Source organism: Marmota monax, unplaced genomic scaffold (assembly GCF_021218885.2).
Source record: "Marmota monax isolate L192 unplaced genomic scaffold, Marmota_monax_Labrador192_F-V1.1 WCK01_AAM20220418_F8-fsc01563, whole genome shotgun sequence".
Classification (NCBI taxonomy): Eukaryota; Metazoa; Chordata; class Mammalia; order Rodentia; family Sciuridae; genus Marmota; species Marmota monax.
This window is the reverse complement of record NW_026694341.1, coordinates 1-56,926: the sequence shown is the minus strand read 5'-3', so window position 1 is coordinate 56,926 and position 56,926 is coordinate 1. Positions and strand designations below refer to the sequence as shown.

The following is a 56,926-nucleotide window of genomic DNA, read 5'->3' as shown; positions in this document are numbered from 1 at the left end:
GCACCTGCTTGAGTTTTTTTTTTTAATTATTGTTCAAAACATTACAAAGCTCTTGACATATCATATTTCATACATTTGATTCAAGTGGGTTATGAACTCCCATTTTTACCACGTATACAGATTGCAGAATCACATTGGTTATTCATCCATGTTTATACATACTGCCATACTAGTGTCTGTTGTATTCTGCTGCCTTTCCTATCCCCTACTATCCTCCCTCCCCTCCCCTCCCCTCCCTTCTTCTCTCTCTACCCCATCTACTGTAATTCATTTCTCTCTCTTGTTTTTTCCCCCTTTCCCCTCACATCCTCTTATATGTAATTTTGTACACCAATGCAGGTCTCCTTTCATTACCATGCAATTCCCCTTCTCTCTCCCATTCCCTGTCACCTCTTGTCCCTGTTAATGGTAATCTTCTTCTCATGTTCTTCCTCCCTGCTCTCTTTTGAGTTGCTCTCCTTATATCAAAGAAGACATTTGGCATTTGTTTTTAAGGGATTGGCTAGCTTCACTTAGCATAATCTGCTCTAATGCCATCCATTTCCCTGCAAATGCCATGATTTTGTTATTTTTTAGTGCTGAGTAATATTCCACTGTGTACAAATGCCACATTTTTTTATCCATTCATCTATTGAAGGGCATCTAGGTTGTGTTTTCCACAGTCTAGCTATTATGAATCATGCTGCTATGAACATTGATGTAGCTGTATCTCTATAGTACGCTCTTTTTAGGTCTTTCGGGAATAGTCCAAGAAGGGGAATAGCTGGGTTGAATGGTGGTTCCATTCCCAGTTTTCCAAGGAATCTCCATACTGCTTTCTAAATTGGCTGCGCCAATTTGCAGTTCCACTAGCAATGTATAAGTGTACCCTTTTCCCCACATCCTCGCCAGCACTTGTTATTGTTTGACTTCATAATGGCTGCCATTCTTACTGGAGTGAGATAGTATCTTAGAGTGGTTTTAATTTGCATTTCACTGACTGCTAGAGATGGTGAGAATTTTTTCATGTATTTGTTGATTAATTGTATATTCTTCTCTGAGAAGTGTCCGTTCAGATCCTTGGCCCATTTGTTGATTGGGTTATTTGTTTTCTTATTGTTTAATTTTTTGAGTTCTTTGTATACTTTGGATATTAGGGCTCTATCTGAAGTGTGAGGAGTAAAAATTTGTTCCCAGGATGTAGGCTCCCTATTTACCTCCCTTATGGTTTCTCTTGCTGAGAAAAAAACTTTTTAGTTTGAGTATGTCCCATTTGTTGATTCTTGATTTTAACTCTTGTGCTATAGGTGTCCTATTAAGGAATTTGGAGCCCGACCCCACGAGATATAGATTAGAGCCAACTTTTTCTTCTATCTGACACAGAGTTTCTGGTTTGATATCAAGCTCCTTGATCCATTTTGAGTTAACTTTTGTGCATGGCGAGAGAAAGGGATTTAGTTTCATTTTGTTGCATATGAATTTCCGGTTTTCCCAGCACCATTTGTTAAAGATGCTATCCTTTCTCCATTGCATGCTTTTAGCACCTTTGTCAAATATAAGGTAGTTGTAATTTTGTGGATTGGTCTCTGCGTCCTCTATTCTGTACCATTGGTCCACCCGCCTGTTTTGGTACCAGTACCATGCTGTTTTTGTTATTATCGCTCTGTAGTATAGTTTGAAGTCTGGAATCGCTATGTCGCCTGTTTCACTCTTCCTGCTTAGAATTGCTTTTGCTATTCTGGGTCTTTTATTTTTCCAGATGAATTTCATGATTGCTTTATCTATTTCTATAAGAAATGCTGTTGGGATTTTGATTGGCATTGCATTAAACCTATAGAGTACTTTTTGTAATATTGCCATTTTGATGATGTGAGTTCTGCCTATCCATGAACAGGGTATATTTTTCCATCTTCTAAGATCTTCTTCTATTTCTCTCTTTAGGGTTCTGTAGTTTTCATTGTATAAATCTTTCACCTCTTTTGTTAGGTTGATTCCCAAGTATTTTTTTTTTTTGAGGATATTGTGAATGGGGTGGTTATCTTCATTTCCATTTCAGAAGATTTGTCGCTGATATACAGGAATGCCTTTGATTTATGCATGTTGATTTTATATCCTGCCACTTTGCTGAAATTCATTTACTAGCTCTAGAAGTTTCTTTGTAGACCCTTTTGGGTCTGCTGGGTATAGGATCATGTCACCCACAAATAGTGCCAAATTAAGTTCCTCTTTTCCTATCTTTATGCGTTTAATTTCTTTCGTCTAATTGCTCTGGCCAGTGTTAGTTTTGGGTGCTGTTTTTCAATTCCTCTTCTTGTAGTGTTTTGCTCAAAATGCCTTGCAGTGCTGGTTTTCTGGCTGCAAATTCTTTTAACTTTTGTTTATCGTGAAATATTTTAATTTCATTGTCAAATCTGAAGCTTAATTTTGCTGGATACAGTATTCCTGGTTGGAATCCATTATTTTTTAGCGATTGAAATATGTTGTTCCAGGATCTTCTCCCTTTCAACGTCTGTGATGAAAAATCAGCCATTAACCTAATTGGTTTACCCCTGAATGTAATCTGCCTCCTTTCTCTCGTAGCTTTTAATATTCTCTCCTTGTTCTGTATGTTGGATATCTTCATAATTATGTGTCTTGGAGTGGGTCTATTACAGTTTTGAATGTTTGGGGTCCTGTAGGCTTCCAGGATTTGGCAATCCATTCCATCTTTCATATCTGGGAAGTTTTCTAGGATTATTTCATTCAATAGATTGTTCATTCCTTTGGTTTGAACCTCTATGCCTTCTTTTATCCCAATGACTCTCAAGTTTGGTTTTTTTATGACATCCCACATCTCTTGAATAGATTGCTCGTGAATTTTAAGCATCCTTTCTGTGTTGACTATATTCTTTTCAAGTTGATAAACTTTGTCTTCATTATCTGATGTTCTGGCTTCTACTTGATCTAATCTATTTGTAATATTCTCGTTTGAGTTTTTAATTTGGTTTATGATTTCCTGCACTTCTAGGATTACTGTTTGATTTTTTTTTTTAAATCTCTATCTCCTGGTAGAGCACATTCTTTGCCCTTTGAATTTGCTTATTTAATTCGTTTTCAAAATATACTTTCATTGTTTGGACTTGCTGTCTAATGTCTTCTCTAAGATTCCATTCCATCTGAGTTAGGTATGCCTTGAGTTCTTTCTCTGTCCATTTTTCTGATGCCTCTAGGTTCTCCTGTGAATTTAAGTTGTCCTGCATTGTTTGTAATCCTTTTTTCCCTTGTTTTTTCATGTTGTTCACGTTACTTTCTAACTCTGTTTGACTGCTGTGTTTCTGTTTTCTCCTTTAAATTTGTTTTGGTTTTTATAGTTCCACAATCTCTCCTTTGTGTTAGGAGACAATGTTTAGAGATGTTGGATTTAATTGCAATTTAAGGTAAATTCATTAGTTTCTTCTGGATGTCTCACATTCCCATACAAAAGCACTGCACTACCTGCCTGTGGCTCCCTGTTAGGTCGCCACTGCTGCTCTCCCAGAGAGTTGCCAGGGACGGCTCTAAATATATTTGATTAGTTTCAGGCCTTCATTTTTAGCGAGTCATCACCCTCTTAACAGCAGATGATGCCCCCTAGTTCGAATCAATGTGAGTGGCCCCAGTTACAATGGGCTGGATTAATGATGAAAAATATGTCATCAGCCTGGAGGTCCTTGGACATTTATCACCCAATGGGTCTGCCAATTGGTGGGCAGCCCCTGGCTCATCAGCACAACACTTTCCCAGCCTTAAAGAGATAGTGCTCATTTCATATTAATTTAATGAGGCCTGGTAGGTGGGGAAAGGAACTCAGAAGACAGTTAACTTGACTGATTTAGGTTCCATACACTTCAGCACTTCTATAGCTACTGTGCTTCTTTTGTAATATAATTGTGCAGGGCAAGTATGTGCAATTATTATAAGCCATATCTGGAATTCTAAAATTGCTTATGTTTCATTCTAACAGGTTTTCTTAGAAAATAAGTCTACATGTTTTATTAATATAGATATGACAGATTTGGAATGTTTGCTGTGAACTAAAATATTTGCAGAAACTTTAAGTGCTCAATTGTAAAAATGAAGTAGATACAATCTTTAAAATTACTTTATGTTATCTGTTCCCCTTTCCATTTAATTTTCAATATTACTGTCGGCTTGCCATTGTTTTTTTTTCTTGAATTTGGTCATCAGTGCAATTATTTTCATTTGGAAGATAGAAAAAAATGTATGGAAGTAACTTAAATAAATTTTCCTTTGAAAAAATAAATAAATAAATTCATTAGTTTCATTAAAGTCCTTCAGTATTTGATGGCATATAGAGAATTGAGGTTTGGACTTAGGATTTTATGTTAAGGTCGGGAGATTTGATGGTATGGAGGTTAGTACATGTTAGCTTCTTTGGGGGGTTGCTCAAATGCAGGCGGATATTAACAAGAGAATAGACAGGAGTACTTAGGGGTAGTTAAGGGCTTATGCGGACTATAGACCTATTCGTAGTATTCATCTATTTGCATTTAGTAAGTTATATGTAATCTGGGTGTTCATGCTTAAGAGGAAAGATGGGGAAAAGGTAAGGACGCAAACCAAGAAAGAGAGAGGGAGAGAAGAAAGAAAGAGAAAAGAATAGAAAAGAAAAGAAATGATAAAAAAATAAAATGCAGTAAAATAAAAATTACAATTGAAAAAAAATACAATTGAAAAAATAATTTAAAATTTTTTTAAATTAAAAAATTAAAGAATTTAAAAAATGAGAAAAGAAAAAAAAAGGCACTGTTAGGCTTCTATTTTCTTTGCTTCCAGTAGGTGGTTCTGTGCCTTCTGGGCCAAGATTTTGCCCTCTGGCTGTAGGATACAGTCTGTGTGAGGCCACTCCCCCCCCCCTTGTCTCTTAAAAACCTATTAGCTTAGGTTTATTCCTGGCCTCTAGTCCCCTGGCTTCTCCTGCTAGCCAGGCCTTCCACAGTGTGATGCCTCTCAGCAGTTCAAACTATACTCTGGGCCTGCAGTTTGCTGGGTGTGGAGTGTGGCAATTGGGAACCGGCAACTTATTGTGTTGATTCCTTCCGCTTGCCACTCCCCCAGAGCTGGCAAGACAGGTTTCGTTTTTGCCGCTGATGGGAGGGGGAGTTGGAGGTCAGGTGCCTTTACCTTTCCCCACGTCTCTATTCCCAGTCAATCTGATAATCCCTCCCCCGGAAAGCCGGGGAGAGATTTTATGCGAATTCCCCACTGTATGGGAGATGGGCTGAATAACACACACCTGTTCTATTGCTGCGATCTGTCGGAAACTGGCGATGGTGAAGTCAGCTCTCCAAGATGGTGGCGGCTGGCTTCCATGGTGGACTGTCCCGTGTGGGGGACAGAACTGGACCGCTTCCTTCCCCTTCTCAAACCCTGAACTCAGCCCGGAGCTCAGTGAGGGCACAGCCGGCAGGACTCCACAGAATCCGCAGCGCCGTTTCTCTCTGCATTGCTGGCCGCTTCTCAGCGCCCCGCCGTCTCTCACTAATCTACTTTTGAATGACAAATGGATAACAAAAGAAAACAGGGAAGAAATAAAACCATTCTTAAAAACAAAATAGACTAGTAATACAAAATTTTACATCTCTGGAATATAATAAGTGCAATGAGGAAAATTTATAGCATCAAGCTCAAATATTAAAAAAATAGAAATATGCCAAATATATAACTTCACATTACAACTCAAGACCATAGACAAAGAACAAACCAACAGTAAAATCAATAAAAGACAATAAATAATTAAAATCAGAGCTCAATGAAATTGAGACTAAAAAACAATATAAAAGATAAATTGAACAGTTTGTTCCTTGTAAAGAAACACAATGTTGATTAACTCCTAAGCCAATCTAAACAAAATAAAGAGAAGACTAAAATCAACATAAAAAGGAAGTATTACTGTAGACACTACTGAAGTCCGGGGTTCATAAGAAACTATAAAATTGATACTCTAATAAGCTAGAAAAGCTGGATGATACTGACAAATTCCTAGAGATATATGACCTACATAAATTGAACCATTAGAATATAGGAAATATACACAGATTAACATCCAATAATAAAAGTGAAGCACCTATTAAAAGCCTTGCAACAAAAAAATTCCAAGCCTAGATAGATTCTCAGCTGAGTTCTACCAGATCTTTTTAAAAAAAATCTAATGCCAATTCTCTTCAAATTATTCCATGAAATAGAAAAGGAAGGATCACTACCAAATTTATTCTGTAAAGCTAAAACCACCCTAATACCAAAACCAGAAAAAGATACATCAAGGGAAGAAAACTTCAGATAAATTTCCTTGATGAACATATATGCAAAATTTCTTAATAAAATATTGGCAAACTGCATGAAAACACATTAAAAAGAAAGTACATCATGATCAAAATAGAAGAAAGATTAGTGTACTAAATGGATGTGATTGACGGTGAGAGAGAAGAGTTGGAATAGTGACAATTTTCAAAGTTATATAAAGTATAAATTTGCATTTTGTATTATGTTTCCCTGTATGACACCCTCTCTATTAGTATATAACTGTGAACTATCAACAATAATACTTCTTGAATATTCAGGTTTTTGCTCACTTAGCATGGAGACTGCAACATAACAAACATTAAAATGTGTCTTTGAAATTGACCACAATCAAATAACTTGTGTAAAGAAAAGCACAATATCTGGATGCAGGGTGAAGATGATAGGCCTGGTTTCCAGCCCACAGTAAAGGTGATATAAACTTGAGGAGAGGAAAGTAGAACTCAAAATGAGAAGCAAAACTATTATACCCTTACCTCCTCTGTTGCCAGCAGTTGCTTTTACTGTCATTTGTACAGTAGTTTATTTCTTTTACAAGTAATATTCTGCACCTTTGCACACCATCTGTGGGCAAGTAGCTGAGATCAGAAAATTGAGAACCATACTTCAGTACCTGGCTTTCAGGATTGAGCTAGATGCAAACATCTATGATAGCTTGAAAACTTAAAATAGAAGAGAAAGGGAGATAGGGAAAGTGAGGTTTTTATTTTGCAATTTTAAATAAGGTCAATGAGTTTCTGAAGGTGGTCTTGCCTCAATTTCCCTTTTTTGAAATTTCTGATTACTATTACTATAATTTAATCCTCTGAAAATATCTTAGATAAAACTTCAAAAAAGATTTTTTACTTAATTAACCTGATTTAGATATTGTTGTTTGTTAGCCAATGTAAATTAACTGATATAAACTAGTTTTCATATGATAATTGCTTCCATATTAATAAACTGAGATAGTAAATTACAGAAAATAGTAGCATATTATTATCATGAGGCTTTATGCTGAAACAGAAAGAATTAGACATAAATTCAGTGATATACTGAGGCCTTGATTGATTAGAGAGATAAATTGAGAATATATGCAGGTAAAAACAAAATGTTTAGACTTACATTCATCAACCTTGTGGCTTAAATCCCTCACTGTCATTGACCACCTTTGTATTTCTGAGTTGGCTGCCTTGTCTTGAAAAAGGAGAGTATAACAGTTAAGATGAGAGTATTTGTGAGGATAACCACACACAGAAAAAGGCTTCAAAGAGTACACAGTATAAATGATTTCTCAGTATATGTATTTATGTTTTTAACTTTGAAAATGTATTATGTTTGATGTTCTGCATGGCACTTATGACAAATTTTATTTCCTCATAAGTTAGATAATTTATTTGAGATTTCAAAAACACTAATTTTATAGAAAGAAGAGACAAATATTTGGAAGAAAACAATTCCTAGAACTTCTATGTAGCCATTATAGGTTTTCCTAATATATTTATATACACATATATAAATAAATATATATATATATATATATATATATATATATCCTGTATAACAACAAAAACAGGTAAAATTTAATTAAATTATGGCTCATATGTTCAGATGTCAAAATGCATGGTCATCTGATTCTCTTGTTCTGTGTGTGCTTTGGGGCATAATATCAAATTGGAACAATGTGGCACATAAAAGCTGTTCACCACATAACAGCCAGGAAGTAGAGAGGAATAGAAGTCAGGGACAAGATATAATCAAAGTCCATTCCTGCAATGACCTACTTCCTCCAGCTATGCCCTACCTGACTAATGTTACAACCCTGTAGTCCAATCTTGCAAATGGATTCATCCACTGCTAATGTAACAGATTTCTTAACCCAGTCTGCTCACTTCTGCACTTTCCTACTTTGCCTAAATACATGAGCTTTCCAGGGGACATGCTTAGGCACAAACCATACTAGCAAAATTATTCAATCTATTTCTGTTCTTTTGTTGATTATTTTTGGTTGATATTTACATAATTATGACTTAGTTTGTTATCACTTAAATTTCCTCTTGTGTTACTAAGAGGAAAGAGGGATAGCCATGTTCATCAGGCCTCTTCTACTCCCTTGATACATCAAGAACTTTTAGAAAAGTGATGTCTATTATTAAAGATACTGAAAAAAGTAGGTAGTTAGCAAGAATATGCTAAATTATAGAAAAATTTCTCCTAAGTTTATATTACTTTCTTTTGCACTTAATATGAACTACTGATTTTGTATGACTGAAACATTAAAATAGAAATTGACATGGGCATGGTAATCCACACCTGTAATTCCAGTGGCCTAAGCGGGTGGCTCACACCAATCTCAAGTTCAAAGCCAGCCTCAGCCACTTAGAAAGGGCTCTAGCAAATTAGTTAGATCCTGTCTCAAAAAATAAAAAAGACTGGGGGAGTGGATCATTTATTTAGAAGAAAATGAACTTAATAATTAAAAAACAAAAATCCAAAATTTATTTAAATATTATAAACTTAAAAATCATTCCAGAGTTTACTATTGAAATGTTACCATTCTCAATATAAGTCAGTTGTCATCACAAAGAAATCTTATTATGTTCTTATATATTAGTAAAAGGTACCTGGTTAACTGAATCAGACTCACATTTTGAGACAGGATCTCCCTGTTGCTCTTAGCCTGCTAAATTATCTAGGGCCTTGCTAAGTAGGTGAGGCTGGCTTTGAACTTGTGATTCTCCTGTGTCAGCCTCTTGAGTTTCTGGGATTACAGAGTGGGTAACCAACTTTATTTTCTGTAAATGATCAGTCTTCATGATTGGGGTGATGACAGCCTTTACTGGGACAGCCACTATGAATGGTTCTGGACTTTCTTTTCATAATGTGCACAGATAGAAGAGTGTATAGGGCATGTTTATTTAATAAAGAATAAATGTAAGAGAAAGACCCATGTAAAAACAAACACAGATATTTAAAAGTAAAAGAAATAAAGCTAAACTTATTTGTAGATGGTATTACTTTCTATACAGAAAATGCCCAGAAATTTACAAAAAGCAAACCAAAACAAACAAAAACCATGAAACACTCCTAGAAATAAGAAAAGAAACATTTCATATATCAACATTCTAGTAATGGAAAACTGAAAATAATTTTAAAGTACACTTCATAATAGAATTAAATATCATGAAAATTTATTAAATTCAACAAAATGTGCACAAAGTTTTAATGCTGAATACTACAAAATATTTTTGAAAGAAAAAAGATGACTTAAACACACAGGGTCTATGGTTTGGGAGATTCATTATTGGTAGGAAATCAATTACTCTCCAATTACTGGTAGATGTATCACAGCCAAACCAAAATACTTAAAGGAATTTCTTTCTAGAAATTGATAAGCTTAGCCTAATGTTGATATAGAAATGGAAATGAACTAGAATAAGCAAAACAGTTTGGAAAAAGAACAAAGTTGAAGGATTTGTACTGATTTCTACACTTACTAAAAAATTATAATAGTTTTGGCCAATGCATAGATATAAAGATCAATAGAACAAAATAGGCCCACTCCCATGTTTGTATAAATATGTCAAAATAGACTCTACTGTCATGTAACCAAAAAGAACAAATAAAGATTTTTTAAAATAGGTCCATTCATAAATGGTGAATGGAGCCTGAAACATTGGTGCATGGCTGTAATCTCAGCCACTCAAGAGGTGTACAGGAGGATTTCAAGTTTAAGGAAAGCCTAGCCAACTTAGCAAGACCCTGTCTCAAAATAAAAAGTAAAGGGCTAGGTGTATAGTTCAGTGGTAGAATGCCCCTGGGTTTAATTTCAGTATATATATATATATATATATATATATATATATATATATATATATATATGAGTTGATTTGAATCGAAGGTGCCAAAGCAATTCATTGATGGAAAGATAATTCTTTCAACAAATGATAATAACAATTAAGTAGCCATACTTTAAAAAACAGCTTTAAATAAATCCTTACCTCACACCATATATGAAATAAATTCAAAATAGATCATGGTCATGAATGGAAAACTTAAAATCACAAATTTCAGGGAGAAAACAGGAGTATACAGACAACTGTATTCTTCAGTTGTCTCCTATTCCCTTGATGAGAGTAAAAGTGAGGCAGAGAATTTTTAGAAGGGGCATGGTCAGCCTTCTTCAGTGAATGTGGATCTAAGAGACACACATCCCAGCTACGGTTTTAACTATCCTTTAAAATTCCCAGCAGGAGCCCTGCAGACCGACAACATTACCTCCAAGCACAGCACTTCCTGCCAGCACTTGTCCAGATAAGGCATGATTGGGATCAGTATCTGGTGCCATCCACTCATTCCAAAGCCAATTCCATTCCCCAAGGATGGGCCCTTTCTCTGCTCCCCAGCAACACATTTGGACAACAGCCATTAAGCTGCATTAGGAAAGATGCTCCAGGAGTGTGGTCCAGCCAAAACTCTTTCCAGAGCTAAATATTAGTGATGCTGTCATCTTGTGCTGTAGACTAAACCGCGACTGCCAAACTCACCCTGTCATTGCCCTAGTCTGAAGTTAGGCTTTCTTATATCCTGGCCAGAGGTACCTCTTGAATCAGGAGATTAATATAATTCTCCTGGAAAGGACCTAGGTGAACTGAGGTTATTACCACAGGCAGTGACCTTGGCTCACTAAATTTGTCTCTGTTTTGGGGGGCTTCTTCCAGAATGACTTACTAATGTAGTCTAGCTTCCTGTATGTTGATGGGAAGTATACTCAATACATTTCAATGCTCAGAACATGTGTGCACTGGGTGGATTTAGCAGCAATAACTGAGTGTAAAGGCAAGCTTGATGCAAAAAACTTCTTACCTTCCTATCCAGAAAACCCTAATTCCTTGGAGTAAAGATTAAAAAATTTGACTTCAGCTTTCTTAATCCTAGTTTTGGTGCAGCTTGGGAGACTTTGAGTTAGGCAGATGGCAGTGGCTGCAGGCTAGGCTGCCAGAAAACATGATGGCCTAGTCTTAGAAGTCATGCACAGAACTTAGACAATCTGAAGAGTACTCATACTCAAATTGGATCATGCTTTAGTGGACAATGACTATATTTTCTTCATGTTCCCCATTCTAATAAAACCACCTGGTTTTTGAAGTTCCTAGTTATTCAAAAATATCCCTGGAAAAAAATTTCTCTATGGGAGAATATTAGTAATGCTGTCATCTTGTGCTATAACTCAGTCACAATGTAGGAGCTGGTTTAACTGTGGGATTTTCTTAGTATCTCAAGCTTCCCAAAACATCCATGTGGTCCTAGTTGGGTGAAAAGGAAATAAAAATGACAAAATTTATTTTTATGTAATTAATAAATGCTGTTGTGCTTAGAGATGATCTATCTTTTAACATGTCAGTTTTTTGTTTTGGTTTATTTTGATTTTTGCCAATTTGTTATTAATTTCTGAAAAACTAAATAAATATAATTGTTATTTTTTAAAAATTCCCAATATGAAAAACTTCTATTCTTGTCCTGCAGCATAAAAACTCATCCTCTTTTTTTCTCCTCTAGCTCCTAGGGGACCTGATTCATTTGTGACCTGAAGAACAAATTCCCTTGTGGATTGCCAGTAATAGGGATTTTGGGGGGTTCACCCTGTGGTGGAGAACATAAAATCCCTACACATGTGTGAACAGTGTTGCAGCCCAGAGGATAAGAAGACTGACTATGCTGCACAGGACCCCAGGTATTGCCCCCACACCACAGAGCAGTGAGAAAAGTGGGGTAGGCTACCAATGGGCCTGAAACCATTTCTTTTCCCAAACTTGTGACTGCCAGACACTCTAAATGGTGATCACACAATAGGAACATCATTTCCAGAGATGCTCCAGCCAAGGTTCTGCATGTGTGGCATCTCACCTACCACATCACCCACCAAAGCTCTGCTCCAGGTGGGGCAATCACAGAAGTCATCTAGTCATTCTAGTCATCTTCCAAAAGGAACACATAAAGGCACCAGTACCAGAATACAGGGAAAGGAATTAAGATCAGCTCTGGCAGCCAGGAAAGACCAGAGGAATCTGGAATGGAAGAGTTGCTTGGTGACTGACCCCACCAGGCTCACACCTGGTATCACATCATCTTCTATGTGAAGACTCTTCTCAATGTGAGGAGGGTCTGGTATTGGAGGTTGCATTCTGTCAGTATTCTGCAGAATATGTGATGTGATCCAGAATAAAGGGTACAACAGCCCCGCCACTTTCATTTACCCTCTGAATTCGATTTTATCAGGACTGCCAGACACTCTAAATATACTCTTTCCTATTTCTCCCCACATCAGCCCCATTGGATACAGCAGGAAACTGAGAAGGGCAATTTGCTCCAGAATCAAATCTGTTTCTAGACTAAACATGATCCAGGGCAGGATTAAGAGCATCAGCCTCCCCTGATCTTTCTTGGCCTCAACTTCCCTGGCACCATCAGAGTGCAGATGTTGGAATGAGAACAAGAGAGGGGCCTCTCAAGCTATAAAGTCTTGCTCAAACACAAAGAGCATTTGATATTTACACTTGAGATTACTAAACAACACACAATGCAACATGAACTTTTAAAAGAAAACATTTTCAAATACATTTCATTGTTTTACATTCTCCACAATGTCTTTCCTCATTAAGCCAGGCACTATGCTCCAGTAAGACTCCTCATGGATTTCCAATACGTCTCAATTTTGTTGGCTTCTCCCTGGCTTCAAATATGTCTATTGTGAGACTAGTCAGTGCTTTCTAGAATGCATCAGTATCATCAGAGGGCAGAGTTTGGTCTGGTTTGTTTTCTGAAAGCTGGTTTGCTCTCCCTCTGGTCTGCAGTGGTCACAAGCCCTGGATTACATAAAGGTCACACAAGTCATCCTCCTCAAAGGTGTAGTTGAGTGAAGAGGTGACCTTGGTACATGTATAACCCTAGGTATACACATGGAATGCCAATAAATTGGATAACAAATTCCAAAAAATACAGACACCACCAAAACTGACTCAAGGAGAAACAGAAAAACTGCACATATGGTGCAACTCTATGTCTTATACTATCAGAGAAATGAAAAGCTGTGCTCATTTGTGAACAATGAACCAAAATGCATTCCACTGTCATGTATAACTAATTAGAACAAATTTTTAAAATTCTCCAAAAAATTGTTGAGGGCCACAGCCAAGTTGGGATGACACATGGCATTTTTGCCAGAAGTAGTGGTTGAGAGGTGACGCCAGCGAGCCATTAAGATGATGACTTTTGAGTTCTTGCGGAGTTCCTGTTGAGTTCCGGTTGAGCTCTCACAGGGATTCCTGAAGAGTACAGCAGCAGTAGTTACCCCTGATCAAACTTTTACATTTTTAGTACCCAAACAATCAGCTCAAAAGGTAGAGCTTAATGCAGTATTACAAGCTTTTGTGATGTTTAAAGATTCTGTATTTAATTTATTTTCTGATAGTCAGTATATAGTTAATGCTATAGTATCCCTTGAAGATGCTGGTAGGATTTCCCCTTCCTCTACTGTTTTCTCTTTTTTTTCCACCATACAAAGTCTAATCTGGGACAGAAAAGATCCATTCTTTATAGGACATATCAGGGCACATACAGGATTGCCTGGAGCCCTTAGTTTGGGCAATGATTTAGCAGATAAAACTACACATGACATACATATTTTCTCTATAAGAGAAGAAGCTATAAATTTTCATAAAAGGTTCCATGTCAATGCTAATACTTTACAAAAGTGTTTTAAAATATCTAAGGAACAAGCGAGACAAATAATAAAACAATTTCAAAATTGTGTGACCTTTTTACCACAAGTTAACCTTTGAGTCAATCCTAGAGGGCTGATACCTAACCATATTTGGCAGATGGACATCACACACTTGCCAGAATTTGGAAAATTAAAATATTTGCATGTTACAGTTGATACTTCTTCCAGATTTTTGATGGGCTCCCTTCATGCCAGAGAAAAAACTAAAGATATTATAGCTCATTGCTTACAAAATTTTGCCACTGTGGGCGTTCCAAAACAGTTAAAAACAGATAATTCCCCTGGTTATACTTCTACCTCTTTTAAACAATTTTGCTCATCATTTGGCATTACTCATATAACAGGAATCCCATACAATCCACAGGGACAAGGCATAGTTGAAAGAGCTCATCAAACTATTAAAATGTACTTATTAAAGCAAAAAGAGGGAATTGGAAAAGGGTATAGATCCCCCAAAGATAAAACTTAAAATAACCTTTTTTACTCTAAACTCTTTAAATTTGGATTCATCAGGGCTTAGTGCTTCGGAAAGACATATGTATCCAAAAAATGTACATAAGCCCAAGATACTTTGGAAGGATATTCTAACAGGACAATGGAAAGGTCCTGACCCAGTGATTGTCTGGAGTCAGGGTTCTGTTTGTGTGTTTCCACAGGGAGAACAGCATCCAATTTGGATTCCAGAGAGACTAACCAAAGCAATTTCTACAGACCAAAAAGATGATGTGACTCAAATCCATAACAGCTGATATCCAGAGCTCCAGCTTGACTATTCTTACATCTGCAACAGTAGTTCTCCCACACCTGGAGGCTAATGAATAATGAACACCATAAAAGCCTATTGCAAATGTAAAAAACCTTGGGGCTTGCTTGTGGGAATACCTTCAGAACCATTATGCAAGTTACAGGAAAAAGGATGGGATATCCAAAAAAGAGTCAAACCCAGGTGGTAACCAGGATGTCTTTTTTCAATATCTATTTTATTATTGCCTTTTCCCACATCATAAAGTTTTATTTTATTTTTTGAGCTCATATAGACCTAGGTTAATGTTTTTTTGATCAGTTCTATTTTTTGACTGTGGAGTTTTTAAACATTGCAATGGAGATTTCACCTGTGAAAAGCTACAAGGCCTTTACTATTATGTTATGTGTTGTATGTATTGTGTTATGTCTGCACACTTCTGTTTTGTGTTGTATGTCTGTATGTGCGTATGTCATATATCATATATGGGGAGCGCTCATGAAAAAATGGATCCAAAATATTTTTTATTCACATTATTTAAATGGTTTAATTTAAATTGGGTAAACAACTGTTGAGGATTGTTTTAATATGTGAACAAATAAGGAGGTTAACAGATCTGTTTGTTTACTTTCACCTTTCCTTTTCATTATATTTAATAATTCTGTTCAGGATAATGTAAATTGTTCAGAAAATTGTTTTCTTAGTACCTGTTGGAATGTTACATAATTTTTTTTAGCCATCATTGCCAGAATTCCTATCTTCATCCCAGTGCCGGTGAAGACAAAGATAAAACCAAACTACAGCTTCTTCGATAGCTATCACAGTAAACTGTATAAACTGATGCATCAGTGAATAATAACTCAACAAGTAATGCTCAATCAAGGAGTCGATTTACTTTGTGAGGAAATGGACATATTGATAGATTCCTCTGCTTTGAACTGCTTGTAGACCTTGCCTGGACTATGTATCACTTGTATACATTGTGAACTATCTGTTGGTACAGCGAATTGTGGTAGTGTTGGAGTATCTTTGCTGATGGTGTCACTGGTGGTACAATTTTTCCAAAGGAGCTGTCAATTGGCTTGGTGTCATGGCATTTCTGTATCCTCCTCCCTTCTGCTAGTGATGGTCTAAAATTTGGGGGCCAACAGAGGTGAGGCAAAGAACCTCACCCCCCCACTGGTGCAAAGACCAAATTTGGGGGCCAACAGAGGTGAGGCAAAGAACCTCACCCCCCACACACACACTGGTGCATAGGCCTATCCACAAGTATGGCTGTATGCTGGTAGTCAGTGACAGGTAAGATCCAATTGCAGTGGTACCAACCTAAGACAGGAGGCTGATGCCTTGAGGTCCGCTCATCCGATGACGGGTAAGGACCATATGTAGCATTGGACAGCCCAACAGGCACGGTCCCTAAGCCACATTGCTTGTTGTTTAATTAAACAGAAGGGGGAGATGTTGAGGGCCACAGACAAGTCGGGATGACACATGGCATTTTTGCCAGAAGTAGTGGTTGAGAGGTGACGCCAGCAAACCATTAAGATGATGACTTTTGAGTTCTCGTGGAGTTCCTGTTGAGTTCTGGTTGAGCTCTTGCCGGGATTCCTGAAGAGTTTGCATTGGTTGGGCAAGTGCCGGAGGAGGAATTTCCAATTGGTGGTTCCTGGAGGAGCCGCGTGGCATTCGGGAGAGTTCCTGGGGAGCGTGTGTGGAGTGTGCTGGTGGAGTTCAGAAATAAAATTTGTTCCTCTTGAGTGGCTCGTGATTTGTGCCCAGTCAGGCTGCGGCAAAAAATAATTGTCCTCATAATCTGCTTTATCTTTAGTCCTTCCTTACTTTTCTATACAGATTCTATTTCCCAGGCTTTGCAGCTAATCTCCTTACCTGAATGCTTATATTTGTTATATTGTTATAGTTAAAGCTTCATCCAGGGTTTCATAAACTGACTTCCAGATCACTCACGTTTAATAGAATCAAGCGTTTATTGAAACACACCAGTCGTGGTTGACCAGAACATAAAGCTGTTCCCCTGATCAACCCCAAACAATTGCAAGGGCCCTCCTTATAAGCCTGAAAACTGCAAAAGGGATGTTCAGGGGGTCTAGCCAAAGCAAGCAAGCCAGGTTACAGAAGCGAGATAGTGCAGCCAAGCGGAGGGAAGCCTAACCAATCAAAGTTAGCCCAATCACCCAAGGTACAGAAACAGAGCCCCGTTATCCTAGTTACAGAAACAATACCCATTAGGTAGTTTTGTATTCTTAAACGTTTCCATAGCAAAAGGAAAATAACATCTTGCCCCAGTCATGACTCTTCTACTTGACATGGTTGTTTTACAGGATGAAGTCATAAAACAAAATAGAGTCACGTTTGCTCCTACTATCACAATATCTATTTAAAAATCCCTCTTGACTTTATTTTTTCAAGAAGCTTCACTGATTACTGCTACAAAGTAACATTTTTCTCTTCTAGCAAAAATGATTTACTCTAATCACCTGGCTTATATACCAAATGCAATAATTTTTATGTGCATGTATTTATGTAACCATATGATTTAAAATATTATCATTTGAAAGTAAATTTTTTTAATGTTTGTGCTTCATGAATCTACAAGAGCAGATTTATGCCTCTTTCATGTGGCCTTTTTGCTTGAATGCTTTATGTTTTATTTGATTTTTGTTGTAAGTCATCTTAAAACAAATGTAATTAAGAATATGTATTCTTTCTTCTAACTTTAGCTTGTCAGATAGCATTTTAGATTGATTTCATGAAAGTTAGATCATGTTCATTGAAGATTTTGAAGTGTTATTAATGTTATAAATAAAATTAGGCTCTTTTTTGAATAAAAAAGAAATTTATAATTGTATATATGCATACAATTATATATAATTATATATTCAGGTACAATATATGCATATGCAATTGAGTATTGTATATAATTAGTTTATTTAATACATACATAATATACAATTAAATATGTGTGTGTATATATTACATAAATAAAATGGTTTTTGCTTATAACTCTTCTTGTTTTCTACATAATTTAGAAAATGATTGCATAAAACATAAGTCTTGATTGGGCATTCAATATATAAAGATATAATTAGTGACAACAACATAAAGGGAGGGGTGGGTGTGAAACTATATAGAAGCAAAACTTTTACACTATTGAATCTGAGTTGATATTAAATAGGACTCTCTTGTTAGAAATTAAGGTGTTAATTATAATCCCCAAGCAATAACTTAAAAATAACTAAAACATGTACAGTAAAAAAGTGAGAGTGTCAGTTGCAGTTTAGGCAAGAGGATCCCAAATTCAACACCAGCCTGAGCAACTTAGTGAGACCCTTTCTCAAAATTAAAAATAAAGTGACAATGGACCTTGATCAGTGGTAGAGCATCTTGCCTAGCAAGGTTAAGGCCTTGGGTTCAATCCCCAGTACTATATAAAAAGGTGGGGCAGTAAAGGAATCAAATTAGTACACTAGAAAATATCTAAGACAAAAGAAGACAGTAATAGATATAGTAAAGGAAAAATATATGAGACATAACAAAAACAACTAAATGGCAAAATTAAATTCTTCCTTGTCAGAATTACTTCTAAAGAAAATTTATTAAACTCACCTATAAAAAGACAGAATTGACAGGTTGTGAAAATATGGCCTATCTATATACTGTGTACAAGAAACTTTCTTTAGATACAAAAAATTTAAAAGTATGAGGATGGATAAAGGTATTCCATAAAAAGTTACCAAAAGAGAGATGAGGTGGCTGTCAGAAAATATATATATATGCACTTTAAGTCAAAAAGAAGAAAAAAAGGAAAAGAAGGATGTTAAATATTGAATTTTAAAAAAAGTTCAAGTCAGCAAGAAAAGATAAACATTATAGATGTGTACAAATCAGCAAGAGAACCTCAAAACATGTGAAACAAAAATTGACAGGATTTAAAGGGGAAATAGACAAAAATAGTTGGAAGCATAAATACTTCATGATGGATCAGACAACCAGATAAATTAATAAGGAAAGAGGATTAAACAACACTGTGGAACTATTAGACCTAGTGTACAAATGTAGAACATTCCACCCAACAGCAGGAGAATACACAATACTCTCAAGTGCACGTTGAACATTCTTCAGATATACCATATGTTTAGGCCACAAAATAAGTTTTAGTAAGGTGAATAAAATATCAAAAACCATGAAAGGGATCTTTTCAAATTCTCACAGAAAGAAATTAGAAATCAACTGGAAAACAGATGGAAAAACTAAAAACATGGAAATTTTAAAAATACACTTTTGTACAGCAATGGATCAAAGAAGAAATCAAAAAGAATATTAGAAAATATCTTGAGATGAATGAAAACAAAAACAGGACATACCAAAATTTATGGGGTGCATTGAAGACAGTGCTAAAGGTAAATTTACAGCTCTAGACACCTACATTTTTTTTCCTTCGGTGGTACTAGGGATTGAATCTAATGCATGCTGGGCAAATGCTCTATTACTGAACTATACCCTGAGCCATAATGCCTACATTTTTAAAAAAGAAATACAAAAAGACAGAATTGACAGGTTGATCTCAAATCAATAACCTTACCATTGTAATCTCAAGGAACTGGAAAAAGGAACAACAAGTTAAATGCAAAGCTAGAAGAAGGAAGGAAATGATTATGATTAGAGGACATCGATGAAAAAGAGATTGGAAAAACAGAGAACATAAACCCAAAAGTTAGGCCTTTCAGAAGACCAACAAAATGGCAAAATTTCAGCTAGATTGATAAAGATAAAAGGAGAGAACCCAAATTACTAAAATAAGATGTGAAAGGGAAGACAATACTGTCAATTTTACAGAAATAAACAATGAAAATAAAATCTTTTGAGAAATTGAATGCCAACAGATTGGATGACAAATTCCTAAAAATACAGACACTGCCAAAACTGACTCAAGGAGAAACTGAAAAACTGAATTAACCCATAACAAACAAGGAGATTGAAGAGATGGCTTGACTGATAAATGCTTCTACAAAACACTTAAAAAAGAATTAATACTAATTCTTCCCAAGCTCCTTGAAATTACTGAAGAAGAGAGAATATGTCCTAACTCATTCTATGAATCCAACATTACCATAACACTAGAGCCAAAGACACCACAAACAAGGAATCTCAAGGAACTGGAAAAGGAAACTGTGGACCACTATCCTTTATGAAAGCATCAAAACCTAAATTTAAGAGCTAAAACCATAACAATCACAAAAGACAAGCTTCATGATGTTGCATGGGTAATTGTTTCTTAAGTATGACACCAAAATCATAGGTAACAAAAGAAAAAATAGATACAATGGTTCATCAAAATTAAAACTTGTGCATAAGATAATACTACCAAAAAAAGTATTAAAATAACAAAAGAATGGGTGAAAATACTTATAAATCATATTTCTGACAAGTAACTAAGATCTAGAAGATAAAAAGAACTCCTACAACAAACTCAACAACAAAAAACAATCCAATTCACAATGGGCAAAGTACAAGAACAGATATTGCTGTAAAGATATTCAAATAGTCAACAAGTATATGAAAAGATTCTCCACATCTTGAGCCATTAGGGAAGTGCAGGTCAAAACCACAATAACACTTCATACCCACTAGGATGGTTGTTATCAAAAGAAAACAAAATAGCAAGTATTAATGAGGATAGGAACTGGGAGCCTTGTGCTTTGCTGATGAGAATACAAAAAGTGTAAAAACATTTTGATGGATCCTCAAAAAGTTAGGTATAGAATTACTGTGTTAGCCAGCTTTCTGCCACTATAACCAATATTTGAGATGATCAGCTTAGAAAAGGTTTATGTGAGCTCATAATTTTGGAGGTTTCCATGATTGAGCATATCCACCGCATTTAAGCCTGTCGCAAAGCAGCTCAAGACAGAGGATAGCAAATCATTGCACAAAGTCTCTCTCCTCATGGTCAAGGATCAAAAGAAAATGAGAAAGACTGAGAATCCACAATCCCCTTTTGGTACATGTTCCTAGTGAACCAAATACCTCCCACTATGCTTTACCTTTTTTAAAGTGTCCTCCAGTTCCCAATATAGGCATGCTGGGGGCCAAGCCTTTAACACTGGGCCTCTGGCAAACATTGCAGACCCAGAGATTCATGATAACTATATGACACAATGGCTCCACTGGTAGGTAACACACCCCAAAGAATTGAACGCAGAGATTTAGATGCATGTATACCAATGTTTACAGCAGCATTATTCATCTTAGCCAAAAGGTAGAAACAACTCAAGTTTCCATCAATAGATGAATGTCTAAACAAAATATGGGAAAAAATATATAGAGAGATACATTTATATGTATGTAGTGAAATGACATTCAGAAAGGAAAAGAAATAGTTTGTTTTTTGTTTTTTGGTGTTTTTTTTTTTTTTTTGCTTTCATATATATATATATATATATATATATATATATATATATATATATATATACTAGATATTGAAACCGGGGATGCGCTTAACCCCTGAACCACATCCCCAGCCTGTTTTTTTTTTTTTTTTGGTAGTTGTAGATGGACAGCATGCCTTTATGTCATTTATTTTTGTATGTGGTGCTAAGAATCAAACACAGTGCCTCACACATGCTAGGCAAGTGCTCTGCCAGTAGACATTCATCTATTGATGGACACTTGAGTTGTTTCTACCTTTTGGCTAAGATGAATAATGCTACTGTAAACATTGGTATACATGCATCTGAATCTCTGCATTCAATTCTTTTGGGTGTATTACCATAGCCCCAGCCCCTCCCCAGCCCTTTTTATATATTTTATTTAGAGACAGGGTCTTGCTGAATTGCTTAGGGCCTTGTTATTAACTTATTTTTAATTGTATATATTTAAGGTATACCGTGTCTCATGTGTGTGTGTGTGTGTGTGTGTGTGTGTGTGATTACTCCAGTCAAATTATCAATCATAATCACCTTTTCACATGGTGACCATTTCTGTGAGGGTGTGAGAACACTTAAGACTTATTCTCAGAGCAAATCTTGAGTATATAATATAGTGTTATTCATTATAGTACTCAAGATGCAAATTAGATTTCTAGAATTTATTTGTCCTATATAACTTTATATCCATTGACCACTCTCCATTTCTTTCACCCTGCCCCCTAATCCCTGAACCTGGTAACTACTCTTCTACTCCATTCTGCTTATAAATTTTTTTAGACTACAGATATGAGTGAGAACCACACAGAACAGCTGACCCTTGAGCAACATGGTTTTGAACTGAGTGAGTACACTTAAATGTGGTTGGTTGTATTGTGTTGGGGGGGTTGTTTGTTTGAAGATTTGCAACAATTTGAAAAATTTCCCAGATAAACCCCATATCGTAAATATTGAAAAAAAAAACCTTAGGAAAAAGTTAGGCATGTCATAAATGTGTAAAATATATGTTGATAATAGTTTATTTTATCACTTACTACCATAAAATATTCATAAATCTATTATATAAAGTTAAAATTTATCAAAATTTACCCACAAAGACAGTATGTGATGCCATTCACAGGGTAGAGAAGATGTAAACAAATGTAAAGATTCGGTATTAAATCATAATGGCAAATAATTGGCTGTAGTAGGCTCTGTACTATTGTGATAGCAAGGCTACCTCCTGTTGGAAGGGCGGTGAGCTCAAATATTGCAAGTATTCACTTAAAATGCTGTAGGACATGGGTACCTGGGTGCCAGCAGCTCCACTGCCCAGCAAATTGCCTATCCTGGTAAAAAGGGGTCTTTCCTGGTTCTGATGTAGTTTTCACCACATGTAATACATATGACATACAAACTATGTGTTAACCAACTGTTCACATTAGGCTTCCAGCCAATACCAGGCTATTAGCCATTTAAGTTTTGGGGGAGTCAAAAGTTTTATTGGACTTTTCAACTGGGGAAGGGGTGAGGTGCCTCCTGCATTGGTCAAGGGGTCAACCAAATATATATGGTTCTGGAAGAAATTAACATATCCATCATCTCTCGTAGTTATCCATTTTTCCACCTGGAACAAGAGAGGCTGATTTTTGCTCTCTTCATTAGCAAAAATCCTGAATACAATACATTATTATTATTACTATTAATTATATTCCTAGTGCTGAACACTAGATCTCTAGATCCCCATCTTTTTGCCCTCCCCCACCCTTGGTAACCACTTTTATTCTCAGGCTGTCTGAGATCTTTTGACTGAGCTGTTTCCCAGGTTCTCCTTATGCCTTGCTATTTTTTCTGGGATTTGGACATTTGAAGAAAAACAGCCACTTCTCCCAGTCTATACAGACTGGCTTTGTACAGGTGAGGCCTTCACTGTTCCTCTCAGTTGGAGATTCTGTAAGCTGCCCTCATCATTTCCAGGGATGCATCTACTCTTGCCTTTTGTAGTATAAATTCAGTTTAAAAAGTTCTCTTGTTTTTTTTTTCAGAAGCTGGTAATCTCTTGCTCGCTCTGGTGTCTATATGCTATACTGCAGGTTCTCAGATGCCACAACACCAGAGTTCTTTGTTCTCAGCAGTCCTCAGGTAAAATATGCCAATTCCAGGTCAGTACCCTGTATCAGACAAGACAGAAGTCAGTGCCTAGGCAGCCTCTTCAAAATGTTGAATATATGTTCTACTCATCTCTTTCCCTCCCAAGGGAGCAGCCTCCAGTTGGGTGCCTTTTTTGGTTTTAGTTTATTTTTTGTTTTTCTTTTTCTTTTTCCCAGTTGTTCTGAGCTGTGCTGGCCTGACGGGAGGTCTATTGCTGGTGAAATGCAATGGTTTTTCTTACTTGTTTCCATGTGGCTGTTCTTGGCTCTTTGCTTCCTTTCAGCACTTCTTGTTTCTGGAGTCTCATAAAGGCTTTGAACCCTAGATTGTCAAATGGGTGTCTCTCTGAGGGACAGAACAAGGTCTGTGGCTTCCTGTTCCACCATTGTGATAGTAGGAGCAAATGTGACTCCATTTTGTTTTATGACTTCATCCTGTAAAACAACCATGCCAAGTAGAAGAGTCATGACTGGGGCAAGATGTTCTTTTCCTTTTGCTATAGAAACCTTTAAGAACACGGAACTACCTAATGGGGTATTGTTTCTGTAACTAGGGTACAATTATGAATAAATCTGCTACAAAGATTTGTGAGAGAAAAAAAAGATAACATTAAGAAATGAAAAGGCAAGAAACAGACCAGGAGTGCATAGCCATTGTGTGTATAAGTGTGTGAGGAGAGATCTTACTTAGCCTTCAATTACTGTGACAAAATACCTGAGAAAAATCAACCTATAAGGAAAGATTTGTTTTGGCTCACAGTTTCAGAGGTTTCAGTCCATTGATGGTTCCACTATTGGTTTTGGGCTTGTGATAAGGCAAAAATCATAGCAGGGAGCATGTAGTGGAACAAACTGCTCACCTCCTAATATCCAGGAAGCAAAGAGAAAAAAAGAGGAAGAGATTGGCTTCACAGTGTCTCCTTCAAGGGCAAGACACCAATGGCCTAACTTCCTCCCGCTAACCCTAAGTATTCCACTACTTCCCAATAGTGCTAACAGTCTAAGGGCTAAATCTTCAGCACATGGGCCTTTGGGATATTTCAGATCCAAGCCATACATCTGACAAAGGATTTTTAAATAACTCATAAATATAATTTTTAATAAGCAACTCAATAAAAATGGGCAGGAAAATATGGTGGAAGGGTAGATTGGCTCTAATTTGGATCCCTAGAGAACTCTTTGGGCATATTTGATTATTGTTTCCTCCCCCATAGCTTTTCCCTGACAAATTTCATAGGTAAGAAGCACCCTCACATGCCTATTCAAGTCATCTGCATTAGCAATTTAACAAGCACTGTTAATGAATGTGTTTTGTTGTTATACATGGCTAGTGGTACTAATTCACCCCAAGCAAGCAGGCTCCTTGTGAACTGAATCCTAGAATTTGACCAATGATCTGTTCTGTGCTGCCATCTAGAGAAAAAACACTGGTGTTGCAGATTAAGAGAAAGATAGGACCATAACTATTCTTTTATGACGGGTCAGGCTTTGAGATTTGGAAAAGTCTTAACTTTACTAATGGATCAATGTGAAGTATAATAAAAGAGAGAGAGATTAAGGAAATTTTTAATTTTTTCTGTAAGGAGGAATTATCATTAATTGAGACAGCCCCCTCTAATAATAATAATAATAATAATAATAATAATAGGGACTAGGAAATAAATCAGTGGTAAAGTATGTGTTCAGCATGGTCAGAGCCCTAGTTTTAACCCAAAATGCAGAAAGAAAGGGAAAAACGGAGAAAGGGTGAAAGGGAGAAAAGAAGGAAGAGAGGAAGGGAGGAAAAAAGGAAGGAAGGAAGGAAGGAAGGAAGGAAGGAAGGAAGGAAGGAAGGAAGAGAGGAAGAACAACACCAGAAATGAACCTTAATTTAAACAGGACTTTGGATGATATTGACATGTCAATGTAGGTTATTCATTTGTAATAAATGCATTCCTCTGATGCAGGATATTAATTGGGGAGGGTATGTACGCATGTTGGGGGTGGGTACAGGTGGATCTGGGGACTGTCTCTAATTCCTGTTCAATTTTACTGTGGACTTAAAACTGCTCTAAGAAATAAAATGCAGGTGTTATTTTTTTATTTAAATGTGATCAAAACTGACTTAGGACAGAAGGCAAAATATCAAAGTTTAAATATGCTAAATTTGAAATGCCCAAAAGAGACACTTGCTAAAAATCTAATTTTAAACATGCTAAGTTTGAGATGCCTAAAAGAGATACTTGTAAAAATATGAAGAGATACTATACTCTGGTTTTATATGTTATTTCTGTCAATTAACACTATAGTTTCGTGTATTAAAACTGTGATACTGTATTTAATAGAAAATTGCCTATAAAATATTATTGATACTATAAAAGTATTATTTTTAACTTATTAATTATAAACACGAGTCTTCCTGTGTACCTAAGCTGACCTTGAACTTCTAGGCTCAAGGGATTCCTCCTGCTTCTGCCTCCAAGCAGCTGGGACTACATGTGTGCACAACTGTGCCTGTCTCTTATGAATTATTTAGACTGAAAAAATTACCTAATTTTTTTGGGGGGTACCAGAGATTGAACCCATGAGTGCTTAATCACTGACCCACATCCCCAGCCCTTTTTAAAATATTTTATTTAGAGACAGGGTCTCTCTGAGTTACTCAGGCCTTGCTAAGTTGCTGAGGCTGGCTTTGAACTCACTATCGTTTTGCCTCAGCCTCCCAAAACACAGCACACTGGGAAATTACCTAATTCTTAAAGGAATAAATAGAAGGGTTAACAGCTCATTTTACAACACAAATCCTAAGTACAGGATAAATTTTCTTCTTTTCTATATTAAAAAAAACTTATTAATATGTTGTTTTGTAATTTTTTAAGATGTTGACATTGGTTCCCTGCCCTACTCTGCCTTGCCCTGCCAGCGTTTGGTTTCCTGCCGGCCTCTTTGGAATGTGTGAGAAAATAAGCTTCGTCCCTATGGCTTCAGCACTGTGCGGTGGCAGACATCGTGATCTGTTTCACCGAAGAGACCGGTGCAGGGTGCCCCTATGGCACAATTAAGACTGGTACCCAAGTTTTTGGTTTCTGCACTTGACCCCCTTCCCTCTATAGGAAAACCACTGTTTTCCTTTTCTGAAACAGCTTTCTCTAAAATCTGGAAATTGATTCATTGAAAGGAGACAGAGGAATTTGGGTAGAAATTTTGGAGGAAAAATTGCAAGTTGCACAGTGAGGTTAGAGCGGATGCTCAGGGACCTGAATCCTGGCGCCATTCTCACTGGCTGTGTGAACTGGTGCACTCTGTCCTCACTTTTCTGATCTGTGAAATGGAGTGCTAGCAATGTCATCTGACTATGTGGAATTGAACAGTGTAAGCCTGTTGGTGCCTGGCACCTGGTGAGGCTCAGTGAGTCCCTGCTGCTGATGAAGTCCCATGTCTTTCTGAGTCTTGCTTCTGGAAAGCTACAGAGTCACAAAGAGTGGGGCCCTGATCCAGGATGGCCCCAGCCCTTTTCTCTGATTTTGTCCACTCCCAGCTCGTGACTTTCCTCTCTGGGCACATGGGGGTCTCAAAGAATTTCAGAGCTCCTGATTCTGAGGGGTGGAAAGCAGAGGGGGCTTTCTTGTGGTTCCTTTTTCTTCTCTTAGATCTGCCTTCTGGAAACTGCACCCACCCTGGGGAGAAGAGCCCAGAAAAAGGACATGGCTCCTGAGCAAAGGGAAGCAAGGTCCCAGGTGAGCTCATTGCCATCTCTGTTCTTAGTGGGTGGATTTTCCCCCTCCCACTTACAATATAACTTTTACCAGAATTTGAAGCACAAGTCCTTTGATCTTGGGGTAGCTGGTCCACCCTCACAGGTGGTGGATTCTGTAAGGAATACTGCCCATACTCACACATGTCTAGTGTACACTTTTTTCTTGTTAAACACGTTTTTATTCATTAATCTCAGTCCATTGTGTGATTACTAATTTGATAGGATTAGATGCCACACTAGGGACAGAACAAACATGCAAACCTGATAAAATTCCTTTCTGGCCCTCCCTTCTTCACTCATTCTTGTCTTCCTTCCTTCCCTTGGCAAAATGCTTTTTCCCCCCTACCTCTGAGCAAGTGTTTTGCCTGTTACCAGTTTTTACTCTCAGGTCAACTGATCTTGACCTGCCATTCTCTCCTCTGTGTCAGGAAACTAAAGGAGGTACCCCATGCAGGTGACATAACCTTTGAACAAAAAATAGCTATGTTGCAGGGCACACAGTGACGAGGTCTCTTTCTCTGAAGGCAAAGAATATACTCCTCAGGAAGCTGCAGGAGGTTTCCATGAGGATCTTGTGAGATGTTGGTGATAGAGAACCAGCACATGCTATGGTTGGGAAGTGGAGTCCTCAAGACAGACAGCCACATTTTAACTCAATTCCTTTGTTACTGTTTATGGGCCTTGGGCAAATAACTCCACCTCTTAGTGCCTCACCTTTAAAATCAAAATAACAGCTATGCCTACTTCCTTGGATAGATGAGAGGATGACATGCGTTAGTACATAAAAAGTGTTTGGATCAAGGCTGGGCACATAATAATTGCTCAGTGTATGCTTATTGTGGTAGCTGAATGATACTATATTAATAATAATATTAATTTCATGGATAGAAATTAGTAAAAACTGGAGGTGGAGTGATTGCCTAGCTTTTTTATAAGGCCCTGGGTTTTATCCCCAGCATCATAAATTTTTTTTAATTATACAATGTTTCTAGGACCCAGAAAATACTAGTCCTTCTCTACTTATCTTCATCTAACACTAACTAACAGTTGGTATTTCTTGAGTGTCCAACATGCTGGGGAATGTTCTGAGGGTTTTGCATTTGTTATTTCTCATTCTCACAACAGCATGGCAGTTATCCCCTATATAATTTGGATCAATTATCTCCTATATAATATGATCTCTAAATGCCCATATGTTTAAAATGTGGCCCTTAACCTGTGGTACTATTAGGAGGCAGAGGAACTTTTAGGAAGTGGGATCTAGTAGGAGGAAGTTAGGTCACTGGAAGTGTGACCTGACTTGAAGCCCTTGAAGGGAATACTGGGACCCTGGCCTCCTCCTCTTTCTTTCTTTTTCTTCCCAGCTGTAGGATGAATGGGCTTCCTCTCCTTCATGTTCACCACAGGCCCAAAAACAACAGGACTAATCATGGACTGAAACTTCCAAAACTGTGAACCATAATAAACCACCTTAGGTGTTTGCTATAGTAACTGAAAGCTGACTAAAACATCCCCATTTTATAGACATAAGAAAAAACTGAGGCTCAAAGAAATCAAGTAACCCAAGTTCATTCTCAGGTACATCTGACCTTCAATCCATGCTTGGACCAGCCACTTCTCTGGTATGTCATTCAGAGTATGGACAGACCCAGCTACCTGTTCCAGGGACCCGCAAACATGGTGGAGTTTCATTTTCTGAGGCTATGGCCAGGACCCACCATTGTATGTTTCAGCTTCTCTGTTTTCTTTAAGCCTTTCCCATTCTATTCGGACAGGGCCAAATTGTTCTTCTGCAAAAAACTTTCTTCATCCCTGTGTGTAGGTGAATCCCCTTACTGCATCTCCCTATCCTCACCTGCTGCCCATGGGTTAGTACGGGGTGATGTGGTATGTAAAACTCAGTGACAGGAATTTTAAGACCAGAGTGAGTGCTGGATTCACAACTGGAATACTTAAGTTATGGTCTTGCTACTGCCACTAGTAAAAGCATGTGATCTCAGTTCTTGGTTGCACTTGATTTTCCTTGTCTCTGAAATGAAGATTGAAGTAGAAGATGGCATATGGTCTTACCTGTCCTGCCAGTTTTGTTGTATTGCAGAATTAGAGATCTAACCCAGGACTCTTGCATGTCAGACACTCTACTGCTGAACTATACCCACAACCTCTACACAGCTGTCTTTCATTGTTCAAATCATTTAATGCATTTTCTTTGTGTACAATATGGATTGTAAATTCTTAGAGGGCAAAGATCATTACTTATATTCCTTCCATATACCAATAAATTGTTTTTCTTGTCATATATTGCATGCTCATGCTATAAATTTCAGAGAATTAAAAAAAAATATATGAATAGTAAAAGTCAGTTTTTCCCACTATACTCTCGCAAAATTGCTAGGAGTGGCAGAACAGGGAGATTCCTCACTCACAGAGCAAGTAATGCTACAGAAGCAGACCCTGCTAGGTGTCCTTTAATTCAATTTATTTTTTTTATATTTTTAGTTGTATATGGAAACAATACCTTTATTTTATATATTTATTTTTATGTGGTGCTGAGAATTGAACCCAGTGCCTCATACATGTGAGGCAAGTGTTTTACCACTGAGCCACCACTCCAGCCTAATTTAATTTAATTTTGACACTGTCTTCCTGGGGGTAACAGCTCTGAAAGGCTTTCCCCAATTCAGTCAGCAGTTTAGGCCAGTTATGACCAACCAGATATTAATTAGTGTTCCCTGGCAACCCCTTCTTTATTAAATTGGTAGAGCAGTTCACAAAATTAATGAAACATGTACCAGCTTATTATAAAAATTATCACCAAAACAATAAAAAATAAGTTATCAGAAAGGATACAAATAAAGAGGTGCATCAAATGAGGTATGGTATGCCACCCTCAAAGAACTCTCCAAATCCTTTCTTTTTGAGTTTTTCTGGAGGCTCCATTAACACGGGCACTGTGGTGAGCCTCTTCTGCCATTTCTGCAGACTATGGTCGCCATTACAAGATGACGCTGGCTCCACTGTGGTCTGTGACAAACAACTTCTTATCTGGGAAAGTTGGCACATGATTTTTCACCACCCTGTGAGAAAGCTCCACGCGGCAGCTTTGCATTGGGGCTTGGGATGCTTTATTAAGGCTGGGAGGGGCATCCGGGAGAGAGAAGAAGAAATATCAGGGGCCTGAATAAACTGTTGAAAGAAGATTCCTGAGTTGCGTCTTCCTTGCGGGCAAGGGGTCGCGACAAGTGGTGCCGAGACCCGGGAACCAGAACTTTCAGCAGTCAGGGGTGGTGCACCGGTTAGTCCCAGGTAAGTGGGATCCGCGACCAAAGCGGGGCAGCTCCTCTGTAAAGAAAGAGAGAGCATTACATTTTATTGCAGCTGCACTGTGTACTTTCGCTTTTGTTTTCTGTGTTTCTTTTGTTGTGTCATTTCGCTTTTGTTTTTTGTGCTTCTTTTGTTGTTGTGACGACAGGGATGCTCCCCTGTAAAAGGAAGAGAGCGGGGACTTTTGTACTTTCACTTTCTTTATAGCTCTAAAAACATTATGGGCGTTGCTTCTTCAAGCCCAATTTTGTTGGCCCTAGATGGGTTGTTACATTCAAAAGGACTTAAGATAAAGCAGAGTACTTTGCAGATGTTTTTAAGAGAAGCTGATATAGCGGCTCCTTGGTTTGCTTTTTCAGGGAGTCTTACGGTTCCCAGCTGGGACAAATTAGGGAAAGATCTAGATTTCGCTCATGAGCAAGGTACCTTGCAGGGTGGCATTATACCACTTTGGAAGTTAGTTAGAGGATGTATAACAGATGGTAAATGCCAGGAAGCTGTGAGTGAGGGTCAAGCTATTCTTGAGCAGCTGCATGAGGAAAAATCTTAAGGATCATGTAGTGAAGTGGCAGAGAGTATTAAAAGTAACAGTAGTGAGAAGGCAAAAGAGCCTGAAGATAAAAACAGGAGAAGGCTCTACCCAGACTTGACCGAATTAAAAACGCCTGAGAACACAAGCGACTCAGAGAGTTCTGAGGACCTTGATATATTGTTACAACAACTACATAAGATAAAAATGAAAAAGAAGAAAAAGGAGACACAGGGCACGCAGGCCTACTGTAAGAAGGGGAAGGGAGTTAACATCGGTCAACAAAACTCTGAGGAGGAGGAGGTAGAATATCTAGAAGGAGATATGGTGCCAATTGCCCCACCTCCGTATGTGGGGGGGAGCCAAGGTTCCGGGAGATCTTTTCATGCACAAGTTTGGAGGACAGTTAATACAGATATGGGACTTGCATACCCTGTATTTCAGGACAATAACAGGGGAAGATATCATGAGCCTTTAGACTTTAAGATAATTAAAACCTTGGCAGAATCTGTCCGCACTTATGGCATAGATGCCGCTTTCACTCTCACTCAGGTGGAGGGACTTACTAGATTTTGCATGACTCCCTCAGATTGGGCTAGTCTAGTCCGCGCTTGTGTTTCCCCAGGGAAATATTAGGAGTCCAAAGTTGGCTGTTTAATGTTTCTGGCAGTACCCAAGACTCGGAGCGAGGTAGGAGGCTTAAAATTTCTGCAAATAATTCACAATTATCTAATGCTACATTACCCTCCGCAGCAGTCCATCTCCAATCTCCGTTCCTGTTTCTTTTGGCTAATGTTACATTACAGGGGATGCTTAATTGTTCTAATATTACCTGCTATTTGTCTGAGTGTTGGAATGGCTCCTGGACTATGGCAGTGGTTATGAAAATTCCAACCTTTGTCCCGATCCTGGTTACTGCAGATCCAGAGTCTTTTCCTATTGTTGAACTGATTAGAGCCCATAGAGATTTTGGAATTACGGCAGCTATAGTGACAGCTGTGGCGGTATCTGCTGCTGCAGCAGTTATAGCTGGAGTAGCCATGGCCAGCCAGGTACAAACTGCTGCCACTATTAATCAGGTTATTCAACAAACATCCACCATACTTGAATCTCAAAGTAAAATTAATCAACACATTTTATCTGGGATTCTGGCTGCTCATCAAAGGATAGATCTGCTTCAAGCTCAAGTTGAGGAATTGTCTGACCTAGTACATTTGGGTTGTGTTGATCAACATGCACATTTATGTATAACCTCTGTCAGATTTTATGATTCCAGAAATGCCTCCCGCATCATTGGAGAGTATCTATCCGGAACCTGGTCCATGGAAGCAGAAAACTTGATCCAGTCTCAACTAACTCAGATTGCTGTTTTGAATAGTACCTGTGTTGAACCAGTGACTTTGGGTCAATTCACCGATTGGATATCTTCTGCTTTTTCCTTCTTCAAAGAGTGGGTGGGAGTAGGCATTTTTGGTGCAATGTGTTGCTTCGGTGTTGTACTTTGTTTGTGGCTTCTCTGTCGCCTTAAAACTCGCCATGCACAAGAAAAGGCTATGATCATACAAGCTCTTGCAGCTTTAGAAAATGGCAACTCGCCTCAAGTCTGGCTTGCGCATCTTAAGCAGTAAACCTTTGTCATGGTCGTTACACCCCAAGTTATTATAACATTGCACTGGGATCGACATGACTTTCCTTGTTATTCTCTTAGTGTTGGAAAGCCCTTGCACTCTGCCGGTCTTACTGCCATTGCACGCAGATGGGTTTCCACACTAGTGCTTTTCTATCGCCTTGAAGTTCGTGCCTTTCTTTCAGGGTGCTGTCAACTTGTTTGTCATTATAAACAGCCACAGTTCAGCCTCAGCTATCCCCCTTCGTCCACCATCGTCACGATACAGGATGCGAGGCAAGGCACTGCACTTGAGTGATCCTTGACGTGGACCTCAAGGAGAGCATGTCCTATTGCATGCGGGTTAGACGCGTTCACGCCCCGCCCCATGAAAAAAGGCGTCGGCTGATATGGCTTCAGATCTGGGGAAGGTGCCTCCTTAGGACTGAGCCATACTATGCAGCCACTTCTGCACAGTGGGATAGGACCTCTACTCTCGCCTGTATTGTTTTAAGAAAACAGAAAAGGGGGAACTGTGGTGAGCCGCTTCTGCCGTTTCTGCAGACTATGGTCGCCATTACAAGATGTCGCTGGCTCCACTGTGGTCTGTGACAAACAACTTCTTATCTGGGAAAGTTGGCACATGATTTTTCACCACCCTGTGAGAAAGCTCCATGCGGCAGCTTTGCATTGGGGCTTGGGATGCTTTATTAAGGCTGGGAGGGGCATCCGGGAGAGAGAAGAAGAAATATCAGGGGCCTGAATAAACTGTTGAAAGAAGATTCCCGAGTTGCGTCTTCCTTGCGGGCAAGGGGTCGCGACAGGGCACTATATATTAAATCATTGGCCAACTTCACTGTCAGCTCCTAGCTTTTGTCAGTTCTTAGCATACAAAAAGTCACTTGTCATTCATCACTTTTGAAGATTCTGTGGATTTTAGGAGCTCCATGTCAAGAAATGGAATGAAGACCAAGTGTATATTTCATGATATCACATTTAAAAAAAGAAAGTAAAGAGTCATTTGCTTCTACATCTAGAGATAACCATTGACAGCCCTTTGGTGTGTATCCATAAAAATCATTTTATATGTCCATTTATCTATGTGCATATGTATATGTATTTTATCTTAAATTTTTATTCTAAAATGTACATACTGTATAATTTTAATCATTTTTGAGTGTATAATTCAGTGACATTTTACAATAATACATTCACATTGTTAAGGAACCATATATAATACATTCACATTGTTAAGGAACCATCATCACTATCCATCTCCATTGTAAATGATAACATAAAACAATAACTTGACTTTAAAGAAAATAAGATAACTTACTCTGAACCAAGTATGAGTGGCACAGAAACATGGATTCAAGTTGCCTGAATGACTTCTTCTGCTGTGGAAGAGATTACCTGAACTTATAGCCAAAGAACAAAAGTCATGAATCAATATTTTTAAGAAATATGTTGGTGAGGCCAGTAGGTAGGTGAGCTGTAGCAGAAAGGGAAAGTTTTTCCTATAGGTATTGACTGTTGCAGCCTTCTTAGCTTTAGGGTTGGTGGAGACTAGAGGTCTGTTAAGCCGTTAATACATTTTAAGAGGTTTACCTAGGAGAATGTTAGGTGAGATACAAAAGTTTAAGTAAATGACTCTTTTTCTAAGGCCATAATGTAGCCCAAGCTAATTTTGACTCTCAACCTGCAACTTGCCATCTCTCCATAATCAGGATGTTCTCAGCTGAGGTCAGTCTGCTTGATCTTTAATATAGATGGCACTGGGGAATAAAACTGACTGATTTATGTTATATGCATGTACAACTATGTCACAATAAATTTGATTATTATGTATAATTATAATGCACCAATAAAAATTAATTCAAAATATAGATGTGGCTTCTTCAAAGAAATTCAGCTTCTTATATAGATTATCTCATTTATATATTTCCTAACCCTATGAGGTAGGCATTGAGAAGCAGATGTACAGATTGACTAGGAATGGAGTCTAGGACAACCACTGGGTTTGGAATTCCATTTCTATCACTGACCAGCTGTGTGACTTTTTAAGGACAGATTTCTTATCCTTTTCGTACTTTTTTTTTTTTTTTTGGTAGAATGGGGACAATGATATTACCTTCTTAAGTTGTGGTGAAGATTAAATAGATTACACATAAAAGATTAACATAAAGCTTTAAGAGCAGTACTTTGCCCATAGAAAGCATTCAATAACTGACAGCTATTTTAATTTTTGTAATTACTATCTTCAATTCAAATAAGCAGACATTGCCTGTCTTAAGTTATTTAACCTAGTCTTCATCAATGAATATTTAGGTTTTTTCCATTTTTTGCTACTGCAAACACCATGATAAGTTTCCTTGTATGTGCAATTTTGTGTACTGTTCATTATAGTACAAATACAATCATTGGTAAGTTAAGAATATAAACATTCCCGGGCTTTGTAATACGTATTATCAAATCTGTCAGATCGTTCTAATTAACACTCTCACTAATGGCCTTAATCCCTTTACACATCTTTTGTAGTGGTTAACACAAGGCCAGTGTGTTAGTCAGCTTTCCATTGATATTACAAAATACCAAGGCAATAAGCTTGTAAGGAGGAAATGTTTATTTAGGCTCATGGTTTCAGAGGTTCAGCCCATGGTTACTTAAGCCTGTCATTTTGGGCCTGTGGTAGAACATTACTTCATGACCAGAAGTGCATAGCAGAGGAAGCTGCTCACATCATGACTGTTGGAACATGGAGAGAGAGAAATAAGAAGGGGCCAAGGTCCCAAATCCCCTACAAGAGCTCACCCTATTGGCCTAACTTCCTTTCACTAGGCCACAACTCTTAAAGTTTCCACCACCTCCCAAAAGCATCTTGGGCTGGGAACCAAGCCTTTAACACCTGGGCCTTTGGGGGTCGCTCAAGATCCCAAGATATAGCAGCTACATTCATAATTCTTTCTGTTGGGTGTATTTTTCTCACTGGATGAATATTCATTAAATAAAAGACCTGGCACCTCGAGAACCTTAAATAGTATAAACAGGATTTCATGATAGCCTGTCCTCCATTTTCTCCATCTATATGCTGTGTGAGGGCTGGTCCTGGGAGAGCTGGAGTGGCTTGTTCTTACAGGTATCAGTGATGTTCGAGGATGTGGCTGTGCTCTTTACTCAGGATGAGTGGAAAAAGCTTTATCCTTCCCAGAGAAGCTCGTACCGGGAGGTGATACTGGAGAACTATAGTAACCTGGCCTCACTGGGTAAGGAAATCCCCTGTGGACACAGTTCAGAAATTAGACTTCAGCACCTGCTTCCCTGAATAAAAGCTGTTGGTCATCAAAAAAGTTTAGCTGAGGTTTGCCTTATGATTATACAAATCATATATTTGTAAATAAATATTGTGAACATGTTCCTCTTACTGGTATAGAATTGCCTTGTGTTTAGGAATGGAGGAGGTGGTCTTGGTAACCATCACCTTCCTTCTATGTAATTACACATTAGAAGTTTCTTCATAGTTCTGGTGTCATTTTCCCACTGTGATTGTTCTGTGGTGTGTGCAACTCTTGGCAGAAGGTTTCATCCAACCTCTGGACCTTCCACTTGCCTTTCCCATTTGCTTTTTCTAGGGGTCAGCAAACTTTATAAAAGGCCAGGTAGTATAGGCTTTGTGGGCCACATGTAATCTCTGTAACAGATTGATCTTCGTTTTGTGTTTTTCTGAGTTTTTTAAATTTTAATTATTTTCTATTAGGAGGACTCCCATTTATCAAACCAAAGGTGATCTCCCTGTTGCAGGAGGGAGAAGATCCCTGGAAGGTAGAGAAAGAAAACCCTGGAGGCACCTCTCTTGGTGAGTGGGTGGCACAAAATATTACCATATGTTACTATTTATGTTTAAAGAATATTATGTGTTTGTGAAATATGCAAATAAGCACAGAGAGGAATCGCTGCAGGTATCAGTCTGGTTCAGAGGAAGGTGCAGCTTGGAGTGTGTTAATTGGGAAACTTCCTTTAGGGTTCTCAGGCCTCAAAAAGTTGATGGGGAAGGGAAAGCCCAGGCCCCTAGACATGTGCTTCTGCTTCTTTGCTCATAATCACTTCACAAAATGAATCTCTCTAGAGCTCTTTTTATTCTTTCCTGTTATTTCTGAAAAGGGCTGCATTTTATGTATTCACTCAATAAACAGTGTAATTTAAGGGATTATAAATAATTCATTCTAGCTGAAGCTGCAGGTATGAAAAAGACAAGGAAGAAAATGAGATGGGAGGCTGTCTAAGGGCCACACTGTAAGTGCTTTGGTACGGTTCTAAGAGATTTGAACTGTTCCATGGATGACCAGAAATATTTGAAGAATTTAAGCAGAAGAACTTTTTAATCCCTGATATTTTAGAAAAATTGGTCTGAATCAGAAACAAATGTTCCTTAATAAAGGAATGGCTAAAGAAACAATGATGTGTCCTTACTCTGGCAAATGTTGCCACAGTTTAGAAAGAAAGAACACCCTAATGTGGATGGAGCTGCAAGGCACATCAAGGAATAAAGCAAGTTACAAAATATCACCATATGTTACTATTTATATTTAAAGAATATTAGGTGTTTGTGAAATATGCAAATAAGCACTGAGAGGAAGGTTTGGAAAACACACAGAGTTACAAGGACACACCTTAACTGGTAACAGCAATTACTCTTGGAATGAATCTAATAAAAGGGGACTTTGTTTCCATGTAATGTTTTAATTTTCACAAAGAGAATATGTTCACGAAGTTCTCTTAATTAGAAGTTAATAAGAATGGTCACTTAGGAGGCATTATTGAAGTGAGGCAAAACTAGAGTTGGAAGCCTCACAGAATTCATGGGATTCCAGGCAGGAAGCCAGTGGGCCTGGACTAGAGGCACCTGCTGTGAGGATCAGGGGGCAGAGGAGGAGTCAGCTTGATAAGGGAGTCTGAGGAATTCAGTGTGGAATGGTTTTCATTTGAGATGTGAGTAACATACATGGGTAGAGGTTACAGATGGGCAGTTGTGTAAGGGAGACAGACTGGATGGCACTCCAAGTAGAGGGCAGGGAACCCTCAGTTCAAAGGGGTAATTGCCACCTTGAGTTGACCAGGTAAAGGAACAGAGCAGAAAACAGAATCCTAGGAAACCAACATTTGAGAGATGGTTAAGAGAGAAAGGACTTTGTGAACAAACCTGAGGTTAAATTATCAGAAGAAAGAAACAGAAGAAGTGGTTGTCATCCAAGAAAGGCTGGGGATCTGAGTTTGTGGAGGCATAGGAAGTGGTGTCAGGGAAGGTCTGGAGAAAGGTCAGTGTCAAGCAAGAAGAGTAGAAGAAACTGCAGAAGACAGCAGTGGAAACAGATCCTGCTGAGCCCTGGCCCTGTCACAGGATTTGGTCTGAGAATTGGAGAGCCTGGGAAGGGCTGAAGAGTTGTGAGTTTCCTAGAGCTGCACAGGTTCACCCTCCACAGAAGCAGCTTCCAACTGACTTAGGGAGCCTGAGAACAGAGAGGAGACACATAGGAGGCTACGTCAAGTCAGACGGTCAGAGACAGCCTCCCATGTCCCAGCCCAGGGAAGAAAGAGCACAGGACAGACTGCCTTGGTACAACAGTGCCCATGCTGGGGACTTCTCAATTAAGGTGACAATTTTTGAGATGGAAACCCTAGTTGTCTATCTTTTAACCCTCATTTTGGAGAAATAAATGAATTCTTTGGAAACTACCAGAAACCACCCCAACATAAACAGAGAGCTCAGATAGCAGGGAAACTTTGGAGTTAGGAGGCATCAATCTGGCTATTATATGAGGCCTGACTCTGGTGGGAAAGATCAGAGAAAGAGGAGAAAGAATCATAACCTGTGATTAGGAGAAATCACCTGCCTTGGGAGCTTCTGAAGGAGGAGTGAGTCTCCTTCATGAGAAAGGTAAGTGTGAGTGAAATTAGACTGAGTACCAAGATTCAGGGCTGTTCAGAGAGAGGCTGGACACTCACCTCTCAACTCACCCCTTCTCAGCTTCAGAAGACAGCCTTGAAGGAAAGCTGTGAGTGATCACTAAGTACAATGAAGGATATCAAAACTATTTTCTGTGCTGTTACCCTCTACCCCATGGGGTGGACTTCCTCTTTTTGGTGAAAGGTAGACATGAGGTGGTAGTCCTAGGGGAGCTGATGTGTGGTGTGAATGTGTTACACCTCTGGTGAGGCACCCATGTCCCTGGATTATGGTGTCCTCTGAACAGCCCTTCCCAAAAGGAGCTCACTCCCCAAGAGCACAGTTGAAGGACCTGGATGTTCTTGGAAGTACCTACTGTTATAATTAACTTTCAGCCAGAACCAAAATCCTAACCCTTGAAAAACCAGTTACAGAAAAGCTCATGCTCTGAGAGCAGGATTCCCTAGAACCTCCAATAGCCTCAGAATGCACTTTTACAAAGTTATTTTTCAATTCAGAACTATTAATAAATAGGAACAACGCCCCCCCCCCCAAAAAAAAAAAAAACTTATGAGAAAAACAACCTGTGTCATCCCTGGCTTTCTACGTTTAAGTTAAAAGACAGGAGGATATGGCTCAAAGGGTCTGCATCTCTGATTTGGGTCTCTTGCTTAGAATATGAACCAAAAGCATAATCATTTGAGGTTGTGCTTTTCTAGAATAGTTGTACTAAGAATAATGGAGTTAAACTTGTTTGTACAGCTCATAAGTTTGGTTCCCACCCAAATGTAAAAATATTAGATTCCATGCAGTGAAAGATAATATTTTCTTCCCATTGTTTCCAATTCTTTTGTCCTCTCAAAGCAAGAAGCCATCTAAGATGGACTGAAATGCAGGGTGGTCACCTCGAGTGTTACCTGCTATGCTCTAGTGAGGTTTGCCTGGGCAGCATCTGCCTGAAGGAAAGGTGTCTTTTCCTGATTTGCACAAGCTGCTATACAGATTAGCAGCAGCCCTACCAAAGTGGCATGCAATGGTTTTAAAAAGTGACTTCTTATACAGTATCAGTGGAGTCACAATACTCTGCAGCCCTGTTTAATATGTATGAATTAGTGCTGTTGCTGTCCCCCTGCCCTCCATCAAAGACCCATACATGGGCCCTCTACCTCCCCCTGCTGCCATCAACTTCTCTTTCCTTTGTAGCTATCAAAAGGATCTTTTTAAAAAGTAAATAATGTCATAATGCTGCATGCTCAAAGCCTTTAGAGGATTCCATTCCATGGAGTACAATCAAGAATCTTCATTGTGGCCTTTAGAGACCTATAATGGTCTAGCCTCTTGACCTTCATCTACTTGTTCTCTGCCCTTTATGCAAGGACTCTAATCACCCTGGCTCTCATCTCTTTTTTTGCACTTACTTTTCCTGTCTGATACCCATTCTTTTTCCTGATGACCGCATGCATGCATGACTCATTCCTCATGTCCCACAGGTTTCTTCCCCTCAGCATGCTTATCACTGCATAATAGTACATATTTATATATGATCTGTCTCTTTCTTTGCATTGTTAGCTCCCTTATGAAGAATTGCCTCTTTCATTCATTCCCACTTCCCTATTGTCTAAAATAGTGGCTGGCCAGAGTAGACTTCCAGCTTTACAATAAATGCAGAAATGACTAAGACTAGGTTAGTTCTGATGGACATAGAAAGAAGCAAGCCAATTCCAAAGATATCTGGAAAGTAAAAATAGGACTTAGAGATGGAATTGATAAGGAAAATAAAGGAGATGGAATTGTTAGGGATACTTGCTTAGTTGGTGGCTCGTTCTGGAAAGAACAAAATATCATTCACTGGAAGGAGATCGAGTATGGGAGATGGTATGAATTTGGTTTGGAATTAATTAAATTGAATTGTCTTTAGTTGGCCCAGTTATCCAACTGGAGATGTCAGGACTGAGTATGAAATGTAAATTTGCAAGAACCTGGTCCATAGAGGATAATTAAAACAGTGAGTGAGGTTAAGATAGCCTAGGGAGAAGGCTCAGGTTACAGTAAGAGGAAAAAAGAGGCTACGGTGAGCCACATTGAAGTCTTAGTGATGTTAGGTGGTAGGGGCAGAAGCATTTCAAGTAGTCAGGTAGAGAAGAATGAATCCATAGGGAGGTCAAGTATAGATGTACTGAAGAAGTAAATTGGCGAGAGTTTGGTACCACCAAAGGCAAGATGCATAATAGAATGGTAGCAGTAGAAATAAGAAGTGGATGGATTTGGAATATATTATATGGTAGAATAAAAAAGTCTTGGTAGTTGATGAGATGATGAGAACAAGAGGCTGCCTCTTGAGGATTTGATTGAGAATAGTGCCATTTATAGAATCAGAGGATTAAACAGGTTGGATGAAGTGATCATGAATCTGGTTCTAGGCATATTAACTTTGAGGTGTCATTAAGGCATCTGAGTTGCTGTTTTGAGTAGATAGTCTGGAAGTGTGTGTGGCGAGTAGAGACTTTTTGCCTAGAGTATAAGTTTGTAATTGAAGCTAGCCAGTGGAAAAAAACAAAGAGAGAAAAGTTTGGTGGCCAGGAACTAAGCCCTAAGGAACTCTATGAATTAAAAGAGCAGGTAGAGAAAACTGATGGTACAAAGAAGATTGTAGCTCAAGAAAAATGAGCCACAACATGAAGCAAAGTATGGGGTCACCGTAGCTTAGGAGGAGAGTGTCCCAAGGAAAGCAAGGGATTGTTGTCAGGTATTGCTGGAAGTAAGTTAGGTGAGAATCGAAGAAAGTGTCTTGTCCTAGCCACATGGAGGTCTTAGTGGCACTAGGTGGTAGGAGCAGAAAGCCAGAGTGGATATGATGAAGGGTGAGTGAGAGGTAGCAATGGATAAATGTAGAATACACTACATATAGGAATATATTTAGATAAAAGTAGTGTATAATACACCTTATTCTGCCCCTTTCACTTGGTGCATATTAAAACTCTTTCTTGTTCGCTACACAGAGAGCTTCCTCATTCTGGGCTGGCTCTACGCCAGCTTTCTTCTCCACTGGGAAAACATCTGGACTTGATTACATGCAGTTTTGGGTAATGATAGCCAGCAGGTCCACTTGAGATTAGGATTTTATAAATGTTATTAGCAGTGTGGGAAATTATTTAAAGCTATACCTTTATCAAGTGCCAATGTAAAGTTTTGATGTATTAAAATTAGAGTTAGCCCAAAGGTTCATCAAAGTAATCTAGTTGAATAAACTCTGGTGTGTACACATAGTGAAATTCTCTGCAGCTGTATAAAGGAAATAAGGATGATCTTTGTAAATTCCACTGTCATCTAAGAAGGGGCAGAGGAAGTACCAAAAAAAAAAAAAAAGTATGTATATTATGTATGTACTTATAATTTTTTTTAAAAAAAGATAGAAACAGGAAAAAAAGGATAAAAGCAGATCAATAAAAATGGTTTGATAAGGTAAAAGAAGTAAGAGGATGAAGGGAACAGGCATAGAATCTAGAATTTTTTTAAGATATCTTTTCTTAATTTGACTTTGGAAATACAAAGACATTTCAAAAAATTATAAAGTAAAATTTAAAAATTAAAAAGTATCCCCCAGATGTTGAGAGCAAAATGAAACAAATGACCCTAATTGTGTTTCAGGTTGGTTAGTTTAGCAACATAGATAATTATTTCAAATTCCTTTACATCACAGCAATTTCATTATTTGTAGTTTATATCCTAAGTATAAAAATAATTACAATCAATAGTGTGCATTTCAGTGACAGCGATAAGAGTAACTTTGACACATTTATGCATGAAACAATTGATGTCTGAGATCTCCTGTAGCATAATTTATTGGAAGAGAGGTAAGGGTTTATATTATTTTGCTATGGCTATATAAATTACCACAGACCAAGTGGCTTAAAACAACAGAAATGTATTGTCTCACAGTTCTGGAGGCCCAAAGTCAAGGTACTGGCAGAACCCTACTCCTTCTGAAACTGGGTTTTTTCCTCCTTGCCTCTTCCTAGCTCATAGTGTTGACAGCAGTCCTTGGCAATCCTTGGCTCCTGGCTGCATCAGTCCTAACTCCTCTACCTTCACATTGCATCCTCCTTTTTCTGCCATGAATTTCTGGAAAATGGCCAGATTTTGCCAGTTTCCAAGGACAGTAGTCATATTGGATTCAGGACCACCATAATGTCCTCATCTTAATTTGATCAAATCTGTAGAGACCCTATTTCCAAACAAGGTTACCTTCTCAAGTACTAGAAATTAGGACTGTAACATATTTGGGGGATGTGACAAATCAACCCATTATAATATATAGATGGAACAGTATTAGTGGTGGTTGAAACTTGTTTGAAGATTCATTGTACAATTTGCTCTTTTATATTGCTGCAAAATTTCCACAATTAAAATTTTTTTAAATTAGTTACCAACCATACAATTTCTAGAATGTTTCTCTTTTCCAGAAACATAAACATCTGGAGGGTGTTTACAAATGTGCCATTCTACCCTCTATCATGGTGATATATATAATTCCCTGCATATAGCTCCCTCATTCTCTAACTCTGGAAACTTTGTGAGACTGCAAATACAAGCAACATTTTTATAGAAATGACTTGGATCATTTTATGAATCTGGCTGAAGAATAAGGTGGGGAAGGACACTTCAGGAAATAAATCTGGAAGGTTGACTTGGGTTCAAAGACTAATGATGATTTCACCCCCATCTATCCTATGACTGGTCCTTTAAAGTCTCATCTTAGATTTTAGAAAACTCTAAACATTATCTGTATCCCTTGCCTACCTGCACCCACCACCATCTAAGGATAGTTTTGATGGTGGTCTAAGCTCATGTTTGCATCCATTTCTACCTTGCGTGTTTGTTGTAGAAATGATCACATTATGTTGTAATTGTCTATTCATTTTTTCATTTCTATGCCAAACTATAAACTCTTTGAAGAAATTAACGGTTTCTTTTCACTACAGGATCTGTAGTATACTGTAGATTACCAGTACCTAGGTTATAGCCTAACACATACTAGGTACCTTTTAACTATTTGATAAATGAATAAAGTAAGGAGCAATGAATACTCTTTGAAATAGCAAGAGGAGCTTTCTATATTAAGAAGGTAAATCCAGTGGGAAATAATACTAGAAAGGTGAGATACTGGGGTCAAAGGAACAAACTGAAGGTCAGAAACAATAGTCACTGTAGAGTAAGGAAATTCTGATCTTGGGTGGATCAGTGATGGCTGTTGGAGGCCTTTCACCTAATGGATTTAAGAGAACTTGGTGACTGCCTAGACTTGAAATGCAGGGGAAAGAAGATTTCAAGATGAAACCAAAATTTATAGAAAAAAATCATTGAAACGGTTATGATGTCGTTTTGAACTGGGGAAAAAAAGCTTTGAAAAGGAATTGTTTTGGTAAAACCCAATGTTCAAGAACCAGCTGCCAAGATGGAAGGTGCTGAAAGATGAAAGAACAAGCCAGACTGATACAGGATTGCACCAAGTGCAATTTATTAAGGACTTACAAACAGAAGTGTGCTTTGGGTGGCAGCAAGGCAGAAAGATGCCCATACCCTGAGGAAAGGGAGTATATACTAAGCAAAAATGTCCTGTGTCTACCTGAAATTTACCTGAACTTTCTCAAAACTATTAACATGTTTAACTACAGTTAAGAAACAGTTCAGTGTCAGTGGCAGGCTAGAAAGAGAAAATTCAGGGTTGTCCTTCACATAGGAGGTGTGGGGATGGAGAGAAGATTGAAGAGACACTCTCAATATAGGAAGAGCCCTGGGAGGATAATCTAGACCTAGTGACAGGAACTCATCATGGCGGTGGTCATTAGCAAGATCATTCTGAGTTCTAAACTTCTAGCCTAAGTTTTAACCTTATTCATGAGTTAGCTCAGGCCTGTGCTTGATTCTTGGAACAGAAGTTGAACTGCACCTTAGGAGACATACTTGTAGAGCTGTAGCAAATTCTGAGTGGATCATGAAGAATTTAGGATGTCCTCAACTAAGACTCATATCTGTTTCAGTGGAAAATATGAGACTAAGGCATTGGCACTTTAGTGCTAGGATGAGTTTACCACAATTGATATGGACTCTTGTAGCAATAATTACTTTCATTATAAATAAAAATGTCCATGTCTCATTTTCCTTATTCTCCTCTAAACCAAACTTTCAAAAACATTTTCCAAGCTGGGAATGGAACCACCATTTGACCCAGCTATTCCCCTTCTCGGACTATACCCAAAAGACCTAAAAAGAGCAAACTACAGGGACACAGCCACATCAATGTTTATAGCAGCACAATACACAATAGCTAGAATGTGGAACCAACCTAGATGCCCTTCAATAGATGAATGGATTAAAAAAATGTGGCATTTATACACAATGGAATATTACTCAGCACTAAAAAAATAACAAGATCATGTATTTGCAGGCAAATGGATGGCATTAGAGCAGATTATGCTAAGTGAAGTTATCCAATCCCTAAAAAACAAATGCCGAATATCTTCTCTGATATAAGGGGAGTGACTCAAAATGGGATAGGGAGGAAGAGCATGAGAAGAAGACTACCACTGAATAGGGAAGAGAGGTGGGAGGGAAAAAGGGAGAAGGGGAGTTGCACGGAAGATGGAAGGAGAACCTCATTGTTATACAGAATACATATATGTTGTTGTGATGAGAAAAAGAAAAAAAAGTGTGTCACATTAGATTGGATAGAGAGAAAGGATGGGAGAGAAGGGGAGGAGTAGGGAGGATAGGAAGGGCAGCAGAATAGAATAGACAATATGATTGATGTATGTACATTCCATGTATGTATTATATGTCAAAATACATTCTGCTGTCATGTATGACTAAAAAAAATATAAATAAATCTTATGGTAAAAAAAAAAAAAACATTTTCCATTTGATGTTTTTGCTTTCTCACTTGACATTGTTTCCTCTGTATACTCCAGTAGGACCTTGTTCCTTACTATTTCACTAAAAGCACTGTACTAAGCTCTACACGGCCTCCATCTTGCCCACAATCAGGGTTTTTAGTCCTGAAGGTATTTGCCGCAATTGATCATTCACTCCTTCCTGGAGTACTTTTTATTCTCTTTGGCTTCTGGAACATCATACTGTCCTGATTTTTTTCTTAACTTCTGAATGTTGCAATAATCAAGTAATTTCTCTCCATTCTTTGTCTTTAAATAAAATCTGTATGCTGATATCTCCTACATGCATATCTTCAGTTCTGACCATTTCCCAGCTCTCCAGAATAATCTATACAACTGACTATTTCATTGTCTCCCTTCAGTGCCTACTAAGTCATAAGGCAGAGTTTTTGCTGTTACCTTATGAGCTAGAATCCAGAGTGAAAAATCTTACTGCTTTCTTCCCAGCACATGTACAAATCTATAAACAATGCCAATAAACACAGGGGAAAGTGTTCCCAATACTCTAGGCCCAGATAAGGAATTAAAATCTGATTGTTTAATTTAGTATATCTTAGGTCGATAGGAACTAGGAAAACATTAAGCAGAGAATTTAAAAATTCTCTTTCCCTTATAATAAGCACCAAAAGTATGGGTGTGGGTGAATATAAAACCAATCAAGGGGGATGTGCTATATGAGAAGAATTCAATACCTTTAGGAATACTATTTTAAAGAGGGAAGAGAAGAAGAGTTATTCATGAAGAAAACTGAGAAAGAGAAAAGTAAAATATATAATGTTCACTAAACAGAAAAAAAATGTGTGAATGTGAGAAAAATGAGAACGCAAATGTCAAATAGGAATCTCAAACATAGTAAGAAGCAAGAATCAGCCAGGTATGGTAGCACATGCCTGTAATCCCAGCGGCTTGGGAGGCTGAGTCAGGAGGATCACAAGTTCAAAGCTAGCCTCAGCAAAAGCAAGGTGCTGAGCAACTCAGTGAGACCCTTTCTCTAAATAAATACAAAAAATAGGGCTGGGGCTGGGGCTCAATGGTCAAGTGCCCCTGAGTTCAATCCCTGGTACCTCCACTTCCAAAAAAAGAGAAGAAGCAGCAAGAATCCCTTCAAACAATATCTAGCCCAGGGAAAAATGACAAACTACAAGCACAACCATTTTTCTGACAAAATTTAATATTTACTGAATTGTATTTTTACCAATTGAAATATTTATTAAATTCTGGTCTTTGCCATTTTTCATGTTCTCCCTGCTTTACATTTTTATATTCTTGCCTGCTGTTGATCTTGGACTCTTTTCAACCCTCCCTGCATAGCTTTTCTGGCTTGATGCATGAGCTGCCTTTCCAGCTCACAACCCTTGGCCTCACGCCTACATTGTGGCACCTCTGTAAATTAACTCGGTAATGCTGTGCGAACTGGCCCTCCCTGACCACCCATGTGCTGTCCTGAAAAGCAGTTTCTACAAGGGGCTTAAAATATTTGTATGTGAATGTATAATATATGAAATTAGCATATACAAATATCTAACATTCTATAAACTAGGAATATGTAAATAATTAAGAAAGATTAATAAAACAAGTTTTGTGCAGAATTGGGTTGCTATCAAGAGGATCTATAGGAAGATAGGATGTGCTGATCTGCTTATGAAGAACACTTAGAAAAGTAAAGTGATCTATAAGGAGAGAAATATAGAAAGATACATAATACAATATGTATGTATATACATACAATGTGTATATAGTGTATGTGTATGTATTTGTGTGTGTATATATATGTATATATATGTGGGTATGTATGTGTATAAACACTCTGGTAAGTGCTAGGATAAGGGGAACAGAATATGAAAGTTCAGAGTCAAGCTAGGACTCATAGAATTAGCTTTTGAATTCAATCTGAAGGATACAAAGGAATTTGGGCATAAAACAAAAGAAAGAAAACTTTACAGATCAGGAATACTTACACAAAGAAAAGGAATGTTGAGATGATACTTTAGGAGTTCTTCATGCACTTTGGATTCTGATCCTAGACTGCACTTCCTAACTCATGTTCTCCTTTTGATATCTTCTGTCTCACTCTCTTTAAATGGGTTCATTTTATTCATTTTTTTCACACCTTGTACTTCTACTCCATTGATTTTTTTTTCCTATACTGCCTAACTCTCCTATTTTTTTCTCTTCCTATATTTTTTGCCAGATACCAGGAGCTTCTTTAATAACATCAATATATATTGGTTCCACATTTGATCCAAAGAGCTAACTTCTGTGATATTACATGAGTCACCTTCAATTTCTTTTTTTTTCCCCCTCCAGCATGGAAGAGCCATCATAAGACCACAAAGTCAACTCAAACACAAGACTCTTCATTTCAGAGATTGATAATGAACAGATCCAGAAGGAATGGACTTGGACCCTTGGACTTGAAATCAGAAAAATCTTGCATATATGAAGGCAAATTAGAGGAAAAACAGGATAAAAAGGAAATTTTTCAGATAGTTTCAGTCACCCACAAAAAAACCTTAATTGTAGAAAGAAGCCATAAAAATGTTGAATTTAGCCAGAACTTCAACCCAAAGTCAGTAGTTGTTAGGCAACAGATAGTTCCCAGAGAGAAACCACCACCAAAATGTGAAAAAAAAGGAAACACTTTGAAACATAATTCAAATTTACCTAATCAGCCAAAAATGACAGCAGATAAACGCTATCAATGTAGTATGTGTGAGAAGACCTTCATTAATACTTCATCCCTTCGTAAACATGAGAAAAATCATAGTGGAGAGAAATTATTTAAATGTAAAGAATGTTCCAAAGCCTTTAGCCAAAGTTCAGCTCTTATTCAACATCAAATAACTCATACCGGAGAGAAACCTTACATATGTAAAGAATGTGGGAAAGCCTTCACTCTCAGTACATCCCTGTATAAGCATCTAAGAACCCACATTGTGGAGAAATCCTATAGATGTAAGGAATGTGGTAAGTCCTTCAGCCGAAGGTCAGGGCTTTTTATACATCAGAAAATCCATGCTGGAGAAAACCCTTATAAATATAATCCAGGTAGGAAAGCATCTGGTTGCAACACATCCCTTCCTGGTCAAAGAGTTCATCCCAGAAAGAAGTCCTATTTGTGTAATGAATGTGGCAACACCTTTAAATCTAGTTCATCCCTTCGTTATCATCAGAGAATTCACACCGGAGAGAAACCTTTCAAATGTGGTGAATGTGGGAGAGCCTTTAGTCAGAGTGCATCACTTATTCAACATGAACGAATTCACACTGGTGAAAAGCCCTATCGATGTAATGAATGTGGAAAAGGCTTCACTTCTATTTCACGACTCAATAGACATCGAATAATTCATACTGGTGAGAAGTTTTATAATTGTAATGAATGTGGCAAGGCCTTAAGTTCCCATTCAACTCTTATCATTCATGAGAGAATTCACACCGGAGAGAAACCATGTAAATGTAAAGTGTGTGGGAAAGCCTTCAGGCAGAGTTCAGCTCTCATTCAGCATCAGAGAATGCACACTGGAGAAAGACCCTACAAATGCAATGAGTGTGGGAAAACATTCAGGTGTAACTCATCCCTTAGTAATCATCAGAGAATCCATACTGGAGAGAAACCCTATCGATGTGGGGAATGTGGGATGTCATTTGGCCAAAGTTCAGCCCTTATTCAACATCGAAGGATTCATACAGGAGAGAAACCCTTTAAATGTAATACTTGTGGGAAAACTTTTAGACAAAGCTCCTCACGTATTGCACACCAGAGAATTCATACAGGGGAGAAACCCTATGAGTGCAACACATGTGGGAAACTTTTCAACCACAGGTCATCCCTTACTAATCACTATAAAATCCATATGGAAGAAGAACCCTAGAAAGTAGATTTGCATGTGTAAAAGCCTTAAACCAAAGCTCATCAGAGAACACATACTTCAAGAGTGATGTAATAGATATTGAAAAAGCCTATAATCATTTAGTGCCCATTAGCTATCAAATCCCATGGACAATCTTGATTATGTAATAGCTAAAAGGAAAGCATTCATGCCTGTCACTTTTTAAAATAACCTGAGAATTCATAAGTGGAGACACTAACTTTGGGCATTTGTAAAATAAAAGGTGTTTGATTTTCCTCTTTCCTACAGCAGTGTAGTCTAGCTATCACATGTGATCATCATAAACATCAAGTGGGTAGGGATTTCTCTGGTTTTCTCATAAAAACACCAAACTCTACACTGGTGATATTTTTTATAACATTTTAGTAGCATATGAGTGAATGAATCAAAGAAATTATACATTTTTAATGAAAAGGACCAAAATAAAAGATTAAAATAAACTGTAAACTACCTCTCAGTCTCTGGGGTTTATCCTTTTCTTGTCTTAATGTCAAAATTGGCGCATGGATTTCATTTAAAATAAAAAAGATTTCAGGGGCTGGGATTGTGGCGTAGTGGTAGAGCACTCGCCTCGCACGTGAGAGACCCTGGGTTTGATCCTCAGCACCACATAAAAATAAATAAACAAAATAAAGATATTGTGTCCATGTATAACTAAAAAAATTTTTTTAAAGAAAGATTTTATTAAAGAAGAGAAAGAAAAATCTGGTCTCTAGTAATTACTGTGAATTGAAAATTTCCACCTAATTTTTGTTTTAAAAAAAATTATTGTTTTGAAATCATTTATTATGAAAGTATACCACTAATATCTTGTGAGCTGTCACCTAGGGGTATTAAATACAAAATAGGAAACTATTTCAATTTTAAAGCTACTGTGAGGTTTTTTTCACTAAAAAAATAAAATAAAATTTAGTCAGCCTCAGTAGTTTAGCAAGGCTCTAAGCAACTCAAAATCTCGAAAAATGTTTCTGTGGTGTGAATGCTGTTTCTCAAAATATTCTTATGTTGAAATTCTAACCTCTGAGGTTATATTAAGAAGTAGGGCCTTTGGGGAAGTGATTAAATCATGATAGTGGAGTCCTTGTGAATGGGATTTGTGCCCTAATAAGATAGTCCCAGACCTGGTGAGGTGGCCCTCATCTGAAATCTCAGCAGTTTGGGAGGCTGAAGGCCGGAGGATCACCAGTTCAAAGCCAGCTTCAGCAACTTAGCCAGGCCCTAAGTAACTTAGAAAGACCTGTCTCAAAATAAAGTTTTTTGAAAAAAGGTTGAGTACGTAGCTCAGTGGTTAAGCACTCCTGGGTTCAATCAACAGTACCAAAAAAAATACAACCCTGGTGTAACTTGCTCAGCCCTTTAATCAGAGGATGCCATCTTTGAACCAGATGACCCTCACCAGACAACCCACTAGCACCTTAATCCTGGACTTCCCAGCCTCAACTGTGAGAAGTTTCTATTGTTCAAAGTTACCCAGTCTTGGATATTTTGTTATAGCAGCCCAAATAGACTGACATTAATTACTTTATAAACTTGGTGTTTTTCCCTCCAAATGCTAATGATCAAACCTAGGGCCTCCTGCATGCTAGGCAAGCATTATATACTACCGAGCTCTATCCTGCAACTCAGTATTGTTTTTTTATCACTGCTTCGAGATGTGTACTATACTACACATTGCAAATTTTAAGAAGAAAGACACAGACCATCTTTCAAGAAACCATGGAGTAGGGGAAGAGAAAGGAGTTGAGGGACTACCAAAGGAATATGGAAATATCTCTCAGTATATAACTGCTTGTTTTAACAGACAAAACAGTTTAATATGACAATATGTTGCAGTGCAAGAATGTTGTAAAATTTTGCACCGGATGAAAAAAGAGCTGTAGGGGACCTGGAGATATCAAAGAAAGCTTTGTAGAGGCAATAAAGGCCTGAGCCAAATTTTGGAATGATAAAAACTCTTGCTAAAGTGCATTTCAAATAAGTAAACTACATATGCAAGACTACAGGTGAGTAATATGGCACATTAGGAAACTTGAGTGTAGAGCTAGTGAGCAGAAGAATAAAAGATGTTAAAGCCTGAGGAGAAGGCAGAGGCCACATAACAAAAGGCTTCATTTGTCATGGTAAGGAACTTGTGTTTTATCCTATAATTAATATTAGCCAAATGTGTGGGGCATGCCTGGAATCCCAGTGACTCTGGAGGCTGAGACAGGAGGATCACAAGTTCAAAGCCAGCCTCAATAATTTAGAAAGGCTCTAAGCAACTTAGCAAGACTGTGTCTCAAATTTTTAAAAAGAGATGAAGATGTGGCTCAGTGGTAAAGCCCCTCTGGGTTCAATCCCGGTACCAAAAATAAATAAAGAAAATTATATTAATATCAAGCAAGGGAATTTGTTCAGCAACAATATATAGAGGATCAATTTAGGAGGAGGTTAAAGAAAGCTAGATAGACTGATGCCTAGAAATTTAGACTATTGTGATTCAAGTGATAAATGAATGAGAATACAAATTCAAGCAAGTGCTGCATGGATGAAGAATAGGAGACAAATAATCATTTATTAGAATAAACAGGGTTTTCCCAGGCAAATAGGAGAGGGTGTTGAGTGACAAGAAAGCTAATCTGGCCCACAGATAAGGCTGCTAGACAGATGTCCTATATTTAATGATTACGTCTTGAATCCTGTACTGTCAGGACACCCGCAATGTATTCAAAAATTTTCTTCCAATTAGTAAAAAATCAGCAGTTAGAGCTATTTTTCTGCCTCTGTAATTGTCATTTAAATCACCCAAGTAGCAACACAAGCCGAAATCACCTCTACAAAGTGATCTGAGCAATCCTTTATGGTGAAAGAGAACTGAGAATTGAAAGTACTTGTTTTCCATCTTAAAGAAAGGATAAGTTTTGGCCAAAGTTCCAAGTTGTAAACAAATAATTATTTATAATTAGATGTCCAAACAGCACACACGCTCCAAAACGAGGGCCAGCCTCATTCCAGTGGACCTCCTTCTGAAAGTTAGGAAGTTAATGCCAACCTCTAGCTTCTGAAAGACCATCATCAGTTTCATGCTTCTGGTCAACAATCAGCAAGGACCTCACTTCAGAAACCATGTTCCTGAAAGGACACTAGTCAATAGCCTATTCTAGTGACCACATTAAACAGTTGAAAAATCTGTCTATTCATAAACGCTCCTGCTTCTAAAAATCCACCAATCCTGGACACTGAACTTCAGGAACCTTGGATAAGATCAGCTTTGGCTTTCTTCAGGGAGACTGTTCTTGCAAGTGCAACTCTCCCTTGCAGGAACACGTGAAGTTCACCTTTTCTGCCTATCAAGTTTAATTTATAGTTGAGTTTGCAAGTCTCAACCATTTCAACAGTTCAACTTACTGTTAATTTACTGTTAGCCTCATGAATGAGACTGTTAAATTCAGTATTTTAAATTCTTGCAATGATTGCTATAATCTATTTTATATTTTTTGGTAAGAACACTTAACTTGACATCTACCCTATTATCTATTTTTATTTATGTATATTTGGATCCCAAATTCAAGTGCAAATTTTTTATTAATTTTAAAAACTTTGGGTTTCTGTTAAATGAAGGGAAAATTCTTTGAAGCTCTTCAATATGCAGTTGGTTATTTAGAATCAAAAACAATGACTAGTCAGATGTATACTCCAGCATACACTAATAGCTAAGCTAAGAGGTATATGATTTCCTCAACTTGTCCTGTAGAAATGGATAATGTAACAAATTTCCTGATTTAAAAAATTCGGATGAAAATAAAATAATCACAGCAGAAGTTGTAATGACCTTTCACACTATATTTCATCTCCTCAATCTTTCCAGGACAAATGACCAGCTGAACATACCAAAGGTATTCTCTGATTTTGAAACTGCAAACAAATTTTCAAGTGCCAGAAAAAAAAATCTGCAATAATAAAATGTAATAGCTCTTCTTACTATTATTGAGATTATTAAGGATTTAAAATGCCTCATCTTTTTTACAAATAGCCCCATGAGGGGAAAAATAAGGGGAAAAATCCCTCTGAGTGATGCTTTACTCCTGAAAAATCTTGCTTGGGAGGCTATTTTATTCCTTCCAGATGAGACCTCAGAAACAATACAAAATTTTTTTCAAAACTCATTTAATTGAGTTGAGTGAAGTAAAATTGTACCACTTTGGTTGAGAACAAATTTAGGTAAATGCATAAAAGTGCAAACAATTTTTATTCAAAATTAAAGCAAAGTATAAAAGATTCTGTGAAAGGTGTTGGCTGTCCTTCCTGTATTCTGCATTTCTGCATAATGCTACACAGACACCTGTTAGCCTTCTATTAACACTGGACTAATCATCTGGAATTTGTTTCCTTCAGCATTTAAACTGAGCAGTTACAAGGATTTTTGTTATTATGTTGCCATTCAGAATTCCTTGATTCCAAACTTATTGGGACTTAGAGTTTCAGCCCTGATATGTAAACATCTTGGAAGTCATTGCTCCTCCTTACAACAGAAAAAAATTGGTCAAACTGAAAATCAATGACAGTTTCTTTCTGTTACAGGAATGGGACCTTCTAAAAAACTGAAGCCACATGAAGACATCCCCACTTTGAAGCACTGACTCTTGTGATCAAATCAGAAAGATTTTAGACATGTTGCTCAGAGTAACAGGCAGTGAGTTTATTAGGACTAGGAAAGGGGACATCCTCAAGGGAAAGGGGAACAGTGTGCCTCTCCTGTACTTCAGTTTTATTTGTGATTCCACAGAAGTTTCCAGAGAGTCCCGCCAAAGTCCATCTCTTGACTTTTGACTGACAACAGATTGACATCAGACTTTCAAGTCCCCACTGCCATGACAACTCTAGGTCACCTTGGCCCATGCTGACAGTTCTAACTTGGATATTTAACCATAAATTCTTAAATCCAGGAAGGGCCGCAGGTAAATTGCGACATTATTTCAGGCCTGCATTTCTCCTGCAGATAACAGATAGTTTGTTGAGGAATGTGACATATCCTGTCCACTTAAGCCAGGTAGAGCTTCAGGTAAACTGTTTCTTGGAAAAGAAAGCATGTGGGGGTCAGCACAGTGGGCCCATTTTATAGAATTATTCCTTTATCCTCATGTTCCCATCACTGGCATCCGTGTGTCCCCAGTCACTTCTATGTTTCTGAGAACTGAGGTCACAACACTGTAATCTGGTGATACAGGCATACCCAGAAATAGCTGAAATCCATTTGTTTGGAGCAGAAACTACTGGAGCCTTAAACTGGTGGGAAAACTTAAATGATAATTTTGATGAATTGCCAGATGTTGAGTATGTAACAGATTGAAAGTGTGAGAACCTGCTGGGTCCCACAGTCTTATGGGATTCCACCGTACTTCCATTGCAAACTAGACTGAATTCCAGTTGATTCCAGGAATCCAACTAGATTCACATGGAAATACCAGATCTGCAGCGGGTGAGTAACTGTTGTGAAATATACCCAGTCTTCACCATAGGGCAGTGGGGTGGGGAAGAGACCTAAAGTCCAGCAGGGGGAGAGTTTGCCAGATTCTTAGGCTAACTGGGGGAAGGACATTTCTTCCTTTTTGCTCCCTCTAACCTTCCTGTATTACCTGAAAGAAAACAGTCAACAGAATTTGGGCTCCAAGGACAGATTTGGGGATGTTGCAACCAAGAAAGAAAGGCAAGGAGGCAAAAAGCTGTACCACCAGAGGGACACCTGAGCAAGTCCCAGCCACTACACATAGGCACACTGACACTCAGACTTAATTGGAAGGTGTAGAATGCACTCCACAATTTGCACCCATACAAATAGTCCATATAAAACTAGATTACACAGAAAGAGCCACAAGACACAGACCCTCCTTGTGGAAAAGTACTTAAGGAAGTTATAGTGAAGTCAAAAACAAAATGCCAGAGGAATTTGAAGCCTCTTGCACCTATGGCTAGCCAATTCTCAGCCTAGTTAACATGGAGCTAGCAGCATATTAGAAGGATTGTATACTGTGATCGAGGGAATTTACCCCAGAAATCCAAATCATTGATTGATTTTCCACATATGAAAATCTATGCAATGTAACAGAGCGAATGGAGAAAAACATGTTTATCTCAATGAAGAAAAAGCATTTCACAAACTCCAACAGACTTCCATGATAAAGGAACTGAAACAACTAGGAACAGAAGGGAACTTCCTTAACATGAGGACACTTATGTAAAATACACAACTAACATCATACTCAAAACTTCTCCCCAAAGATCCTGAATATGACAAGTGTTCATTTTTTGCCACTTCTACTCAACATTGTACTGGAAGTTCTACCCAGAGCAGTTAATCAAGAAAAAGAAATTTGAAAAGCCATCCAAACTAGGAAAAAAAAGAAATAAAACTATATTTGTAGATGATATGACTTTATATATAGAAAGTCCTAAGTATTCCATAAGAATCAAATAGAGCTCATAAGTGAGTTTAGCAATATTATAGGATACAAGGTCAACATGCAAAAAAAAAATTTATTTCTATATACTAGTAATAATCAAACTGAATAGGAAATTAATGCAATTTCATATACAATAGCATCAAAAAGAACAAAATATTTAGGAATAAATTTAATCAGTGAGGTTCAAGACTTATACTCTGAAAACTACAAAACATTGCTGAAAGACATTAAAGACCTAAAGAAGTACATTCAACATTCATGAAATGTAAGATTCAATATTGTTAAGATGACAACACCAAATTAATCACTATCAAGATCCCAATGATCTTTTTGCAAAAATAAAAAAGCAAACTCTAAAATTTAGAGGGAATTTAAGGGGTCCCAAATAGCTAAAACAATCCTAAAGAAGAACAGAGTTAGAGAATTCATACTTTCCAAGTTAAAACTTTCTAAAAAATATCAATCAAAGCAATGTGGTATGAGCATAAAGCTAAATATATAGATTTATAGAGAGCCCTGAAATAAACCTACACATATAGAGTCAATTGTTTTAATCTCTTCAATTAATTTACTGAAACAACTGAATACACTAAAGAATGAATCTGGATCCCTACTGCATCAAAATTAACTTTGAGTGAAAAAAAACTTGAATGTAAGTGCTAACACTAAAAAATCTTAAAAGGAAACATAGCTGAAGATTTGCATGAATTAGATGAATTTCCTAGGTATATCATAAATCAGACTTCATCAAAATTGAAATATTTTGTGTATTAAAAGACACTGAGAATAAAAGACAACCCAAAGAATATGGCAAATATTTGCAAGTTTTATATCTTCTAAGTGCCTGCCATCTGAAATATATAAGAAATCTACAATAAAAACACAGTTTATTTAAAAATAAGCAAAGAGCTTCAATGGACATTTCTCCAAAGAAGATATACTAAGAACCAATAACCACATGAACAGATTTTCAACATTATTAGTCATAAAGGAAATGCAAATAAAAGCCACAATGAGATACCACATCATACCCATTATAGAATGTCCATTATTAAAAAAAAAAAAAAAACAGAAAATAACAAGTGTTGCTGAAGATATGGAGAAATTAGAATTCTT

At 37.7% G+C, this 56,926-nt stretch overlaps 1 protein-coding gene across 2 annotated transcripts; it reads left to right on the top strand.

The window, feature by feature from the left end:
- The first annotated feature begins 26,717 nt into the window (after nt 1-26,717).
- Nucleotides 26,718-49,827, top strand: LOC124109153 (zinc finger protein 354A). 2 transcript variants are annotated; one of them, XM_058586545.1, is made up of 3 exons: nt 26,718-27,110; nt 36,344-36,442; nt 47,788-49,827. In XM_058586545.1, exon 3 carries the CDS (start codon nt 47,856-47,858, stop codon nt 49,350-49,352), a length of 1,497 nt encoding a protein of 498 aa, XP_058442528.1. In that variant the 5' UTR covers nt 26,718-27,110; nt 36,344-36,442; nt 47,788-47,855; the 3' UTR covers nt 49,353-49,827. The 2 variants fall into 2 exon arrangements, with proteins under 2 accessions (XP_058442528.1, XP_046323639.2); XM_046467683.2 differs by lacking the exon at nt 26,718-27,110 and adding an exon at nt 35,670-35,852.
- Nucleotides 49,828-56,926: the final 7,099 nt, after the last annotated feature.

Coding starts and splice junctions, on each gene's coding strand:
- LOC124109153 (XM_046467683.2), top strand. CDS start 35,675: ATGCTGTGTGAGGGCTGGTCCTGGGAGAGCTGGAGTGGCTTGTTCTTA. Junction 35,853..36,343: donor TAGTAACCTGGCCTCACTGG/GTAAGGAAATCC, acceptor ATTTTCTATTAG/GAGGACTCCCATTTATCAAA. Junction 36,443..47,787: donor CCCTGGAGGCACCTCTCTTG/GTGAGTGGGTGG, acceptor TTCCCCCTCCAG/CATGGAAGAGCCATCATAAG.